The following is a 72,089-nucleotide window of genomic DNA, read 5'->3' on the forward strand; positions in this document are numbered from 1 at the left end:
CTCCAGTTCTAATGCCTGACCCCCGTAGTAAACCAATGTGACATCCTGATGTCCCACAGGAAGAAACATTTGCAACTGTTGGAAATGTGATACATTAAGAAACAAGCAATCCAGTCCGTGCAGTCCGCCGCCTAGATTGTGAAACAGTAGTCATGGTTCTATTTGTTCTGTTATGGAATAAAAATTGCAAATATTTCATAAGATAGAAACTCAAGAGAGATCCCGAGCACAAGTTTCCCACAATACGCTAGCAGGTCACATTTTGCAACCCTGCTGCCCACCCCCACCCCCTTCCTCAGCCCCATTTTTTAGCCAGTATTTGCCCTCGGGGCACAGGGTGGAGCACTTTAGTGAGATTTTGCACAAACACTGTAGGCTTCTTGTTTTTCTTTGCTATTATAATGGAGAGGCAGTAGAAATAAGGTAGAAAAAGGGAGGATGGGACTCCGAGTGGATAGAACTAAAAGCAAATAGGATTTTTAGGTTTTTTTTTTTTTTTTTTTTGGTTTGTTTTCCAGGCTACGAATAAAACGCTTATGAACAAAGAAAAAAGTGCTCATAGAATACATAAAATGTAAATAACATTAGTTCATTCAGAGGAAGAATCTCCCTAGGAGAGGAGCACTTCATTGTTTATTAACTTTTCTTGGGTCCTGGGTCCAAGTTTCATTGCAATAGTTAAAAATTGCTGTACTTTTTATGCAATATGAGTGTTTATGAGCAGCTTTATAAAAATTTGAATATTCAGGCAACATTGTTTTAATGCTGTTTTTCTTCTTTTGTTGATTATTACTTAAGTCTCTTCATTTTATAATTTTTACTTAATAGCAGTCTTGTTTCAATTACGAAAATCCAGTGTCTGGTGGAATCAAAAGCCCAAAGAGATGGGACTGTCGTCCTGACAGAGGGATACCGCTTCCCATTATCCCCATTAGGCTAGGAAATTCCATGCCTTAACTGCAGTTATAAATGTGGAGTTTCCTTCTTGGTTGTGTCTCATTCCACTTAAGGCCTCCCTTTTAGAATTTCCTAGGTTCCTATATTCCTCCTAAGTCTGTAATATTATCACTGCATCCACACCAAATTAAAATAAAGATCTGTACAAGATAAAAGGAGCTTCGTTTCTTGTCTTCTCTCACCGCTGTTCCTTTCAGTTGATTCAGCTGTTGACTGTGGCCCGGAGCAGCTTTGAACACATGGTCATATAATTCATTAGCATTTAGACAGGGCCTCAATCTCAGCCATTAGCACATTCATTCAAACACATTTCTGAAAAACATTTAAAAACCACCTTGTGGCATTGGTCTGTATTCATAAAAAGAGCAACCTGTAGGGAACTAATAAACATAGCTAATCTCTTCATAGATAAACATGCTTATTAAGTGTATCTAGTTTTGGTTTTGATTTAGTGTCCTCCAAAATTGTCTTCGAATTGGTGAGAAAGTCAATTCTCCAAATGGAAGAGAAATGAGAAGCTTTTGAGTGTAGGTGAATGATTTTACATGCTGGCTTTGAATTGTAGAAGTCTGTGATTCTCCCAGTGACGTCTCCAATTTGACCATGGAGTCAAATGATATTAAGATGTTACAGAGGGGCACCTGGTGGCTCAGTGTGTTAAGCATCTGCCTTCGGCTCAGTTCAGGATCTCAGGGTCCTGGGATGAAGCCCTGAGCTGGGCTCAGCAGGGAGTTTGCTTCTCACTCTGCCCTACCCCCCTGCCTGTGTGTGCACTCTCTCTTTCTTGCAAATAAATAAATAAATAAATAAAATCTTTTAAAAAAAAGATGTTATAGCAATGTTGCTAGTGAAAATGGTGAACGAAGTAAATCTAACTGGTGAAGACAATATATTAATGTAAATTCACGTAGCCAAGTTTGGCCTAAACAAGGAATGTTCATTATTCCTTTTTAGCTGCATGAAAGACAGCAATCTGGGTAATACATTTTGATGGATTATTAACTTTCTTCACAACCTTGTTTTTAATTAAAGATTTTATTTGTTTATTTTAGAGAGTGAGAGAGCCAGCAGGGGGAGGTGGAGAGGGAGAGAATCTCAAGCAGATGCTGTGCTGAGCACAGAGTCTGATGGGGCTTGATCTCATGACCCTGAGATCATGACCTGAATGGAAAACAAGTGTCAGTCACTCAACCGACTGAGCCACTCATGTGCCCCTTCGTAAGTTTTTCTTAAGCACGGTTAATCGAGTTACTGATTCTAAGACATTTATTGAGGGTCTATCCTGTGCCAGACAACATGTACTGAGTTAGTCTTCTCATTTTATAACACCTCCTCATCCTCCTTTTTCCTCTTTCTCTAAAACCTCTGGAAGTTTCCTACTTGGATCTGACTTGAAGTTTTCCTTTAGTTTTTCTTCATCATCTGGATGTGAAATTTTCCCAGAAAATCTATTCCCCCTCACCCCCTGGCTTTTTTCCTCTTGGAAAGGAACATCCTTCAGCTGGAGAACTGGAAAATATCCACCAATTTTAAATGTAAAAATAATTATGCAAATATATAACTATGTTGTTTCCTTAGTTGTTATGAAATAATGTACTTGGTTGTTGATTTCTTTTGTCTGTGTCCTTGCTTTTTGGGAATTTCTGTTCACTTTGAGAACCATCTTTCTTGCATTCCTTTGTTAGTCCTAACAAAGACAAAACAGCTTAGCTAAGAGCAAAATAATTTCAGCAACTATGAAAATCTGCAGGAGAGCATGGCCAACAGAAAGCCTTCATTCTCTGTGTTTACATTGGTACTGATCTTAATGGCACGCTGTTAACTCAACATAAAGCTGTGCTTTTTAAAACAATTCAAGTTCAAGGGCATCCAATCGTGTTCCAGCCCTATAAAGTATTTGCAATAACAATCTAAACTGGCATATATGTTAAAGCTCACCCTGGGCAGCTTAAATTTACACGATTAACCTGGGACTTGCTCATCATAGCACCAGGAAGCACAACCTCATGATCGAGTGCAATTCACATCTCACAATTCTAGGAATCGATGTACATGGATACACCGTTATATTATTATTAAATCCAATTGCTTTGCAATTAACCCAATATGACACCTATACAAATGATTCAAATAAAGAGCCTCATGTTTCACAGGAGACAATCAATAAAGTGAAATCACAGCTCCTGACAATGTTAGCAATTTGGCTTGTTACGAGAGTACTACATTTTCCTCGGGTCGAGGCTGCCGTTCTCCCTACTGAGTCACAGCTACCATAACTTTCAACTATTGGCAATGCCCCTGCCTCACTAAAGCATAACATTCAAACATGTTTGGCCATTCCTAGCCTATCTTAGCCGAGTCATGAAAAGTTACAGTCAATCTGGGATGTACTAACTCGTCAATTTTCCTTCTTTGCTCCCCAGATGGAATTAGCACTTCTTTCCCCAGGAAAGCCTCCTTAATGACAAAAAAGAAAATAGTTGTATTTGTTCTTAGACAAAAACTCATTCTTATTCTTCCCTTTTCACAAAATGTTTTACAATTAGATGTCTGAAAGCAAAACCAAATTATAACAGCACCTCTCTGTTATTATTACTGTTGTTACTATTATTCTGTAGCTTCATTATCTCCATTTTAACGAAGTAAAAGCACTTCACAGTTATAAGCCCGATCAAAACCAACCTTTTGTAAAAATATCACAACCCTCTTATTATATCACCCTCTTTAGGCAGAGCTGGCAGGCGAGTTTGTCAGCCAGACAACTTGGTGTAGAGAATCAATTTCTTGAGAGCGGGGATGGTGAACTTCCTTTGGAGAGCCAACAGAGTTGTGTGTAGACATTCCGCAGGTGTTTATTGACAGCCTACCTGAGTACGGCCTTGTTAAGGCCTCATAACACTTTTATTTTAAGTGGACTGAACTTGACCTTATGGAGCATTCAGGACAGACACTGACCAAAAATGTATCTTTTCCATGTCTCTCCTCTATCTACTCCTTTCCAAAGACCAGTCAAGTCAGGGTATGTTTCCATGAGGCCATTTTTTTTATCTGTTGAAATGGAGGGACTAGAACATTACATATGCAAAATGTCTCTTTTTCCTAACACACGGTGTGAATGATTGAAAACAATGACTTATTTAATACTCTAAGCAGAGTCTGTTCTCCATGAATCATACTGTATACATAACGGTGATGAAAATGTTCAGTTTGAAATTTCTCCCTGGCCAGGGAGGAAACCATGGGGGTGAATCATACTTTCAGTGATGACTGTCCTAAGGAAGCTAAATTGAGAAGCCACAGGTTAAAAAAGGAGCGAGGAGTGAATCCTTAACAGGAATGCAATGGTCATACACTCCCAGAAGGCAACAGACGCCCCCTTCTGCTGCTTACACCCGGGCAAAAGCCTGCAGAAGAGTTCCCGGACGTTCACCCACAGGAGAGAGACTCTGAACGGAGAGGAATCCAAACACAATATGTGAAGTTACCCAGGGCTTGGGAAAAGAAACAAGACTTCTCGTTGAGGGAAAGGAGATAAATGGCTGCCTGAAAAGAGGAACACAACGGCCTGCACTCATTCATGTGAAAGAAATTCATTTAAGAGCAATTGGATTAGAGATGGAGATTTACATGGATGGCATTAAAGAAGAGGAGCGTGTAAGAGACAGTAAAGATGTACATCAGTCATTGGCTACAGGACTGTAAACAGCAGTGGGGACTTCGGATACAGTGTTAAGTGGAAAAAGGGGCCACTACATTATAATTAAACGATGATTGCAATTATGTAAAAATATGTGTGCTATGGACAAAGACCGAACGGGGATACGGAGAAATTAACATAGTTATTGTGTTAATGTTAATGTAGTGATGTTATTTGTTTTGCATTGTTTAAATCGTATGGGTGTGAAAGTGAGGGCCGGCTGGGGTGGGACTATATAGAGTCAGTCTGATAGTCAGCTGGCTTCACAGGAATCAGGAAGACCCGTGCTTAAGTTTTACCCACCACGCTAGCTGTGAACTTAACCTCTCTGAGCCTCCTTGGTGTCCTTACAGAGAAAGTGGGAATAATAACACTTGTCCTGCACTAACAGGGGAGTGAAAACACTATGTAAATTGAAAGGATGGTGGGAGACTGTGTGAGGAATTAAGATCAGAGGGCTTTATAGACCAGAGATTTAAAAAGTCCCAAACTCTGGGCACCTGGTTAGTTCAATCAGTAGAGCATGTGACTCTTGGTCTCAGGGTCGTGAGTTCAAGCCCTGCATTGGGCTTGGATCCTACTTAAAAAAAAAAAAAAAAGGAAAGAAAAGTCCAGAACTCAGAAAGTTCTTCTGACTCTCTTTTCTCGGCATTCCCCCGGGGGGCTGGACAGCCTATGTCATCTCATCTAACTGTACTATGTACACATTACTAATATTTATTGTCTTACTAACCAGATTTCCTAATGCCATTTTAGAATAATTCATTTTTTCTTCCATTTGAAAGGATTTGAAATGCTCCCTTTATCATATGCCTGAGTTTATTTCTGAACTCTACTGTCAAACTGCTTGCCATTCTGTTTTAATCATTGTAGCTTTACAGTTTTTTTCATCTGACAGTGCAACTTTTTTTATAGGTTGGTTTGTTTTTCAGATAGGATCTTGAGTAGAGTGGTAGCTCTTAAGGAGAAACCCGAGCTTGGGCCCAAGGAAGTAAGGAACCAGACCAGGGGTACATGGCAATATGGCAAAGTCTGAGAGGAGAGTCTTTGGAATCAGAGAAAGCTTAATTCAAATCTTGATTTATTACTTGCCATCTGGGTGACCCAGCATACATTACTTCATCTCTCTAACCTCTTACCTCATCTGTAAATTGAGGATAATACCTACCTCAAAGTGCTGCGGTGTGGATTAAGTTACAAAATGAGCATGAATTTCCCTCGCACAGTGCCTGGCTCATGGCTGTCACCCTCCTTCCCTGCCTTTGTGTGCCCTCCTCGTGGTGAGGACGTGGCTTCCCTTTCTTCGGTTTTCGGGAATCTGCAAGAGAAGGGACGAAGAGCTAAGAATTGTCGCCAAGTTCTACACAGCATTCTGAAGTCTGGTTTCATGGGAATGGCATTTAAATTGTACATATGCATTCACTGCTCCCTGAATATGGCAAAGCAGGAAATACTGTGCGTGTCATATAATTCGTAAAATGCACTGTCACTATGCAGCCAGGAACTGTGGGATATCAAACAGGTAGGAATGCCAGGCAGCATGTTCCTGTCAGACCTGGAGGGAACAGAGCTCAGGAGAAGGGGGAAATTACTGAGGATGAAGGGAGCAGGGCAGGGAACAGGTGAGAAATAATGTGGCCTCTCTTTTCTCGTCTGCTCTGACAAGCTTGGATTTTAAGTGATTTGGGGGCAAAGGTCACATCTATTACCTCCCTTTTTATAGTTTCTAAAAGATTATTGAATAATATTAGCAATATTTGGTGATTAGAGTGAAGAAATGTCACACAGGGTCTCAGAGAAACCCTCTGTCTCCGAGAGTGGCCAGGACGACTTTTGCCGGAAGCGTCTGTCTTCTCTCGCTGGGAGACGATGGATGGAGTCTGATCATAATTAATTTTAATAGAGACCTATCACCTCGTGATAGAATCTTGGCTATTCAAATGAAGTAGAACCAGCTAGCCAGCCTGGATAAAAATGATCTCACCAGTTCTCCCTCACCACTGGCTTTAAAACAAATCAAGTCCAGTTACAAAATATTTGTTTATTGAGTGATTTGGGGCCTAGCACTATAAGATGGTGTATGACGTTCACTATCTGAATTGGACAGACAAGAAATATGATAAAATAATAATAGGTACCATCTGTTGATTCCCTGACTTGTGCTATGCCCTCCATTACATGCTTTGTATACCTTATCTCTAATTCATGAATTCTTTCCACACGTTTCTTGAGCGCCTATTATGTGCCGGGCCTTCTAGGTGCTGGGAACACCACAGGCCACAAGGAAGAGGAAGTCCCTGCCTTTGGAGAACTACATTCTGGTGGGTATAAGCCCAGTGAATATATAACATTATTTTAGATAATGGTAAAGGCTATGGAGAACAGCAGCTCAGGGTAAAGGGATAGAGCAGGATTCTAGAGTATGTAGGGAACATCTTATTTATTTATTTTTTAAGTAATCTCTACACCAAACGTGGGCCTCGAACTTTCAACCCCAAGATCAAGAGTCACATGCTCTACCAACTGAGCCAGCCAGACGCCCCTGCAGGGGACATTATAGGACGGGCCTCTCTAGAGGGATGGAGTGAGGTATGCACAGCGAGGGGCGGGGGGAGGAGCATCCCAGGCAGGGGGACTAGCAAGTGTGAGGTGAGTGTGGTATACTCAGGGCCCTGCGTGGCTGGGATGGGGTGAGGGAAGAGGAGGAGGGGCAGAAGAAGCAGGAGACAGGTAAATGACTAAGCCAGGTAAGTCCTGGAGGGAAATGAAAAGCTTTTTGCGTTTCCTTCTGAGGACAATGGGAAGCTCTCAGGAAACTGTGAGCAGGGGAGAGTTACCTGGACACTAACTCTGATATGTAGATCGGCGCACTGGAGGTCGTCTCTCCCGGCTGTAAGAATGTGCGAGAAGCAGGACTGGGTAGAGGTGGAGTGTGTGTTGACTCACAAAGATCTCACCTGACCCCCTGGAGGCCCTAAGGTTGGGATGACCCTTTAGAATTTTCCCAAATTGAGGCAAAGCTCAATGGACCTTGAAGCTGGCCTCAACCTGCTGATGTCTCCTGAGAGGGCTTGCGAACCTGGGCGAGGCAAGCCCTTTGGGGGCCAACGCCTGGGAGGCCGGCAGCTGTGGGCGGCCAGCGGCTGGGACAACGACACTGCCCTCCCGAAGACGGTGTCGGGCGGCGCACCCCAGCATCCACCACAGGTTCCTTTATGTTTTCATTCTCTCAACACTCCTCCAGGTTAAGCATTCTTATGTCCTTTCTGGGACTCAGAGAGCAACCTGTTCAAGGTCACATACCTAGCAGATGCTGGATTTGAACTTCGGTCTCTCTGAGACCAAAGACCATGTACTTAAAAAAAAAAAAAAATTGTGGTAAAATATCCATACCATAAAATTGATCATTTTAACTGTTTTTTTAAAGTTTTATTTATTTAAATAATCTCTACACCCAACATGGGGCTCGAATTCATGATCCTGAGATCAAGAGTCACATGCTCTTCTGACTGAGCCGGCCAGGTGCACCTCATTTTACCTATTTTTTTTTTAAGATCTTATTTATTTGTCAGAGAGAGAGAGAGAGCATGTACAAGCAAGGGGAGTGACAGCAGAGGGAGAGGGAGGAGGCTCCCCGCTGAGCAAGGACCCTGGGATCATGACCTGAGCTGAAGGCAGACGCTTACCTGACTGAGCCACCCAGGCGTCCCACATTTTACCTATTTTTAAGTGTACAGTTCAGCAACATTAAGTACATCCACATTGTTGCGCAACCACCACCGCCATCCACCTCTAGAACTTTTTTCATCCTGCAAAACTGAAACTCTGTACCCATTAAACAATAACATTATAATAATATTAATATTAAACATAATACTATTAAAAATTAACTCCCCATTGCCCTCTCCCTCCAGGCCCTGGAAACCATCCTTCTACTTTCAGTCTCTATGAATTTGACAGCCCTAGGTAACTTATATAAGTGGAATCATACAATATTGTCTTTTCATGCCTGACTTATTTCACTTAGCATAATGTCTTCAAGGTTCATCCACATTGTAGCAGGTGTCAGAGTTTCCTTCTTTTTAAAGGCTGTATAATACTCCATTTTGTGTATATACCATTTTTTTTCTTTAAGATTTATTTATTTATTTTAAAGAGAGAGAGTGCATGGGGAGGAGGGGCATAGGGGGAGGAAGACAGATAAGTAGACTTCCCCCGAGCAGCCCGACAAGGGCCTCGAAGATCCCATAACACTGAGATTATGAGCTGAGCCGAAATCAAGAGTAAGATGCTTAACCAACTGAGCCACCCAGGCCCCTCAATGTGCCATGTTTTGTTTACTCTTCTATTGATGGGCAAATGGATTGCTTCCCCCTTTTGGCTATTGTGAATGATGCTATGAACATTGGTGCACAAATATCTGTTTGAATCCCTGCTTTCAATTCTTTCGGGTATATCCCCAGAAGTGGAATTGTTGGGTCATACAGTAATTCTATTTTTAATTTTTCAAGGAACTGCCATACCATTTTCCACAGCAACTGCCCCACTTTATATCCCCACCAGCACTGCACCAAGGTTCCGCATCTTCACCAACACTTTTTTTCTTTCCTCCTCCTCCCCTTCCTCCTCCTCTTCTTTTTCTCATAATAGCCGTCCTGTGGGTGTGATGTGGTATCTCATTGTGGTTTAAGACCTTGCACTTTTCATGCCACTGTGTGTCCCTCAGAAAGGAATCAAAGATTGCCAGCATGCATCCAGTCCCACCATTCCATTTGTGGGCGGAAATTATGACAATACTAGGTCAAGATCTAAATTCAGTTAATCTCCTTGGATTGATGATGAGCTATAGAAGACCATATTCTGTATATTCCCTAAGACGCTCAGACACCTAAAGGACAATACAAAATTTGGCACTGTATACTGATTCGATCTTTAAAGGTTTTGCTTAAGGACCCTAAAATAGTTTAGAAAACTATGCTCTTCTTTGCACATTTAAAAATTGATATTTATAATGTTATTATAAATTTAAATAGTTGCAAAGACTATAATTCCTAGCATATTATAAATGTTGACATTTTTTTAAATGAAACAGTTACATCACTGTTTTAAACGTATCCAAATGGAATCCAGATCTTACAACAGCTTGTTAATTGCCATCATCCTTTTGAGAAATACACAAATAGGGGCGCCTGGCTGGCTCAGTCACAGGAGCTTGCGACTCTTGATGTCAGGATTGTGAGTTTGAGCCCCACGTTGGGTATAGGGATTACTTAAAAACAAAATCTTAAAAAAAAAAAAAGAAAAGAAAGAAATACGCAAGCTCATCTTTAGCAAGCAAAAATGGCATATTGCTGTTTTTCTCTTTGAAATTCTATTTACATTTATTTCCCCCTCAGAATTTTATGCTAATGTAATATACTTATGATTGAACATCTTTTACTGAGGATTTCTCATATTTTTATCTATCAAACATATGTATATTAAAATTTATACACTTTAAAATTCTTGTGACCATAGGCTCTAAGTGTTTTCTGGATTGAGCTATCATTACAATTACTAGTATTACACAATTGATCAAAACAACCTAAATGAATAGAAAATTTTGATAAATACTAACATTGAAAATAAAGTTTTATTGGAAGTTTGCATTTCTTAATAAGATAGATGATGCTGTCCTTTTTTCAAACATTGTATGTATTATGGATAAATATTACTTTATTGCTAGAATGACAGTGGTTAGCATCCCTTCTATCTCTAGTTTTCATTTTTTAGAGATGAAAAATCCTTGTTCTTACAAATAAGGAGATGGGAATGGGAAGAATTTTGTTATAAAGATGTCCTTAAATTTGTGGAATGCTTTCTGATTTATTTGTCCCAAAGCACGTAGTAATCCATTACCAAATGCTAGTTTTAATGATCTGTCAGCTGACAATTTAACTATCTTCTCCTTCCATTTTGTTGAAAACAAGATATTGGAAACCACCTGACTTGCAAAGGATTTGTTATGCCCAGTCTGTTATGGGTCGAGCTGTGTCCCTTCCAAATTTATATGTCGAAGTCCTAACCCCTAATACCTCCAAATGTGATCTTATTTGAAAGCGATGTTGCAGATATAATTAGTTAAGAGGAGGTCATTAGGGTGGGCCCCAATCCACTATGACTGGTGTCTTTATAAAAAGGGAAAATTTCGACAGAGAGACAGACATGAACAGAGAGAAGAGGATGTGGAGATATAGGGAGGAGATGGCCATGTCCAAGCCAAGGAGCCTGGAACAGAGCCTTTCCCCCCGGCCCTGAGAAGGAATCAACCCTGTCCACACTTTGATCTTGGAGTTCTAGTCCCCAGAACTGTGAGGCCATACATTTCTTTTTTGAAGCCATTTGTTCATGGTACTTTGTTCCTGCAGTCCTAGCAAATGAATACATGGTTCTTACAGCCATTCACTTCCCTAACACCTACACCAATATGTTCCATTTTTCCTTTACTTGGTGCCCAGGAGGGTTTCTTAAACCCCCAGCAATGCACTCCAGTAAGATTGGGAATAAGAGAGAGGGACACCTTTCTGGCACCTGGGTGGCTCAGTTGGTTGAACGTCCAACTCTTGATTTCAGTTCAGGTCATGATCTCAGGGTCATGAGATGGAGCCTGGTGGGGAGTCTGCTTGAGATTCTCTCTCTCTCTCCCTCTGCCCCTCCCCTCACTTGCGCACACTCTCTCTCTTTCTCAAATAAATAAAATCCTAAAAAAAATAGAGAGAGAGAAAAGGACACCTTTCTTTTGTAAACTGAGGGAAGGCATTGTGAAAGGAAGTCAGGGGTGTTTGATAAAAGGCAGATATTGAATTTGAAGATCTCCATGTTGCCTTCCTTCCAAATATCCTTGACAGCATGCCTCTTTGGAAAGCCTCAGTCACCCCTAGAGGAATAGGTATATCTGCTTTGAAGATGACTGTCCTGAAGGGTAGAAAACCTACTGTAATTCAGGGAAGTGGAAAAACTTTTGGCAGCTGGAGGTGTTATGACATTTTCATGGAGGATATGACATCTGTTGGCCTTGTGTGTAGAATTTTGGTTTGTGGCAAGGGGAAGGAAAGGCCTTCCAGCCTGGGGTGGAAGCAACGTGGAAATGGACATCTGACTAAGAGGTGGTAGACTGGGACCAGCCGGCCCACGGAGGACCTGCATCATGGGCCCAGGAGCTTGTACATAGGCACCAGAGATTCTTCCATGAGCAAGTGACATGAAAGTGATGCTTAGGAAGATTAGCCAGGCATCACTTTGGAAGATGGGAGGGCAGGTGCAGAGGTAGGAGGTAGGAAGCAATCCAAGGATGTGATCATTAATGCGTGGCTCAGTGTAGTGGCGTTGGAAATGGAGAGACAGCTTCTTGTTGGCTGGGATGGAAGTAGAAATTGCATGTTTATATTATGGTTAACTCACGGTTAAGACTGCTTGACGAACTCTATTTCAGATGGGCTGCCAAGTTCCAGAACTAACTTTCTGCCTTTCTTCCACTTCCGCCACTGCCTTCTGTATTGGTGGAATAGTCTTGAAAGACTCTAGCTTTTCAGCTAGTCAGGTGGAGGTACAACATGAGCAGCATCTCTCTACTGCTTGGCTGATCCTTTCATTGTAAGGACGAAATGAATACATGTATGGGAAACACTTGGTTAACTGTAAAGTACCCTGCAAATGTAAAGATATGACTATTCATTACTCATTACCCTTATTGTTGCCAGCTACTCTTCCTTAGAGGTAGTGAAGAGGTTTTCTGAGTGCCTCATTTAGCATTAGCCTAACTGAAATGCAGGTAATAGAGGCTCCCTTGTGTGTCACCCGAGAATTTTGTTGGGCTTACCTCCCTTTTCAAATTGGGAAGGTGCTGTGATACCCCCTGCTGAGCCCCACTGGGGAGAAGAGCCACTCTTCACACTCCTTCTGGATTCTTTGAGGTGTCTGGCCTCGTGCCCAAACATCCTCAGAGGACTGTTCATTTTCTGTCAGAATCGCGAGGCTTCCTGATTATGTAGCAACAGAAACAAAGCCTTTCTATGCGCTGAAAACCAGATTTTTTTGTGGCCACATGATCTCTTCACGCCTCAGTCTAAGCCGTGAAGCACGCAGAGCATTAGAACAACCCAGACACACAACTCCTTCTGTCTCTTATGTTACAGACCACTGTGTTTTTAAGGCTCTGAGATGATAAGAAACTGGTTTTATACTAGAAGAAATTGGTGGTCACTGTCCTTATAACCACCTCTCTAAATCACACTCACATGGATGACTCCATCTGTGACCCTGAGGATCACTGGAATCTTTCCGTGTTCTAAACCACCCCCAACCCCCGCCGTGGCTGTCATGGCAGAGACATGACCTACTGGCCAAGTGACTGTTGACTCTACTAGTCATTCGGCATCTCTTCAAGGATGGAAAGATTATCAATAATATTTGAGTGACTTTTCTTACCTGCATTGACACCATCATCTCTTATTCATGTGGAACTAAGTATCTTTATATGGCTGCAGGAAAAGCATCTTCAATGCTAGAAAGACAATGCGCAAGCATCAGCTGATCCCCTTGGTATTGATGCCTGCTCCCATTTAACAGATGGGGAAAATAAGCCCTTATGGTGAGAGTATCATAGTCCCTATTGTTTCACGTGTACCTACCAGACGCAAGGCTGAGCACTTTAGACATTAATTTGTTTTCTCCGCCAACCTATGGAATGGGAATATTAACATCTACATTTTACAGGGAAAGAAATGGAAGCTTGGTTAAGTGACTTTGCCAAGGTCACAAAACAAGGAAGTGGCCGTGTCAGTCCGCATGAATTACATTAGGCTTTGTGACAAACAGGCCCCCAGATCTCAGTGGCTTACAACAACAAAGGTTTACTCCTCGTGCTACATGTCTGCGGAGAGGCACGGGTCTCTGCTTCTCCTCGGTCTGGGATTTGGGCGGACAGAGCAGCCCCTGCTTGGAAATTGCTGGTTGTCACGGCAGATGGATAAAGAGAACACGGCAAAATGCTTGCTGGTAACACATGCCCCTTCTGTTCATTTTGTTGGCTAGCACCCGTCACATGACCACCCCTAACTTCAAGTAGGTGAGGCCGTATAGTCTTCCCATCTGAGAGCGAGAGAGGGAATATTTATGGGCAGCTCTAACGGCTTCCCCCACCGCAGAGGGAGGGTCTGATAAGAAAGGTGTGTTCTAAAGCCTCTTCTCTTTCTCCTCCAGAGAGCTTCCAATTACAGACCACCCCTCGGTGGGCCAGGGGCATTGCTCAGTGCTAAGCACTTTATAGCTTTTACATCCAGGGGTCACAACAACACTGTTAGGTAGATACTATTACTATTGTCATTTCATGGATGAAGTTATCACACCCAGACAGGTCTTGAAGTAGCTTGAGCCAGAGAGCACAGAGAATAAAAAAAAATGGCATCTTGGGCAGCTCCCAGGTCAGCCTGACTCCAGAGACTGTCTTCTCTCCACTCGCCACGGATTTCCAATGCCACAGACGTCACTTCAGTCTCCTAAGAAAGATCCACGTACATTTTAAAAAAGATTAAAACTTGATTCAATCATGTGTTTATTTTTGAATTAAAAGGTAATAACTGCTCATTGTTAAAATTCAGATAGTGCAGGTTTGAAGGAGAAAGTGGAAAACGATTAATAATCAAAACATTTAGAGAGAGCCATTGCTAACATTTTATTTTTATTTTTAAATTTTTATTTGTTTTTTAGAAGATTTTATTTATTTATTTATTTGAGAGAGAGAGAGAGAGCACATGTTGTGCAAGCAGGGGGAGGGGCAGAGGGAGAAGGAGAAGGATAAGCAGACTCCACGCTGAGTGCAGAGCCTGATGCGGGCTCGATCTCACCACCCTGAGATCATGACCTGAGCTGAATTCAAGATTCCCACGCTTGACCAACTGAGCCACCCAGGCGCCCCCACTGCTAACATTTTAGATAGGTCCTTCCAGACATTCTGACTTGTAGCTTGCTTCTTCACATAACAATATATTGTGAATATCTCTCTAATAAATATACTTCATTTTTAATGGCTGCATAATATTCTATTGACTGTGCCACAATTTAGTTAGAATTCCTTAATGACCAATGTTTGTCTTTTTTTCAGTGTATCACTGTTCTCTTGCTTTGAGTTCCATTTCTTTCTTTCTTTTTTTTTTTTTTTTAAAGATTTTATTTATTTGACAGAGAGAAACACAGCGAAAGAGGGAACACAAGCAGGGGGAGTGGGAGAGGGAGAAGCAGGCTTCCCGCCGAGCAGAGAGCCCGATGCAGGGCTCGATCCCAGGACTCCGGGATCATGACCTGAGCTGAAGGCAGACGCTTAACGACTGAGCCACCCAGGCGCCCCCCCATTTCTTTCTTAATAGTGATGTCTACTAGCTTTTAAAATTTTTAACCAATTCACGCCTTCACCAATAAGAAACAGTGTGATGGTCCATTGTTACCTCTCTTCTCTCCCTCTTCTATACAGACCCCCCTCAAATGCCATCAAGATGGTTTTGTTCCCAGAGTCTTTTATTTTCTATTTTTTTAAAAAAGATTTTATTTATTTATTTGAGAGAAAGAGAGAGAGAGAGAGCATGAGCAGGGGAGAGGGCAGAGAGAGAGAGAGGAAGAAGCAGACTCCTGGCTGAGCAGGGAGCCTGATGTGGGGCTGGATCCCAGGACCCGGAGATCATGGCCTGAGCAAAGGCAGAGGCTTAACCGACTGAGCCACCCAGGTGCCCCTGTTCCCAGAGCCTTAAGCAAGGGATTTTCCCTGGCATTTCTTTTTGGTTTCATATGATTTTTCCGAAATTCCCCTATAAAATGCTCTCCTTATTTTTTTTCGACTTTTTTCTTTCTTTTCCTTTTTTTAAAAAATGTATCTATACCCTATATTTTATGTTTGCATGTCCGTATTCCAGAATCGTTAAACAGGATGTTTTGTGCTTTTCCTGGCTGTTGCCACCATGGCAAGGCATTCACCGCCTTCCAGCTCCCACCTCCTCGCTTAACCCCTGCTCACATCCACATTTTCGCCCACGGCACATTCCCTGCTTCACTCACGTTGCCTCAATCTGGAGTGGCCTTTACTGTCCTCCACGGTTGGTCTTCAGAGTCTAGCTCAGATGTCTGCTCTTTCAGGAAGCCCTCTCTGACCCCCTTCCTTAGCCAGAATTAAATGTTCTTTCCTCTGGGCTCCTTATCTCCAGTACGCACTTACTCAGACGAACATTCACTCAAGCACTTGGGGTGTGCTGTGAAGTGTTGGGGGCAGATACAAAGACGCAGCCTCGGCATCCACTCTCTAGGAATCTTCGGCCTCTGGGGAGACAGGTAAGTGCACGCACACGTCCTTTCAGTCCAGCGCGGTAAACGCTGAAATGCAGGGACGTGCGATGCGCCCCCGTCGAACGCGGTCCAGCCAACAGTGCTTGACTTGATTCGAGGCATGTTTTCCTTAAGAAAATTAGTCAAGATCCTGAGGTATGGGTTCCATTCTTAAATTCGCCTTTCGGTCCCGGCCACATGTGCCGCAGTACTGAGTTGATAGCAAGCACCCACCGCGCTTCATTATCTTAATGAACCAATGTCTCAGGTGTGCTCAGGGGAAGGGACCAGCGGGTGGACACCAGGCACAGGTCCAACCCCATTACCCCTATTTCCCAGAATCGGTCTACTTTGCACATTTTTCTTTCTCCCCTGAAATGGATGCACATTTCCCTCCAGATTTAGAATAGAAGTAATGACTGTTTCACGAAAGCCTGGAAAATATGACTTTTCCAGAAATGGTTTAGGTCGGTTATAGATCTTCGGGCTCCTGGGAACTGTAGACGGGCTGTGCCCCGCCTGGACGCAGTTCCTCCCAGGCCCGATGGGGACCTCGCACCGGCCTCGCGGGCCGCACACCTGGGCCCCAGACAGGTGCGGGATCCCGGAGACGGCCGGCTCTGCGCGGCGCGCGCCCTCGAGGCCGCCGGGGCTTCTCCCGCTCCGCTCGCGGCCGCCGCGCCGCCCCGACCCCGTCCGCGCCGGCTCCGGCCCGGGTTTTGCGGCCCGCCCGCCGCCGCGCTCGCCGAGCAGGGAGCTGGCGCCGCCGAGGCCGCCGCGGCTGGGGCGTGGGGGGCAGCGCCGCGCACGCGCGCCCGCGAGGGCGACGGGTCCCTGCGCCCCGGCTCCGCGCTCCCGGAACCCTCGCGCCGCCGCCCCGCCCGCAGCCGCCCGGAGCCGCCCGGGGCCCGGACCCCTCGCGGCCCTGCGGGGACTACTTTCCCCGCCCGCGTCCTCTCCCCGCGGCAGGGAGGAACATTCCGGACTCTCCCCGCCCGGCCAGCGCCTGTTCCCGCTCCTCCCCCGCCGCGTGTTTTCCGCCCCAGTAAAGATCGTGCCACACAAATAAGCCCGGAATGCCCTTTGCCGAGCGGGCGGGAGGGCATCGAGCGCAGAGTCCGAGCGGGCCATTTTCAGGGCGCGTCTCCGGAGCCGCTAAAAGTCTTGTTTTCTCCCCAAAGTGGAAGGTGTGGGGGGCGGGGGCGGGCTAGGGGCCGCTTCCAACTGCTACACACGCTCGAATAGTTGTCGGTAAAATCAAACTGACGTCAGCCCCGGGGAAAAAGATAGGTCTCTTTTGTTCTCCTGTTCTTCCCCCACCTCCCCCTTGCGATCAAAGGCGAAAAACATTTTTTGGAGGTGGGGGGAAAAGACAAAAAGGAAAAAAAATTGCAATGCAAAGAGATAGCTTCCATTAGAGCTCCTGCCCGGGCGATGGGAATGTTTAATGAATGCATCAAGCCTTTTGATCACCCTCGCTCGGTTGGGTTCAGTAGTGCCGGAAGGTTAGTTGCATATCCTGTGGCTGATCTGAAATTCGATCAGCAGAGGGGGCAAAGAAAGGAAAAGCATTTTAATGGGAATCAATAGAGGATCATAGGTCCTGGAAGGAAATACGTGTTGATTAAAAATGCCACAAGATTAAAAAATGTTCACGACTGGTTTAAAAAAAGAAAAACAGAGAGAGAAGGAGTGGGGGAGGAGGGGAAAAAAACCCTTAGCAATCTATTTTCTGTGTGTGCTGCTGCCAGAGAGGCAGTCAGCCGACCAACAGTTTGTGTAATGCTTCAAGCTACAGCGGGCAAATTTAAAGCTGTATGCTCAGAACTACATAATAAATACTTATTGAAAATGTATTTCTATTTCTAAGCGGGGTTCACTCATGCATTATACAAAACACCTAGGGCTGCAGTAGCGAGACACAAGGGGACAAATAAGGTGTACTGTGACTCAAGTTCTTAAAACTTAACTCTCAGGCTTTTAACAGTTGAGAGCAAGAACATATACGCTTCCCTTTCTCTCTCTCTCTCTCTCTTTTTTTTTTTTTTGGTCAAAAACTAAAGTCATAGCTTTGAATCAAAAGATACCACAGACTTGACTTGTCTGAAACTTTTAAAAAAGTTGTAATGTATTTAAAAAAATCTGATATCTGTGTGTGAGGGGGAGGGTAGGGTGCAGAGTTAACAGTGGTAGATAGCATATTGATTGGGTTACAGAGTGGAAAATTATTGTCTTGTAGGTAGAGAAAGTGATCAACAATGTGATAAAAACGGTTGAGGGTTATCTGGCTATATACCTACTACAGTGGGAAAGGGGGGGGGGAAGCCTTTTAAACCCACTCCTTAATACAAAAACACAAGTATACACCCTGTCTGCATGGCCTCTTGGAGAGGAATCAATAGCATTTAAATGTTTACACAACAAACAAGCTTCCTTCCTTGTTGTGAGCGAATTCAGCTAGCAATGGTGGTTCCTCTGCGGGCTCCTGCCTTCTAGTCCTTGCCCGTTACCCTGTTTTCCTTACTCTCTCCCTTTGCTTTCAGTCTCTCTGAAGAACACAACAAGGAGCAAGGAGGTTTTTCAGGGCAATTTCCCTCAGATATTCCCCAAATTTAACTTTAGTAGTTTGGATAGAGCAGGATCTGTCAAAATTGAGATTTCCTCAACATTTTCTGGCTCCACTAGATTATAAAAAGCTTTTTTAAGGTTTCATTTATTTAAGTAATCTCTAAGCCCCCCTCCCCCATGTGGGGCTTGAACTCACAACCCTGAGATTAAGAGTTGCTCGCTTTTCTGATTGAGCCAGCCAGGCACCCCAGATTTCACTCCTTTCTCATTCGTATTTCGAACAGTACTCTTGAGAACAAAGCCTTGCACTCTAGAAAGAGCTGAATAACGGTGTTTCAGGTTAATAGTGGCGGATCACACACTGACCACACTCTGAATTCATTCATAGAGGAGAATTATTGCTAGGTAACATTAGACAGCTTCTCTGAGCTTCAGATTCCTCATCTGTAAGATTAGGGATGCTTATCCCCACCTACTAGGTCTTTTGTGAATGAAATAATGTGTGTAAAACACATTGTGTAATGTCTGGAGAGTATATATATATATATATGTATATATACACACACACACACATATATATGTATATATATATAATTTTTTTTTTTTTTACTTCTCCAAAGTTGCCCCCACCCAGGAGCCATGCCTCCTTTATTCACCCTCTTGTGTAGTCCCTGTCTTGAATCTGAGCTGCAGCTGAAGTGACACTATGACTTTCAAGGGTAGGTCATAAAGAATCTTGCTGCTTCTGTACCTGGGTCTTGTGGAATGTTCCCTCTTGGGACACTCCCTCTCAGGACCCAGCTGCATTCTTCGAGAAGCATGTGTAGGCCAGGTTACCTGTTGTGAACAGCTTGATGGTATGTAATTACTCCCAGCAATGAGCTCCCAGCCAACAAATAACATCAACTGCCCACCAAGTGAGTTAGCCGTCTTGGATGTCCAGTTATGTTGAGCCTTCTGATGACTCCAGCCCCAGCTCCTATCTACCTGTAATGGCATAGAAGACCCCAAGCAAGAAGTGCCCAGCTGAGCTCAGTCAACTCTTAGAACCGTGAGAGATAATGAATGGTAAATATATAAAGTGAGTGAATGCTAGCTTTCACCAATATCTTAATTTTATAGTAGGTACTAAACCTTTCTGTTGAATAAACACAAATGAAATAAGCTAGTTGCTTGGTAGTATCTTACTTGCCCCTTTTATCCTGCCCTCCCCCCCCGGGTTATCCTTCACCACCTCTAATACCGTGTTAGCCCTTATTTCTGAAGGCTATTAAGCCGGGTGCCGGCAACACGAAGACACAGAATTTCGTAAACCCTTTCCTCCCAGGCTTAGAGTCCAACTGGGAAGAGAAGATGCTTATTCCAAGAAGGAGAAGCCATTTATTCACTGCTAGGTCCTGGCATAGCAATGAGTGTTGAACCATCTGTTGTTAAATGAAAATATTGTTTATTTTCTATAACATGTGCTTAGGAGGGGGGAGAAGCTCTCTAGGGTTTGAGCTGGCCTTTGCTCATAGGAATTTTTTTTCCTTCTGCTTCTTTTTGGTGTAGTTCTACCCTTCCTGGGATTTTCAGAATCTTAGAGTTCAGGAGGACAAATTTCTACCAGTTTAGGAACCACCAAAATGGGCAGACCTAGTATCTTACTTTCTTCATTCTAGTATTTATAATAATGAAGGATCGCTTGGGAATATATATCCTCCTGTGTGCAATAGAGTTAGTGCCCCTTGGTCTTTGGTCAAGAGTAAAGAATGGTTTACAGGTAGAAGGAATGGTTGGGGCATGACCCCCTTTTCTCTGACACCTGCTACATCTGCGATGGGCTTCATTTCCCGGCTGCAATGGTCACCAGACACTTCTCTTCCATCATGAGTAGTCCTACCCAAGCAGGGATGAGGGAATGAGAGGTGTGGGCAGGCAATCAACTGAGGCTTACAAATAAGCACAACTTAATTTGTACTTAAAATGTTTTGTGTTTTTTCTTATATTTACTATAAAATATTTAAACAGATTAAAAAAAAGTTTGGTTTTTTTTGATCTGGTTGATAAATTTGCGTACATATACATACAGTGAGCCTGGTGAAAAACATTTTTTTCAGGAGCAAATGGGTCAGCGACTACCCCTCCCAGCTCTACAGTTCTCCACAGATCTTTCAAGAATTGTATTCTGAATGCGGTAGTTACAATAACCTGCTGGAAGAGAAATTGCTTTCTGGAATGCACCAGTTGGAAAGTGTAGTGTTATTTATTTATTTAGGGAACATGAGCAGGGAGGAGGGGCGGAGGGAGAAGGAGAGAGAGAATCCCAGGCAGACTCCCTGCTGAGCATGGAGCCCTACACAGGGCCTGATCCCGGGACCCGAAGGCCATGACCTGAGCTGAAATCAAGAATCAGAGGCTCAATTGATGGAGCCACCCAGGCACCCCGTAATATCTTCTTATAAAGTACTGGCCAAAGTTGCATCCCACCCCTTGCTGCTCTTGGGCTGGTTTTGCCTGATCTCTGCAGCAGCTTATCCTGGCTTCACTCCCAGCAGATGCCCAGGTCCCCGGATCAGTGTCCCTGGGACTGAGCTGGCTCTTGAAATGTGGCCCTTCTTATAAGTTTGGAAAGAGTGTACCATTTATTTAATTCTTCATTCATTCAACAAACATGTATTATCTCTCTACTGTGGGCCAAATACTGTATTAGGGTCTGGGAATACAGGAATGAGCAAGACACAGTCGTAGTCTTCCGAAAGCTTCCAGGTTTGTTGGGAAGACTCGCAGGTAATCGGGTAAACACTGGTAGGGAAACTGGAGCGATAAGGAACACTCCAAGGACAGTAGTCAGGGAGCGGAGCCGGAAGAGGGAGTCTCAGTGAGTCTGGCCTAGAAAGCCAGCTGGGGATCAGCCAGGTGAAGACTGGGGCATGTGAAACCATGATAAGAAAGGAGACTGGAACTGCAAGTATTTGAGATGTTGCGTGGAGGTCACTAATTTTGCCCTGGGATCTGTAAAGACACCAAGGCAGGGAGATACTTAAGCTAGTCCTGATATGAAAAAAAAAGTGTAAACAGTGATAAAGGTAAGACATCATCATTCAGCCACCCAAGCTGTGAGCTGTTTTTCCGACTGAATGTGCCCACTCTCGCTGGTGTCTCAGCACTGGCTTCTCCTGGAGGTGACTCATCCTGTTAAACAGGGTTTCATCCGAGTTGGTGGGTATGAGCTGCCGTTGTGAGAAAGCACTTTTTTTCTCCTAGTTTTTGACTATGATACCTTAGCGTCATTGTTGATGTTGATTCTGCTCTATAGTATTCGCTGGTTTCTTTTGTACGTACAAACATTCTGAAGTGTTTGCACTTATTTTGTAGGATTTAATTTCATTTGACATTTTAAAAATTGTGGTGAAATATTTATATAAATACAATTGACCATTTTAACCATTTTCAAGAGTATAGCTCAGTGGCATGAAGTACATTCACATAGCTGTGCTCTGGTCACCACCATCCACCCCTACTAACTCCCCATTCTCCCCACCTCCTGGGAACTCCCATTCTATTTTGTCACGAATATGACTACTCTAGGTACCTCATATAACCATTTTACATTTTAAGCTTTTTGGTAGAATGGCTTTCAGACTTGAAATGGTGCTGGAGAACGATTTTACAAGATGAATTGCTGAAATTTTTAGTACATTTAAGTGTTCTGCACACAGATTTTTAATTTATTCTGAAGCTGGCTTTATCAATGCGTCTCAAGTTATCATCCATGGGGTCAAAACTTTTAGCCTGATAAAGACTATTGAACAATTAGGATGGCATAATAGTACTATAAATTAAGTCATGAGATCCTATCTCATCTAATTTGATAGGATCTTCCTTCTATATGTAAAATTAAGTGTTTCCCGGCTAAAACAATTTTATTCAATATTCCTTAGCACAACTTTGTTATTAGCTCCCTTAATGTCTGAAAGATGATGAGTACTATTATGATGTATTTTTATAATCACTCATTTTATGCGTTTCTGAAGATAGTAAAAATAACACTTTATTTCACTCACAAATATCTAAGAAATAAGACTTTATACTTTATATGTTTCTTAATTTAAACAGTAAAAGTGACTCTGAGGAATAAAGATGGGAAACTATAGCTTATATTGTCCTAAACCTTTGTGAAAAATATATTACACAGTAAGATTATAGACATACACTTAGATTATACATAATTTTATTGCTAAGTTATCCATGTGAAAATTTAATTAATAAAAATTATACATTGCAATAAAAATGATCTCTATAATGGCAAAATTTAGGCTTTTACAGCTTTTTGCTTTCAATATGATGCCATCTTTGTCAGAATGATTTGGAAAAGGCCTTCACTCTTAGAACTGATTTCTTTATAGGAATTCTAGTTCTTAGGTTGCAGTAAAGACAGAGGAACCTCATTAATTCTCACTTTGCTAATCCATAAACCCTATAATTTCCACCCAAATTCCTCAGCAATATCATTTTACTTCACAGGAAACGTTTTATAGCTAGGAGCTCTAGGAAAATCTCAAATCACTAAGAATTCATTACTTTTGCCAAATATACTAGAGGCCATTCACTAGCTGACTATCATAAAGTGTTATGACTCAACTATGTTTATCTAAATAAACTAGTAAGCAAATATCTTGATTCCAAACTCGGATGTAAAAAAATTGTGTTGTGCAGATATGTTCACATAGTCCTATACATAAAAATATATATTATGTGGTGGGTTATTGTAAATACTAGCCCCTAATGAATTACACTTCCTTGTATGCGTGTCCTTTGCTGTTCCTTCAATCAAGATGTAGAGTACGTTTTTCCATCCTTTGACCAGGGGCTGGCTTTGTGACTTCATTTGACTAATAGAATATGGTAGAAGTGACATCGGGTGACCTCTGAGGCTGGCTTCTAGAGGCTCTGGAGCCTCTGCTTTTGCTTTCTCAGTGTCCCAAGACTACCATGCTTGTGCGTTCATGAACTCAGGAGGGAGGACCTTCTGGAGAGAAAAGCCCAGGTGAAGCCACCCTGCCAGTTGATTGCAGCCCAGGGAAGAGCAGCAGCGGAACTCCCCAGCCAATCCACAGAATAATGAGATAGAAGCCATTGTGGTTGTTTGAAACCGCTAAGTTTTGGAGCATTCTGTTGTACAATAATAAGTAACAGATACAGAAATTGGTATCTGGCAGTGGGTGTAATTGAAGCAAACCCCAAGACATGTGCCCTGGCTTTGGGACTGGGTCGGTGGAGGCTGAAAGGAGAGCGTGGAGTTTTGTAGGGGAAGCTGGAAGGGCAGTGAAGGAATCGCTACTGGAGGCTGGGAGTGACCCACATTGTGTAACGGGCAAGCTGATGCCACGAGGACGAGGAGTGTAGAAAATGTGCTTGGTGACCTTGTGCCCTTGGCCAAGGCAAAATGTTAAATGTGTCCACTGGCTTTTTTTTTAACTTGGGAAGAAAGAAATGAACAGAAGAATGAAATATTTAGTTTATAGTTAGAATTTACAGGAAATATAGAAAAATCAGGACATTTTTGTTTAGAAAATAAAATGATTTTCCATTTCTAGTGTCTCCAGCCAGCAAAAGATTCTCAAAATAAGAAACAGACTCAAGGTAAACATTGAATCAGGGGTGTGGCCACAGGATCTTTGCTATGACTTCTGAAAAATTTGAGGTGATGCCTAAATAACCAGCCAGACACACTGTTTTCTTAGCATCCTAAGGGCATCATCCCACTGCAAGTTGACATGTCTAACATACAGACAGGCATGTCTTGAGAGGAATGATGGATGTGTCTCTTTGGGACATGGAGGGAAACAGTGTAAAATTCACAGGAAACCCACAGAGGTATTGAGAGTATTGAATTTAAGAGAGCCGGGTCAGTTTGGACTGAAAGGGACAGTTCCAAATGGAAACAAGGCCTCTGGGCTCCCAACTTTCTAAGGGCAGGAAGATGACTAAGAATGCTTCTTAGCTGCAAACATGGGCCATTTTTTGTGATAAAGGAAAGGTGTCTAAGAAAGTAAAGCCATAAGTCTGGGGCAGAGCCAAAGGCTGGGAAGAATAGTTGAGGGGTCCACTTCTAGGGAGCACGTCAGGTTCCCAATAAAGCAACATCCCCTGTTCTCAGAAGAGGAAGCTTGAAACATGTGCCCAACCAGATTTCAGAATTGTTAGGGGCCAATGACAGTTCTGTGCCTCTCTTTCTCCTTTTTTTTTTTAAAGTAGGCTCCAATCCAGCATGGAGCCCAACACAGGCCTTGAACTCATGACCCTGAGATCAAGACCCTGAGACCAAGACCTGAACGAGACCAAGACCTGAACTCCTTTTTAACTGGGAGTGTCTATTGCAGTTATCTTATTCCTCTCTTTCCATCTGGACTTGACTTGCATGGGATCATGAGCTCTGAGTCTGATGCTAGAATTGGGTGAGACTTTGGAGAATTTGAATGTGAATCACTGGGACCAAATCACTGGGACCAAAGAGAAGACCATGGTACAATAATATGTACAATAATGGCCCCCATTAAATCATGCCTGCCTGTGTTCATGCTTCTTTATAACGTGACTGTGCTGCTTCTCCCACTGAGAGGTCTGCTTCCTCACTCTGTCAATGTGGGCTGGCGTTATGACTTGCTCTGAGCAATGGAAATAGCTTGAAGGAACATGGTCCAACTTTGGAGGCTAGGGCTTAAGAGGATTTAGAGCCTCTGCTTTTGTTGTCTTGAACATCTGAGATCACCAAGCTGTGAAGAAACCCAGCACAAAAGACCATGAGAGGGAGAGACTCAGAGATCTCTGCCATCCGAGCTGAGCACAGGCCCCAGCTGGTCTACCAGTGAGTCTGGTTGTATGAGTTGGCTCAAGTGAGAGCAGTGGAAGACCTACCTGGCTAACCTGTGGGATCATGGGAAATAGTAAACTGTTGTTGTTTTGAGCCCCTAGGTTTTGGGATGGTTTGTTTGTCAGCAATATACCACTGATAAACTAGAATTTAGTGCTTATTGATGAAACTAAAGCATCTCCTTAATGGTTTTGCCTGCATACAGTCATACAGCTCCTCACTGTGTGGTGTGGGTGAAAGTATGATCCCCTTGGCTGTTGAAAGGTAACTTAAAATTGGGAAGCCTTAAGAAGAAAGGACCAAAGACACAGAGTGTTGCAGGGTCCTACTCAGTGGCTTGGGAACTGCTATTTTAATCCTACAGGCTGTCGCATTGCTAAGTCAAGCAAAGGTTTTACAGTTAAATTTACCTGAGATCAAATTTAGCTCTAGAACTTATTATGTTTTTAATTAATAACTTTATTTTTTTAGAGCATTTTCAGACTTTGGTGGAAAGTACAGAGATTTCCCATATATTCCCTAACCCTACACATACCCAGTCTCCCCCACCATCCATACCCAGCAACATAGTGGTAATTTGTTACCATCGATGAACCTACATTGACACACATTGTCACCCAAAGTCCATAGTTTATATTAGGGTTCACTTTTGGTGTAGTATATTCTATGGGTTTTGACAAATGTATAATGACATGTATCTACCATCATAGTATGATACATTCTAGTTTTGCTGCCCTAAAAATCCCCCGTGCTCTGCCTATTCATCCTTCGCTCTCTCCAGCCCTCCTTTGCAACTGCTAATCTTTTTACCGTCTCCATAGTTTTGCATTTTCCAGAATGTCATATAGTTGGAGTCATATACTCCGTAGCCTTTTCAGATTGGCCTCTTTCACTTAATTATATGCATTTCTTTTCACTGATAGATGGATTTCTTTTTAGTGCTGAATAATATTCTATTGTCTGGATGTACCACAGTGTATTTATCCATTCATCTACTGAAGGACATTTTAGTTGCTTCCAAGTTTTGGCAATTATGAATAAAACTGCTATAAATATCCATGTGCTGCAGGTTTTTGTGAGGACATAAGTTTCACTTTACTTGAGTAAATGGGGGGGGGGCATGATTGCTAGATAATATGGTAGGAGTATACTTAGTTTTCTTAGAAACTGCCAAACTCTTTCCCAAAGTGGCTGCACCGTTAGCACTCCCACCAGAATGAGCTCCATATTCCCACTAGAATTTGGTGTTGTCAGTGTTTTGGGTTTTGACCATTCTAATAGATGTGTGGTGTGTACTTAATTTTTGTCTTAATTTGCATTTCTCTGATGACATATAATGTGAAGCATCTTTTCATATACTTCCTTGGCATCTGCATATTATTATTGTTGCTATTATTTTTAATAAACTGTTATCTGTCAGATCAATTAAGAATATGAAAAATAAACGTTTTTGTTTTACCTTCACTCATTCAGTTTCCAGTGTGTTCCCTCTCCTAATGTAGGTGTGAGTTCTGACCTGTATCATTTTCCTTGTCTCTGAAGAACTTCTTTTAACATTTCTTGCAAGGCAGATCTACTGGCAACAAATTTCCTCAGTTTTTATCTCAGGAGGTCTTTATTTTTCTTGCACTTTGGAAGGCTAATCTCAGAGAGAATAGAATTCTATAGAATTCTAGATGATAGTTTTTTTTTTTTTTAATTAACTTGACACTTTAAAGATTTCACTTTACTTCCTTCTTGCTTGCGTGGTTTCTGAGGAGGAGTCAGATACACTTCTTATCTTTGCTCCTCGACAGGTAAGGTTATTTTCTTCCTTGGGTGTCATTGGAGGTTTTTATCTTGGATCTTCTGAACTTTGAATATGCTATGCCGAGGTGTAGGTGTTTTTGTGTTTGTGTTTGTTTTTGTTTTTGCATTTATCATGCTTGGTGTTGTTGAAATTTCTGTGCCTGTGGTTTGGTGTTTGACATGAATTTGGGGAAATTTTCAGTCGTTATAGCTTCACATATTTCTTCTGTTTCTTTCTTTCTTCTCCTTCTGACATCCCCATTATGCATATGTTATAGCTTTCGTAGTTATCCCTTTGTTTTTGGATGTTCTGTTCTGTTTTTATTCAATCTTTTTTCTCTTTGCTTCTCAGTGTCTATTGTTATATCCTCAAGCTCAGGGATTCTTTCAGCCGTGTGCAGTCTACTAACAAGCCCATTAAAGGCATTCTTCATTTCTGGTACAGTGTTTTTGATCTCTGTACTATCCATCTGTCCTTTCTTGTTGTCTACATTTTCTGTCAAATACCTTAGCGTATTAATCACAGTTTCAAAAAATTCTTGGCCTGATAACTCCAACATTTCAATAATATCTGACTCTGGTTCTGATGCTTGTTAAGGCTCTTCGATCTGTGGTTTTTTTTTTTTTTTTTTTGCCTTTTAGTATGCCTTGTAATTTTTTACTGAAAGGTGGACATGATGTACTGGGTGAAAGGAACTGCAGGAAATAGGCCTCCAGTGCTGTGGTGAGAAGGTGTGGGGGGAGGGGAAGCATTCTGTAGTCCTATGATTAGGTCTCAGGGTTTTGTTGAGCCTGTTCCCCTGGACTGTGAGCTTCACCAGTGTGTTTCAGCTTTTTACCCCCTTAAGTGGGATAGGATGGCTGGAAAAGGCTAGAGTTGGTAGTCTCCCTCCCCACCAAGTGGGTTATATTCTGGTAAAATAGGTTGTCCTGAGGACAGGCCTTGTTAAAAACAACAGAATGCTTGGGGTGGCTCAGTCGGTTAAGCACCTGCCTTCAGCTCGGGTCTTGATCTTGGGGTCCTGGGATCAAGCCCCAGGTCGGGCTCCCTGCTCAGCGGGGAGCCTGCTTCTCCCTCTCCTTCTTGTTCTCTCGCTATCTCTGTCTGTCTCTCAAATAAACAAATAAAATCTTAAAAAACAAACAAACCAACCAAAAATCAGAATGGTCTGATGTATTTCAAAATGGTTCCTTTCCCCTCTTCCTGCGGGAAGCCTGGGAGATTTTTCTCTGATATTTACTATGAGGATCTAGTTGAGCTCCTGGAGGTGAAACTCACAGATGTGTGAGTTCCCCCTTATGCCTGGGTCCCCCTGGAATTTTTAACTTTGAAATTTGCCCACACCAAGACTCTAGCAATTCATCAGTTATGGTTCAGGTTTTTCTGCCCTGGCTCTGGTTTCTGTGTTGGTTTCTGCTCATGGGTGTCCACTGTGGCAAGTTGTGATTCTCTGTATTTACTTATCTGTCTCTCCAATTTTGGCGGCAGTGGTTTGCTGTGTGACCTCACTTCTCTGATGGATCTAAGAATTGCTGATTTTTAAGTTTTTTTCAGCTTTTTACTTGTTAGGACAGAATGGCTACTTTTAGCTCCTTATATGCCGAACTGGAAACCAGAGGTCCTCTTTATTAACTCTTTGACCCTTGACAAATAACTTAATTGTTCTGGACCTCAGTGTCCTCATCTGTAAATGAAGATTGTAAACCTTATATGGCATGGCTGTTGTGAGAATTAAATCAGGTACTGAATGTAAATCCCTGGTATAGGTGCTTGATAAATGGCAGTTGTGGTTGGTGTGATTCTCTTCTCTGAAGCTCAGCATTTCATTTGGGCAGGGCTGCGAGACTCCAGGCTTGGTCTGTGCTCTCTACTCAATGCCGTCTACCACCATTATATGCTTCACTGTTCCATAGGTTATTGGGGGGGGGGGGGGGGATAAAAGGTATGTCCCTCCTACAACAAGAGTGGCTCCCCAGCTATTCTCTGTAACATCGATTTCTGCTAAACCTCAGCCATGAGCCAATCACTGTGGGCGGGAAGGCGTGAGCTCCCTCCCCTTGGACCAAAGGCTTCAGGTTAACCATGAATCTATGCTGTGGAGTCACAAATAGTGACAGGGTTGTAGCAAAGCATAGAACAATTTATAGAGCATGGCAAAGACTCTTGAGTTTCCCCATTGGTATTTAAGCCACATGCTAAGGCTCGGAGAACAATCACTGTCGGGCACATTATCTTTGAATACAAAGGACAACAAAGTATAATACAGTCTGCCATTCAGTCTAACATTCTTGTTGGTAGCATTTTCCATTTTTTATTTTTCTCACTACTTGACAATATCATAATTTCTTCCTCCAGGGGATGAAGCTACAGGCCCCTGCCTCTTTTCCAGCTCGGCTATTATTGAAGTTCTATTATAAGCCTCTGGAGACTGCAGGCACATAAACCTTTTCTTTTTTAAGGCTACGCACGTGGACCTGGTTTCCATTCATCTTTCTGCCACTCTGGTACCGGACGGTACTGAAGATCGGCCCTAAGATCTCACTAATCTTGAGAATTAGGTTGAGGCTTCAGAGCTCGTGATCGTAGAGTCAAATCATGCAGACTTGGCAAAGCAGACCCTGCCAAGCGCCCCTATTATCTGAATTAAAAAACATGGTGCCTGGTTCCAAGCTGTGTGCTCATTCCAAAAACTGCTATGTTTTTTGGCATCCTTTAGCTCTTAGGTCATCATAGTTTAAAATACAGCTTTGCCTTCTCCTGTTAACACCTAATATAAGACCCTGTGTCGTTTTGGAAAAGCACTGTCAATATTATGGTATTTTTTACTTGGAAAATGAAAAGAAAAATCTGACTATTTCTCCCTAAACAAGCCAGGGCGCAAGTAATCAAGCAGACTTAGTGTTCACATTAATATTACATGATTTTTCAAGTGAAGGAATCTTTCAAGATAAAAATGTGTTTAAAAAAATTACCATGTTGTATTTAGGCCTCGTTCGTTGTTTCTTTTGCAACTTTAATGCCCACTGAAGGAGCGTGCGGTTTTGTGCTTATCAGAGAGGGTGTGGCTTACCAGAGGTCGGAAAGATGATGGTAGATTTCAGTTTTATTATAAATTCACTGCTCATTTGAAGCGATGGTTGCTGCCTATGTCTTCTTTGAGAGAGAAGCCAAGGCGCAGGCAGGTTCATTACAGAAAAACATCGTACATCGAAAAACTCTGCTCTATAAATTGATTTGGCCGCATTTCTGAATTTGAAGGGAACTGGAAAGGAGTTCTGGTGCTGTGGAGTCAGGGGCATGAGAGGTACTGCGGGCTGGCACTGGCTTTGAGGAGTCACCGAGGGGCGAGGGATGGCCCCGGTGGGTGCTGCCCAATGGCATGGGTTGTGTTACGGGTAATGACACTTCCTCCAGCCCTTCAGCTTTATTTCCTCCAACGAAGGATTTTTCCTCAGTGCCTATGAGGTGCTCTGTGCTGTGTAGAGTCAGCAAATGTGATGCAGGAAATGACTAACACGTGAAATAATGACGATGGGAGGCTGTGCAGCACTCTGTGTGGAACGGAGCAGAGAAAGGAAGAGAAAGGAGCTGTCTCTCATGGTTTTGCTCAGATCGTGCCTTGGCAATGAGGCCTAGCCAACCACTTTTCTGTTTTATTTCTGCTTCACCCCCGGCTGCTTCCCCTAGCACATCCCATTCCCCCTACCCGGCTCTCCTGTCTTTTTTGTCTACTTCTGTTCAGTAATACCTCCCTGGGGCCTAGAACAGTGCCAGGGACTTACAGGCACTTAACATGTATGTGTGGGACGAATGGATGAAGGAGAGATCAGGGAGAGAATGGATAAGGAGGGGGGAAGGGGCACGTTGCCTTTGCAGTGAGGGTGTGGGTGTCGATGACTGTCTTCTCTGTGCATTTTTTGACAGATTGAAGGTCCGGGGAAAGTCCTGAGGACCTCTGGTCCTGTCTTCTTGAAAGACACATTAAGGATGCCAAGGACGCCATTTTGTTTGTAACTGAACCTCTTACTTGGGACAGTAAGACATCACTGGGTGGGCTAACAATCCTGTGGCTACCTTTCCCTCCAGAGCGAGCCACTGTCAGAGATGGCTCACAAGGCTCGGTCACCCGAATGATAGCTGCTCAGGGCCCATGGTGGGGACTTTCAGGGTAAAGTGAGGTTGGCACTAAAGCTGTGGGAGGGATCATCCAATCTGTTGGTCGTCCCCCAAAGTTGGCTGCCTACAAGGATCTCTGGGGAGCTTTTAAAAAGTACGGGGCCTTGGCCTCCACCCCTTCCCCCAGATTCTAATTTAATTGGTCTGGGAAGGAGGGGCTCAGGCCCCATGGTTGGTTTACAAGTTCCCCAGATGATTCTAATATGCAGCCAGTGTTCGAGCCACCAACAAATCTACTTCCATCGTTTTATTTGTGAGGGAACCCAGGCCCGGAGAAATCAAGCAACTTGTCTAAAAGTGACAGGTTGTTATTCCCTTCAGAAATACACCAAAGAATCTGTGAAGAATTTCTTTGGGTTGTCAGTTTTCAGTTGGCCTGATTCTGTGGTAAATTAAATTAATCGAGGCTAGATAATTAAGTCATAGATCAGACCAAGTACTAGAGAAGGGGAAGGGACCTATCTGGCTGGTGGGAAGACGGGTGAGGCCAGCTACAGATGTGTGTACCATAGGGACCCACACGTCACAGAGACCACAAATACATACCAAGCAGCCTTCCCATGGGCCGTGAATGAAGGGGTTGAACACAATTGATGCTTCAGGGTCAGGAAAGGGAAGTGTCCTGGCTTTGTTGTTGTGTGGGAAGCCTGAGTGCAGAGCCCGTTGTCTTGACATATCCCCTGCCCTGGGTGTTCAGTGGGGTCAGGCTGGGGTGCTTTACCCCTTCCCAAGAGGCCTTTCTGAGATTGGTCTTTCAGTAAGGGCCATCCATTTCGTTAGAAGAGTCAACCTTTCCTTTTCTGTTGGGTGCTCACAATCATGTCGGGCGGGAGAGGGGGCGGGGGGCCAGGAAAGGACAGCACGCCTTCACTAGTGATCTACTGTTCTCAGATGCATTGCGGAAGAATGAGCTGTCGCTGCCACCTGGGACAACTGATGCTCCCACAGAGCCCTCTTATTCAGTCAGCGATGGTTAAAAAAAAAAAATACTGACTCCATGTTACCCACAAAAGTAATGGACAAAAGTTCTGGAGAACCCAGAGAAATGAGGGAGGCCCCCTCCCAAGGTTGTTTCCTTCTAGAGCTAATGGGACACGAAGCAGTGTGTCTGCCCTGAAGCCAGGTGGATGTGGGGCTGAGTATCTTTGTTCCTGCTTTTATCGTTCCCTGCTTTTACAGCTCCTGGTCCCCTGGCTCTTCCGTGGGAAGGGACTGTGGTCGTCCCCACCGAAGGCAGCTGCCCTAAAAGAGAACTGTGGTCAGTGGTTAGTGCCATCAATATTTCAGATCATCTGGAGGATATTGAGCAGTGGGAAAGAGATGCAACGTTCTGTTTCTTGGGGAGGGGGATTCGTTCAGAGACATTTGTTACATTCTTCATTTATATTCTGCTAAGCTTGGGAAGAAGGCCATGGTTGTTTTAGATATAACCAGGAAAAAAAATCAAAAGTAATGAGCTGGACAGGAGAGAATAAATGCATATCTTTCTCCCTTTCTGCTTGTGGATATAATTATTGGGCAAAGGAAGCCCTGTCTAAGAACCTGATCTGGCCCACAGAACATATAAACTACAATTTCCTAGTTGGGTGTTCTTTGTGAAGTTAAGACAGATGATCAGGGAGAGGTGATTGCTGTTTCTAAAGGACAATTTTAGGATACAGCATCCCTGTATTTATAGAGCTGGTAGCCCATGGGGACACATAGACATACAACACACAAACTATAAACTACACACACACACACACACACACACACACACACACACACACACACACTCCCCCTTAAAGTACTGATCATTTCAAGGAAGAAAAATGAAGTAGGATAAAAGTTGGAGGATATTTTAGGTAGACTGGTTAGAGAAGACTGTGAGGAGGTGCCATTTTTGTGGAGACAGAAGGAAGGGAGGGATTTGGCTACATGGAGTCTGGGAACAGCTTACTGGGCAGAGGGAACAGCAATGACAAAGGTCCTAGGGATGAATGACTAACATCTGGCATGGACAAATACTATGAGTGAGGTAAAGAGTGCAGTGGTCAGGCAGTCACTCCTGGCCAAGAGACCAAGGTGGAGTCCATGGAGTCCATACACCACAGTATGGACTAACCTTGTAGGAATCAGAGGATTTCAACAGGCCAGGGTCTAAGCAATCCAGGGAAGAATAATGCCCTGATATGCACAAGGCCTTACACCTGGGAGATGTTCAATGGTATTTATGGAATAAGTGAACAGGTGGAGATAAGGAAGGCATGGCAGACAGGGGATGTTGTGAAGAAAGATGTAGGAATGAGAACGTGTGGGTCATAGTCAGTGGATGGTAGGGTTTGGTTGGAATATGGTTATGTAAAAAACCTGAAAATGTCATGACGTGAAGAATGCAGATTGAGGGCCTGTTAATAAAGGGCAAAAATACTAAATTCTGGAGCTTGGACTGTATTTTAGAGGCAAGTAGGAATCACGGTGGGTTTTTGAATAGTGGAACTTCACACACCAAAATAGAACATACATGAAGAAGAGTAGGCTGGATGTTTGGGAGAGAGTGGAAGTGGAAAGCTGCTATCTTTCCTCCAGAGATGACACGGATTTGAGCTTGGGTTGTGTTTCTAGTAATAGAAAGGTGAGACTCTACACATAAAATTGCTAGTATTTGGTGACTGGTAAGACGTGGGAAGGGAAGAGAGAGGTGGCATCAAGGATGCCTGGTGTTTCTAGTCTGATTGGGAAAATCGTGGTATTATTAATAGGAGAACAGAAGGAAAAATGATATTGTTTTAGTCTGTTTGGGCTGCTAGAACAGGGTACCGCAGATTGGGTAGGCTGATAAACAACAGAAATGTATTTCTCCCAGTTCTGGAGGCCGGAAGTCTGAGATCAAGGTGCCAGGATGGTTGGGATCTGGTGAGAGCCCTCTTCAGGATTGCTGACTGCCCACTTCTGGTATTCTCACGTGGTGGAATGAGGACCACAGAGTTCTTTGGGGTCCTTTTTATAAGGGCAGTCATCCCATGTCTGAAGGTTCCACCTTCATGACCTAATTACCTCCCAAGGCCTTACCTCCTAATACCATCACAGTGGGGGTAGGGATCCAACATACAAATTTTAGGGGGACACAAACATTCAGTCCGTAGCAGATACGGGATGATTTTGAGGTGACAATAGTGCATCCAGGTGTTTGATAGCAAACTGGAGAGCAGGGATGATGCGTGGAGGGGAGTTTGGAGCCTCTGTGTAGAAGAGATATAGAACTACTGAAGTAAGTGTTTTAGGAAATGGGAAGAGAAAAGGGACCAGGATAGAAATGTAGGGGTGCTCATCTTTAGGGATTAGAAAGAAGAACCTGGGAAGGAGAGTCAGACATGCAGCAGAAAGAGCAGAAGCACATGATTCAGGGATGCCACGGATCGGAAGTTTCAAGGAGGAGGCAGACCATGGTGTCAAGTGCTATAGTCCATAAGCATTTCTGGAATTAGGAGTCACAGCAGACTTTTGGGGAGATGTATCAGCTAATTATTAGCTGTGTAGCTGGGATCTTTCTAAAGGGGAACCAGCCTACCCTCATTCCAAAGGCTCTGGGTTGGTGAACTAGCTCAAAGCTAGGAAAAGGTTGGGGGCTACAACTCTCTAGTGTGATGATTTGACTCAGACTTCTTGTCACCAGATCTAAAGCTAGTAGGTTGTACATCTATTTCAGTTCTACGGATACCAAGATCGATTAGTCAATGCCAAAGATTTTGATGGTTCAAACCATTATGATTCTTGCTCTGGCTCCGCTGCCCATTATGGTCACCTGGCTAACCTCATCTTTACGATTAAGGCCCCCTGCTACCCCAGGACCCCAGTGAATTTGCTAGTTTGATGGTAGCAATTCCCAGTGGCATTCTAGGCCTGCAGATAAGAGCTGCCACAGGGCTCTTCAAGGATGCCAGGGCTGTCCTCATAAATTCATTTCTCACAGTCTTGGTGAGAGGAGGACCCTGAACCCTCCTGGCAGGTCAGATATCTAAGTCCACTCTACAATTCGGATCTTCCATAGCTTCTAGATATCTTCTTTTGTTTACCAAGGAAGCTCTGGCATTTCAACTTCACTCAGAATAGGTCACTTTCATTTCTATATTCCAGGAAACCAATGACACAAACTTTTAGAATCATTCCCAGCTGCTTGAGTTAACACTTAAATCTAGAATTTTTGTTCAGTGCACCCTATCAACAAATTTGGCCCAGTCCAATAATTCCCTTCCCCTCTGATCCAACACCTGTAGGGTTCATTCCTAAACAGGTCCCCCAGGATGCTGTTGATGAAAGTTCATGAAATGTTTGTACTTTTGGTGTGTATTGCACCTCTTCATGGGTCACACTTTGTAGTTTAGCTCCTGAGACCTGCTGGGACTTGTGTGTGGTCATAGGTCTAAAAGCATTGAGAGTCATATGGGTAGGTCGTGGGGAGAATCCTCTATAAGGAAACTGTCTCAGAGGAGACAGGAGGAACTCAGAAAGAGAAAACTCAGACAAGGAGGAAGGGCTGCTTCCACTGACAAATAAGGTTTGACAGAAACTCTCCTTTTCAGGGTCCTTATCAATGCTCTGATATTTAAAAAAAAAAAATATTACCTTCCCTTACCGATTTTCTCCTTCAAAGACACTAAAAGTACAATCACCATCATGTGTTTCTGTGTGTGTGTTGGCAGGAATGTGAGGGGTGAAATTCATAATGTTAAAAAGTTTTCTCCAATTCTAAAAGTTTGAGAATCGGTTTGAAGAGGGACCCATTTATTTTTTAAAGCTTATTTATTTTATCTATTTAAGTAATCTCTACATCCAACGTGGGACTCGAACTCATGACCCCAAGATCAAGAGTCACATGCTCCTCCAACTGAGCCAGCGAGGCGCCCTGAAGAGGGACCCATTTGATTAAGTAGTTTTTCCAAAAATGTTTTATTGTGGTAAAATGCACATAACAATTTTAACATAATGAAACATGAGATCCTGCAAGATTGCAAATTCAATTTGTGATTCATCAATCCTTAAGATTGGACTTTTCTTTTCCTTTCTCTTTTTTTGTCTCTAGAAATCTTGGCTACAGGAGACAAGAGCTCTGTGAGAGCAGTCCTGGAAGCTTTGTGGTTCTTTCCTCAAACCTCAAACTGGGATTGAGATGCCCCAAATTTATTCTCTTTTTTTGGTTAAGTTTTCTAGTACTCTTCAAAGCAACCAGCTGTTATATTCTTTATTTGCACCAAAATCTAGGATAGCAGCAACTACTTGATTCTGAAAAGCCTTGTCTTCTAGACAATTACAAGTGTTTCAGGTGACAATTTAATGAATATTTTGCCACTACATGCCACAGGCTACCAATGTACGTTTTGTCACTGGTGACAGGGCCATTAATGCCTTTAAATCTAATCATATTGGAGAATCAATTCCCCATAAACCAGTTCCAAGTCAAGGAACCCATCTTTAAGGTTCTTGTCCCTGGGAGTCATTTCTAGTACCAATACGTACATCAAATAGGGTCTAATCAGAGAAGCAGAACCACTGTCGAGGGGCACGCATTATGGAATTATGGTGTGCCCCTGTTGCTTCGCTCCTGCCCTACAAATCTCAGGCAGACTTCTCTGAGTGGCCAGCCCTCCCCTCCCCCAGAACCGTGCAGGTTAGCCAATTCTGGGACTTGTAGTCCCACTTGGCTTTGTTGTCATGTTACGAAATACCCACAAGAGAAAAGTTTGTTAAGGTGGGAGCTTTGCAGTAGGCTTACGGGTGAGTGGGAGGGGAGGACGCAGGCAGTGATGAGGGCCCACGTGCTCGGCGTGTGCAGACACGGAAGGTAGAGCTGAAGGGGGTGTTCCCCAAACTTGCCCAGTCACGCAGACTCCCATGCCTTGTCTCAGACCTGATAAGTCAGTATCTAGGCGAAAGTGCCTGGGCGTTTGTATCACTAACAAGGGCCCAGGTGACTCTGATGACTGGGCAATTTTGTAAACCTGCCTACAAAGAGGGGCATGGATAAAAGGATGGTTTTAAATATTTTCTTCATTAATTTATTGCATTTCTTAGGGTATGAGGGGAGCGCAGGTTTGTAGGCAGAGTGGAAGAGCCGAGGGTAGGACAGACCAAGGGGCAGGAGGGCGTCCTGGTTGAGTCCAGGGGCATGAGTAGACAAGACTCTTTGGAAAGGAGGAAGAACATCTGTTTTGCCAAAACAAAAGAAAGAACCCCTCAAAGCGGAGATATATCGAACTGTTGAGCTGAAGAATGAAAACTAAAGGAGATTCCTGGAGGAGGGGCTGGAGCTTCTCAGTAAAGTGGGGGAGCAAATAAATCTGATGGAGGAAGGGCAACGGATTCAGACCAGAGCCTGGTGAAGGCGGAATCCCCGGCAGCTGAGAGCACCTCTTTGGGAGGAGAAGGGTCCCGCCTGGCTGGGTTCTCAAAGTCGGGGCTGGGCTCAAATTGGTTAAAAAAAAATCTATGGAATATCCTGGATGTTGGGTCTTAGTACAATTCTAGGAGACTGATTTCCTAGCCTTAGATACTTTATTTTTCTTTCTTTCTTTCTCTCTTTTTTAGATTTATTGAGAGAGAGAGAGAGAGAGCGAGAGAGCGAGAGAGCGAGAGTTTGTACACAAGAAGGGAGGAGGGGCAGAGGGAGAGGAAGAGAGAAAACTCAGCAGACTCCACTCTGAGCTGAACTCATTACCTGGAGATCACCACCTGAGCAGAAATCAAGAGTCTGGCTCTTAACCAACTGCGCCACCCAGGCGCCCCCAGACTTTCTTTTTCTTTTTTTTCTTTTCTTTTTTCATTTCTTTTCTCTTTTCTTTTCAAGACTTTATTTATTTGAGAGAGAGCGAGCATGAGCTGGGGGAGGGGTAGAGGGACAAGCAGACTCTCTGCTGATCAGGGAACCCCACCCGGGGCTCCCAGCTGGGCTCAATCCCAGGACCCTGAGGTCATGACCTGAGGCGAAGTCAGACACTTAACCGACTGAGCCACCCAGGTGCCCTACTTTATTTTTCTAATAGGGGTTTCACTCACTTTTCACAGGAGCCTACTTTCTTTTCTATATTCCTTACACTTTGACATCTGGTAAACAGGAAAGAATAGACATTGGGGGACATCCTCACTCAACCTCTTGGCAGGGCTGATGGGAGTTCAACTGAGTTGGATTTTACTATTTGGGTTGAGAAGGCTATCAAGTTTTTCTGGCTGTTGCCAGAGGCATGGCATTTAGCGTCCACTGAGCATAGCAGTCAGGGATGTGGACCCCGGAGTCAGATCAACAGGGTGCAAGTCCCAGCTCCTATAGGCTGGCTGGGTTCCCTTGGGTAAGTTTTCACACCAAGTGTCTGTTTTCTTACCTGTAAGTGGGGCGTAACAGCACCTGTGCTGGAGGGGGGCTGGGAGGAGAGGAGTGATCCACGCAAACCTACACGGTGCTTGGCATGGCCCAGGTGCACGGTGACCCTTAGCCACGGCTGTCCCATGATTTGGGGAGGGGGGGGGGAGGTGGTCCAGGGAGATCTGGTAAATAGCCGAGTCTCGATCTGGTTTTAAAACACATGTATTTGGGGTCTAGTTTCCTGGTGGTTTTGGTATCTTTGACCTTCCGACACCCAGACATCTCGGGTAGGGCTGCCTTTAATAATACAGGCCCTCCCTCTCCCGCCGTCTTGTTTTGCCTTGTTTTGTGTTCTACTGTTTGCCACCACACAGGGCAGGACTTGGAGCCAAACGGAACCATCATCTGCAGCCACCGGAACGAAGCAGTCCCGAGGAGAGCGCCTCTCCTCCCTCGGCCTCTGAGCGCCAGGCCCTGGCTCCTCTCACAGCTCCCTCTCCCACTCCTGCCTGTTCAGGCCTGTTCAATGTTTAGACTTTCCAAAAAATAGATGTGGGAGAACAGGCTCCGCGCAGGTGACCTTGGGGAGGCCTCCGGAGCCTGGAGTGGACAGCGCCCTCTAGAGGGCGAGAGCGGCGCCTCCCCCCCCCCCACGTTATTGCCGGTCCTGCGGCCGCGGGTGTATCAGGACTCCATCAGTCTCTGGTGGGAGACAAAAGGGGACATGGCAGAGGTGGGCAGAGGGAAGGTGAGGGGCTGATTAATCTGAGCGTTCTTGCTCCCCGAAGCCAAGACTCAGCTCCTGTGCTCCTAGGAAGGGAGAGCGGAGAGCAGCGACAATTCTGGCTGCTCATATGTATGGAACCTCACGGATAGTCACACCACAACTCACCTGTGTGATGGAGATAAGAGAATTTTATTAGTTTGGAATTAATTTGGAATTACTGGTTTGTCTTAGTGATGAGTCTTCTTCTTTCTTGCCTTTTTTTTTTTTTTTTTTCTCCTGCTTAGAGGACAGGGAGGCTCTGAGGAATATTTTATGCATTGTAAGGCTGTCTACCCTCTGCTGAATTGAAGACGAAAAACTTAGAAACCCAGCCGTTGTAAGAGTTCCCTTCTCCCAGAGGCTGGGAACATCCACGTGTGTAGTGCTTTTGATTAGATCTGCTGTTTCGCCCATGGCAGTTATCCATAAAAACACTCTTTTCCTATACACATCATTCGAGCCTCCGATACATGATGCAGTTGCTTCTTTCTTTCTTTCTTTCTTTTTTCCATCAAAGCCAAACAGGGTGGTGTTTTTCCTTAGCAAAATCCCCCTCCTTTTTGGCTGCATGCCTGGCTCTTCCCAAGGTGCTTGGAAAGAAAGCGAAAAATTCAGAATCATTTCCTTTTGTTCTTGACTGATTCATGGGTGGAGGGAGAAAGGGGTGGTTTTCAGTTTGAAACATAGAACGGTGTTCAAACAGTTTTAAAAAATGGTGTTCATTAATCCTCATTGTATGGCACTGCCCTTTAGTTGCAGGTTTTGTTTTGTTTTTTTCCTTTTTCTTTTTTCATCTGTCTTTGAATGGCCGTCACCAGCACAGTGCCTGGCACATAGTCAATGTCTGGTAACATAATGCTGTGATACCAGTCACTATGTAGTACACAGGGACAAGTACATGTAAGCTGAGTACCTATTAACATACATGTAAATTAAACAAACATTTGTGGCTACATTTCTCTACTTCAAAAGCTTTATTCATGGTGTGCTATGGCATAAATCAGTCTCAACGTTGCACACCCCCAAACAAGAGTTATGTAGCAGCAGGAAAATCAAACCTGTGCTTTCTTAATTATAGCATTGGTTTGAAAGCAGTTATTGACCTGTAGCATCTCATTATTTGTCTTTCTGTCCATCCATATATCCATGTGTCCAATGTAGTCAAGAGGTCAGATAGGAATTCAGGCAGAAATATGGCATCTCTATTGTAACCAATAAGAATCTGGCGTGAATCTATATGGCTGGGGTCCATTTCCAGCAACTGATAGAGAAAGGAAGACCTTTCAGCAAGATGCCTTGGCTAATACCATTATGTGCAAGAAGGGAGATGCTTTTATAAGTATATTTTATGAAAACTGGGAAAATAAGAGACCAAAAAAAAAGGGGGCTGGGAAAAATGAGTACTGTCTTCTACATTTCTTAAAAGGAAAATTCATTCTGTTCTCCCTACCCTTGCAGACTTGCTGCCTTAGAGGAAAAGCCTGTTAAAAGAACGGATTTGTGTGTGGAACAAGGTCATGCACTTATTGGCTTTCTGCTGCGCAGCATCAATATACCAGGCAAGGAGAATCCGTTTGCTTTCACCATAGTCTTGCGCTGTGCGCAGGGGCTGCAACACATATATATTCTCCAACGCTGCCGGCGCCCAAGCACAGAGGCATCCAGAGGTAGGGGGTTCACAACAAGAGGACAATAGCCGAGTGTTGGTTGCGAGACAGAAATATGTTACCTGGAAACATCATTACACTTTGAGCAATGAGTGAGGCTGGTGGGCAGGGGCAGGTGGGCCTGTGTGGCCTGGGTCTCTCGGAAGCTATGTTAGAGATAGATGACTTCCCAAACGTTTCTCGAATTCCCCCTTCTCGCCTACACCAATCTGTCCAACCACTGCAGCTTGACTAATATTATTAATTGAGCTGCTCTGACGACTACTATTACTAATATGGGAACACTTCATTTATCCAGCATCATCAGCGATGAGCTGTTTCACAGAACTACGTTTTCCAGCTGACTGAACTCCTCTTCTTTGAGCACCCAAATTTAGTTTGTTGTCATCATTTTGAATAGCCATCTTGCCTAGCTTCCACAAGCATGATGGAAGCTTATCTCAGTGATTTGGGGGACATTTATATATACATATTGGTTATGCGGTGCTATGAAACAGGGCTCCCCCTTAAGGTCCTTACAGGCCGCTGTGTCCCTAGGTCAACTTGGCTATCCGGGATGACTCCAGATCGCTGCTCACTCTGAGTTAGTGCAAATTACCTTACTCTTCTTGGCCTCAACTTCCTTTTCTATCAAAAGGAGATAGCAGGGCCTACCTTGTTGGGCCGATGTGAGAATTAAGTGTAATAATATATGTGAGTCCTAGCATGCTGCATGGCACATGGAAAGTGTTCAATTAATGTTAGCCATTTTAATTTTTTTTTAAAAAAGATTTATTTATTTGAGAGAGAGAGGAGAGAGAAGGGAGAAGCAGAGGAAGAGGGAAAGAGAATCCTCAAGCAGACTCCACGCTGAGCACGGAGCCCAACGCGGGGCCCAGTCTCACGACCCATGAGATCATGACCCAAGCCAAAATCACGAGTTGGATGCTTAAGTGACTGAGCCACCCTGGTGCCCCAGCCATTCTTACTTTAAATGAGGAATTAGAGTCCTAACCACCACCCCAGCAGTAGTACAATAAAGATGAAATTGGCACACAAAGATTTTGTTCAACACGGTTTAATATAGTTTACTCATTACCTGATTGTGCCATCCTGGCTGATCAGGGGAGAGTAGAAATGCACAGAAGATGGGAGTGGGCCAGCTTCTTTTAGCTTCCTTCTCCTTTCAGAGCCTTGCCCCAAACACTTGTCTGTTGTCCGGCCAGTTCAAGCTGATGTTCTTCAGTTTCCTTCCTCTTTAACACCCAACTTGGATGGAACACCACCTGCAAACCCTCAGTCCTGTGCACTCAGATTGTTCTGTGGCAATTTCCATTTGTAGATAGGTTGCTGGTCAGGTGTTCTTAAAGGTGGATGTGGGCTTGGACCTATGGGCTAAATTAAGTCAAGGCATGTAAAGGCCCATCCAAATCACCCAGTATCTTTCTGGACTTGTTGGCCTGGGATGTACAGCATGAAAGATAAGGACACATTTGTAATTAGCCCACATGGGAGGGAAGGCAGAGTCTAGCATGTACAAAGGACCCAGTGGGAGCGGAAGTGCAATGGATGGTATGGCTTCAAAGGATGAGCCATCTCATCCACGTGTTCAAACTGTTCCTGGGACGAGGTGGTTGGTGGTACTGAGGGTGAGTTGGTGGACAGGGCCTTGGAGGACTATACGGCCCCTGGGTGGGTAGCGTGGGGCCGTGGTGAGGCACCACCCACCTCTGGCTCCTAGAGATCATCTTGGGCTTTATTCAGCCCTGTACTCACCCATCAGGCACCTCCTTTGCTCTCTGGAGGGGTCTGCCTCCCATCATTCAAGGTCTACTCCTCAGCCATTTCTTTGAATAGCTCGTTAGCCCAAAGCACAATTGGTGGTTAAAGCTGACTCTATCCAGAAGTGAAGCTCTGTTTCTTAACTTCCAAGTAGGATCTGCATTTAGTCATCCCTGGAGGCTCTTTACATACCATTCCCTCCGTCAACAGCTGGGAGTAGAGGTTGGGCTTTGTTTCCGGCACCTCCCCTGGGCTCCTCCCACTTACTGCCTTCTTTTTGCTGAGAGATGTCCCTGTTCTGCAGAGCAGAGATAATGCAACCCGTTGCAAGAGTTCTCGTGCATAGTTCCTCTCCATGTCTCTCAGGGATGTGGACTTCCTGGCTTAAGGCACTACTGCTTTGCAACAGGAAAATCACTATGAGAATAACAATTTTAATCAACAATTGAAGAGTTCTTTCTTTCACATACTCTATTACATAATAAATGTGTTTCTGAGAAGTATATAGTTGAAATGGTGTAAATAGAATCATATTTAAAGGAGCTAGGCTAGGGGCACCTGGGTGGCTCCATCAGTTGGGCGACTGACTCTTGATTTTGGGTCAGGTCATGATCTCAGGGTCCTGGAATCGAGCCCCCTCGGACGCCATGCTCAGCGGGGAGTCTGCTTGAGGATTCTCTCTCTGCCCCTCCCTCCTCTCGTGCTCTCTCTCTCAAATAAATAAAAAATCTTTAAAAAAAAAGGGAGCAAGCCTAGTTGTTCACAAACGTATTCAAATGGTAGTTTACTGGAAGTCTTGATGCTGTGTCCAAAACAGACCCATGATTAGGAGACATATCCAGTAATATCGTATGAGCCAGGAACAACTTTACCGGCAGAAGATATGACTATGCCATATAAGTACAATATAAAATCACAAGCATAAAATCCTCAAAAAGATCAGATTGTCAGATGTGACATGATTTTATTTATTTATTTGAGACGGAGTGAATGTGTGCATGCGTGGGGGTTGGGGAGGGGCAGAGTCAGAGAGAATCCCAAGCAGGCTCCACGCCCAGCATGGAGCCCGATGGTGGGGGGTTGGCTTGGTCCCATGACCCTGAAACTATGACCCAAGCAGAAATTAAGAGTCGGACACTCAACCGACTGAACCACCCAAGCGCCCCAGATTGGTTCTTTTTGAGTGTTTTAAAAAATAATTCCTTGATTGTTGTTTACTTGCTTTTTGTCAACTGCCCCTCCAGAGCAGATTCGTGGCACAAGCACTAGATGTTTAAGAAAAATATATGGGAGACAAAATTGAAATGGTTAAAATTATATTCACTAGTCTGTGGTTTTCTATGCATTGGGAATTCTGCTATTAATTTTTTTTCAGTTTTAGTGACCAGTTTTGTTCAATTTATGGGCAGAGCAATGTAGCATCTTGTTTTGGAAATTTCTCGCTGCAAAGAACCTTTCTGTAAGCTGAAGAATAATTTTGTAATGCAAATCATAGCCTCTGGTTTTTTAGTCTGGTAAGTTTGAACGTGTGCATGTTTGTGTTCTTCTCCCCTAATTCATAACATCAGAGAGGATAGTTACTTAGAAAGCAACTTTTAACATCTGAGATGTAGTTCAATTTGTTTGGTTAGAGTGAAATACCAATTTAAGAGCTCTCTTATAATACAGTATAACGTGTGTCCCAGAAAGCTACTAACAACCTAAATTAGCGTTATTTGGGGTGTTTTAGGAAAAAAGCAAATTCCTAGGGCATTCCTCAGGCCTCCTGAGTCAGAATCTTTGTGGTTGGGTCTAGGACTTGCATTTTAAGCAATATTTCATGTGATTCTTTTTTTTTTTTTTTTAAGATTTTATTTATTTATTTGAGAAAGTGAGTGAGAGAGCATGAGCAGGGGGGAGCTCCCAGGCAGAGGGAGAGGGAGAAGCAGGCTCCTTGCTGAGCAGGGAGCCTGATGCGGGACTTGATCCCTGGATGCTGGGACCATGACCTGAGGCGAAGGCAGACACTTAACCAAATGAGCCAACCAGGCGCCCTCATGTGATTCTTATACACATCAAAGTTTGAGAACTGTTGGTATAGTAGTGGAGGGCGCAGTCTCTGAAGTCAAATTCTGCTTCTGCCACTGATTGGGCCTGTGGCAAATTACTTACCCCTAGGGTTGCTGGAAGGATGAAATGACACAGTGTATGAAAATTATGCATACAGAGCATCTGGCTCAAAAAAAGGGCTTAATCAATCGTAGATGTTGCTCATGGCCAAGACTATAATTCTTTTTTTTTTTTTTAACATTTATTTATTTATTTGAGAGAGAGAGAGAGAGTTTGTGTGGGGAGTGCAAATGGAGAGGGAGAGAATATGAAGCAGACTCCCTGCTGAGTGTGGAGGAGCCCTTGGAGGCTCGATTCCTTGACCCTGAGATCATGACCTGAGCTGAAATCAAGAGTTGGCTGCCCAGCCGACTGACCTCACAAGTGCCCCAAGACTATAATTCTTTTTTTTTTTTTTTTAAAGGTTTATTTTAGGGAGAGTGAGTAGGAGGGAGGGCCCCGGGGCGGGGGGGTGGGGGGGGGGAAAGAGAGAAAGAGAGAGAGGGAAAGAATCTCAAGAAGATTCCCTACCAAATGTGGAGCCCTAAGCAGGGCTCGATCCCACGACCTTGAGATCACAACCTGAGCTGAAATCAAGAGTCAGATACTTAACTGACTGAGCCACGCAGGTGCCCCAAGACTATAATTCTTAATAATAATGACATAACTAAGAAATCATTATGCAGGCATTTTGGTGCTAACCTGTGTCTTACATGACTTATTGCACAATGTGCATGTAAGTACATCTAGGATTAGTTGTGTGCATTGGTGTCCAGGTTATGGGAAGATGGCCCTTGGAGGAACAATTCGATTGGGACATTCTACATTGGTCCGTCATGGCTAACTAGGTACAAAGCATGAGACTAGGTTCTTGGTGTGTCTGTGGTGACTAGCTATGTGTTGGCTTGAGCTCCCACAGTGGAGGGTCCTGCTGGCAAAGGATTGCAGTGTGCTTATTCTTGTGATTTTTGATTCTGTTAAAAGAAAGTTTCAATGGAAGGGAACAGCAAAGGGAGAAGGGAGTAGAATATTTTGAATAAGTAGCTGGCAACTAATGGTAGTAGATATTCACAACGTCTCAACCTCCCTCCCTTCTTCCCTTCTTATTAAGTGTCTATACTGCCCCCTCCTTTTTAAATATAAGACAATTTTTACCGAAATGGAAAAGCTTTTTCTTCCCCCCCTTAAAATCTTCCCTAGGTACTTGTCTCAGATATTCATTGCTTTAGTCTTTACATGGATCATGTATTTCCTGGCTTTTTAAAAGGGAAATTTGTCCTTGATTCTAAATATTCTGTTCATCTTCAAGAACGGGCTAAATGCCTTCCACAGCTACCACCTCTTCGTGCTCGATGTGATTTTTACGTTTACTTCCCCTCAAAACCACATCATTTTATGCCACTTCTCATAAGGCAGTCAAGCTGGTAACTGCATTTTGGTACCACTTACCAACCACCAGATTGATGCCCTGACAAACGATTACTGAAAATAGAAGCTCAGAATGGGTGAGCACTTCTTTTCAGGCTCTCCAAACCAGTTGTCTCCAAACTTTTGAGTTCATGCCTCTGCCTCTTAAAAAGAATGTTGTGAGCACACAGTGCACATGAATGTGAGATGTATATACACATACATGCACACCTACACATAATTGTATCATGCATAGATCATGAAACATTTGCAAAACTACAAACTAAATAGGATGAGGATGAGAAATATGAAACAACAAATATTTGAAACGTAAATTTATTTGACTTTATTTTAATGGTTATGATGGACACTTTTATGTGACAACTTGACAGTAACATGGAATGCCCAGCTATCTGGTTATACACATTATTTTGGGTGGTTCTGTGAGGGTATTTCTAGATGAGATGAACATTTGAATTGGGAGGTGAAAATAGGGAGAGGTTACTATAAATCTAATGTATAACATGGTGACTATAGCCGATAACATTGTATTGTACAATTGAAATTTGCTAAGAGAATAGAACTTAAAGGTTCTCACCAAGGGAAAAAAAAGGTAAATATGTGAGATGTTGGATGTGTTGATTCACTCAATGGGAGAACTCCTTTCCCGATATTCACTCTACCCGTGTCCAGTAGTTTTGCTGTAGACATCCCTGCTGTAGACCTCTTTGTGTAACTAACTGGCCGTAAGGCAATTTTGCTGTAAAAGCTAACACAATGCAAAATAAAAGTGGGGTAATTAAAAAGGACATAATGAAATAGGACAACATGAATAAAATGAATTATTAATTTCTTCTTTCATTAAGAGAGGTATTGGTTTTCCAAATACTAGGATACATATTTACAGCCCAGCTCTGTATTATGTTGTGAAAGTCTTCTACGCTGTTCGTTCTTGGCATATTGTCACATGTCCATTGATAGATGGTTCCAAAGTTCTGTGGAAAATGTGGAAGAAATGCTAATGCCATAATGCATTTGTAACTGAGCTTTGTTATCATTGCCACTGATACGCTATCATGTTCTAGGAGAGCATAGCGGGCAATCTGGCTTTGCACGCTTTTATTTCACACTTCCAGTGGGTTTTATCACTGTATTTTCTATCAAGTCAATATACATAGGTGTTATCATCCACCATGTCTACTTGTCGCCCTGTAGACCATTCTGAGGGCTGGCTAAGATTTATAGAATAGAAAAATGGGAAATTCATCAGTGGAGAAATGAAACCAAACTGATAACTTAGCTTCAATACATTAACTCTGCTGAAGGCGGTTGATTTGTCAGTGGAGAAATGAAACCAAACTGTCGACTAGTTATTTTATCTTTTATGGCAAAATTGTGTTATGGTCAATTAGTTATGCCGTGAAAATGCTGTGGGCAAGTTACCTGAGCCAAGATGTACATGGCTAAACTACCTCGAACCAGGTATATCAAATCATCGTGTTGTACGCTTTAAATATTGTACAGCTTTGTCAATTATCCTTCGATAAAGCTGAAAAAACAAAAACGAAAGATCTTGAATTGGTAGACTTGAGTAAAGCAGATTGCCCTCTCCGCTGTGGGGTGGGCCTCATCAGAGTTGTGCGCAACCTGAATAGAGCAAAAGGGGAGGTGAGAGAGAAGTCGCTCTCTCTACCTGAGGGACTGATTACGTCCCTGGGTAGGAGGGACATCAATCACTGGGGGTCAGAGCGTGGACTGTGGTGGCTGCCCTCCAAGGTGGCCCCCCATGATCCTTGCCGACTGGTATTCAGACCTGCCTCAGGGGTGGTTCACGTGACCCCTCGGCTGTGGCGAAGGTGATGGTGTATGACTTCTGAGGCTAGACCACAAAGGATTTTGCCACTTTCACCTTGCTATCTTGGATTCCCTCCATCTGGGGGAGGGAGGAGCCAGCTGCTGTGTTTTGGGGACGCTCAAGCAGCCTCATAGAGAGGTGCATAGGGTGAGAAGGAGACCCCTGGCCACGTGAGTGAGTCATCTAGGAAGCAGATCTTTCAGCCCGAATGGAGCCTTCAGAGGACTGCATCCGGACTGGCATCCCGACTACAACCTCAGATGAGATTCTAAGCCAGAATCACGTGGCTCAGTGGCACCTGAATTTCTGACCCATAGAAATGGTGTGAGATGCTCACTGTTCATTGTTGTTTTCTGTCCCTGTGTTTTGGGCTGATTTGTTACACAGCAATGAATAACTAATACAGCAATATCTTTCTGGATTGCTTTGCAAATGGGAACCTGGGAATCTTTGTGTCTTCTTTGTGACTAACACATTTGTACTAGGAAGTGGAGCAGCGCTGGTTTTGCCGTTTTCGAGTTCTTCATTTGTGTTTGGGTTACTGGTGTTGTCTTCCATCGGGTTTTTTGGTTGAAATCCTTCAAGCCACTTGCCCGTTTTGTGAGTGTGACAAACTGTAATGCATTACAACACACTGAAAGGGAAGGGTGAGGACCCGCTGTCCACACTGCTGCACGGGGGACATCCCTTCTTCCCTCGCCATTCCTTGCACGCCGTGTGTGAGCGCCTAGGAACACAGGACTGGACGGGGGCACCCAGGTCATCCTGTACATTAAATACTAATAGATCAATTTCTTTCCCCTCCTTCCTTCTCCTCCCTTCCTCCCTCCCTCCCTTCTCCTTCTCTCCTCTCTCTCTTTCTCTCTTTTTGGTGCTAAAAAACATAAACAAAAGTCCTGATACTTTTTTCCACACCCTATGGTTCCTTTTGGATTCGACCACTTTGGAGATCATTGTTTCAGAAGAGGGGTTGGCAAACTACAGCCTGTTTTGTATGAATGCAGTGTTATTTGAACAAGCCACACACATTCGCTCCCGTATTATCTGAGGCTGCGTCTGCCCCAACAATGGCAGGGTCAGGCGTTGCTGCCAAGCTATTTACTATCTGATTCTTTACAGAGAAAGGTTGCCACCTTTGCTGTAGGAAATGGACGAAGCTTTAGGGGTCCCGGGTGTCTAGCATGCAGTCTGCACTCAGTTCCTTCTCTGGCTCAGACAGGGGAGCTCTATAGTGTACAAGTCACCCGTGGACTTCTGAGAGAATGTGTTTCTAGGGCTGTTTCTAGGCAGTGTAACTCTGGCCGAGGCTCAGGGCCTGGCTCTGATCCTCCCACACAGACTGCATCCTAGAACTCAGTTACAACTTGAACTTTCCGGGAACCAACAGTGATCTGGCAATGCGAATAACTGGGTGTATCTGTACCATGGCATTTTAGTTGCTATGTTTGATGAGAAACATCATTATCCTTTCTTTCTACCTAGCTCTGTTTTTAAATGGTAATCCAAAGGCTTTCGCTTCTTTCTTGTCTCAGAGCCTTGTTCTTAGATTGCTTTTCTCTCAGCTCCTGGCCTGGTTGGTACCTTCCCGTTCAGGCTCAGCTTAAATGCCACCTCTTTAGAGAGGCCTTTTCTGAACACCCAATCGAAGGCAGCCTCCCCTCAAACCCCTCTTACTCTCTGTTATTGTTCTATTCTCATTTTTTCATTGTACTTACCAAAATATCTGAAATTATTATATTTACGCCTACTTGTTTTGCAGACAACTATGTATGAGATTATAAGAACCAGAAGACGAAGAAACTTGTCTGTTTTGTTCATAACTGCAGCTTCAGGGCTTAGAACAGTGCCTGACTCAAAGTTTGACCATTTGAAGATGAACAGGAGGGATGCCTGCTGTTATTTTGTTTCTGGCTGCAGAATGGGGATTGCATCATGGCTCATAAATCATATAATTAGCTGGTTAAAGGTGTAGGTCTGAATAAAACGTGTCGTTTTTTTCCCTTGCTCTGGATTCAGAACAGTATCAATCAGCAGTATTAATCCATCCAATGATTTTTTTAGAAAATTATAATGACAGTATATTTGTTTATTTTTAGAATTCCTGTTTAGTTTTTTTTTTTTTTTAAATCATACCTCTCCCCCCACCCCCGTAACTCCCTTACTTTTCTATTCTTTCATTATGGTTTCTAGATAATCTATCTTTTTGGTAGGAATATATGCTTTACCTCATCTCAAATTTTTCTGTTGTTTGTATTTCTAGGAGAACAGTTTTTTCCATGGTGACCTATTTCCCATTTGTCATCTTTGAGTGTGAGCTCATCTTCAGCAGTTTGTGCTCTAGATTGACACAGTTTCCTGCTTGTGCTCTCATCTAGAGTCTTGTTTTCCATTTCCCTGCTGGGGCCTAAAGTGGTTCTGTACCAGTTTTTTTTTTCCTCCAATTTTTAATTGTGGAAGATACAAATAACATTTACCAATATAACCATTTAAGTGTACAGTTTAGTAGTGTTATGTATATTCACAATGTTGTGCAACTGATCTCTAGAACCTTTCTCATACTGCAAAACTAGAACTCTATGCCAATTAAAGAGTGGCCCCCCCCATTTCCCCTCCCTCTAGCTCCCAGCAACTACCATTCTACTTTCTGTTTTTATGCATTTGACTACTCTAGATATCATATATAAGTGGAATCATACAGTATTTGTCTTTTTTGTGACTGACATTTCATTTAGTGTCATGTATCCAGATTCATCCCTATTTTACCATGTGTCAAGTTTTCCTTCCTTTTTTTAAGGCTGAATAATATTATATATGTATATATACATGTATGTCACATTTTGTTTATCCATTCTCTGTTGATGAACATTTGGCAATTGTGAATAATGCTGCCACGAACACGGATGTACAAATACCTCTCTGAGACCCTGTTTTCAATTTTTTTTTAAAGATTTTATTTATTTGACAGAGAGAGAACACAAGCAGGGGGAGCGGCAGGCAGAGGGAGAGGGAGAAACAGGCTCCCCACTGAGCAGGGAGCCCAATGTGGGGCTTGATCCCAGGACCCTGATATCATGACCTGAGCCAAAGGCAGATGCTTAACTGACTGAGCCACCTAGGTGCCCCCTGTTTTCAATTCTTTAGGATAAATACCAAGAAGTGGAATTGCTGTACCAGTGACCCAGCAATTGTACTACTAGGTATTTACCCAAAGGATACACAAATATTGATTTGAAGGGGCATATGCATCCCGATGTTTATAGTAGCATTATCAACAAGAGCCAAATTATGGAAAGACCCCAAATGTCCATCAACTGATGAATGAATAAAGAAGATGTGGTGTATGTATACAATGAAATATTACTCAGCCATCAAAAATAATGCAATCTTGCCATTTGCAATGATGTGGATAGAGCTAGATTGTGTTACGCTAAGCCAAGTAAGTAGGTCAGTGAAAGACAAATACCATATGATTTCATTCATATGTGGAATTTAAGAACCAAAACAGATGAACGTGTGGGAAAGAAAAAGAGAGGGAGGCAAAACCATTAGAGAGACTCTTGACTATAGAGAACAAACTGAGGGTTGCTAGATGGGGGATGGGTATTAAGGAGGGCACTTGTGATGAGCACTGGGTGTTGTATGTAAGTGATGAATCACTAAATTCTACTCCTGAAACTGATATTATACTATATGTTAACTAACTGGAATTTAAATAGAAACCTGAAAAATTAAAAATAAGTGAGAAAAAAAAAGCTTAGTCCCTAGACTACTAGGACTATATCTGTTTACGACATCCCTATCATATGTTTGGCTTCAGCTCACACTCTTTTTTCTTTGAGTTGTTCCTCATTTCTGACATCTGGGGATTTCCTTCCCTTGCTTTTGAGTTTGTGTTAAAAAAACATTTATCTAGCATTTTCATGTTTTTGTGTTTGCAGTGTGTGTGTGTGTGTGTGTGTGTGTGTGTGTGTGTACATCTGTCCTTTCAGGTCAGCCTGGCCTGCAGTGCCAATAGATATTTATTTATTCTTTCAGTATTTGTTGAGCATTTATGGCCTGCACAATGATAAGCCTAAAAGGACTACATAGTAAATCTTCTGAACTCAGGCAACTTGGGAAGACATTTAATCATAATACACAAAATGGCAAGGTATAGATGTTTTTGTTCAAATGGGGCAGCGGAATCCATTTTTAGCTCAGATCCCAAACAGAAAGGGTTTCTTCCTATCAAAACTGCAGAATTGGCCCCTCTTCTGGCTGCACTGTTGTGGAGAAGCCAGGGGCAGACCCCAGAGATGGTAGACCAGACCCCCCAGAACACTGGGGTTCTAGAGCAGGCCTGGAGCACCATAAGCCAGACAGAAGGGGAGCTGTCCTGCATCAGGGAGAAATAACAGGCAGGCATTTTTGTGATATATGTTGGAGGATAACCCAGGCTTTGTAGAGGTGACATTGTTAATCAGTATTTAAATATACATGTAGCAAGCACATTTGCAAAGACCAACACTTTTCTGCAAATAATAATGAGGGCAACGAGACAAGGAAGAGTCTAGCCCTGAACAACTTGACATGGGAAAGGAACTGCATTAAACATGCAGCAGAGGATTAGCAGAATTTGGAAAATGCAGGGAAAAGGGAATTGTGGACCAGACCAAAAGAGTTCCTTTTATCACTGCAGTTGTTATTGTTAATATTACCTATGTTGCTTAAAGATTTTCACTAATGCCTTATTGAGGAGTGATTAGAAGTTTATACCAGACCATCCTTATAAAACAATTCTAGTTTGTTATATATAATGTTGCCTAAATTAATAGAACAGTGAATTTAGACAAGATACTCATTTTCACTTTCTTCAGGCACAACTTATGTTTTTGGGTCATCTATAGTGTTCTGAATTAAGGGCACTTTTAAGTATTATCGTAGGTAGATACTTGAACTAAGAGAGTCTTATCCAACTTTGCAGGCCACATTCTATGCTCTGAGTGCACAAAACCAGGAAAGAAGCCATTCCATAAAACATTGTTCAACAAGTGTGCTTCTAATTACTAATAATTAGTATATGAAATAATAATTCACCCAGCAACTCAGCGAGGTAGATAACATCCCCCTTTTTTTTTCAGATGAGGAAATTGAAGCTCAGACAGATTAGGTAATTTGCCCAAGATCATACCCATAAAAGGAGGAAGAGAATTGATCATAGAAGCGTGGTAGAATGCTTTTTTCCTAAAAGTTTATGAATGGATATAGAGTCTTTCCAAATGCTTTTGCTCTGCATTGATTGATATGATTATGTGATTTTTCTTCCTTAGTCTGTTAATATGGTGGATTATACTGATTGATTTTTAAACATTGAACCAGACCCACTTGGTCATGATATATAGATTCTTTTATATATTGCTCAATTCTATTTGCTAGTATTTTTTTTTTTAAGGACTTCACATGTATATTCATGAGGGATTACTGGTTTGTGGTTTTCTTTTTTTGTACTGTCTTCTTTTTGCTTTAGAATTAGGGTAAGGCTGGTATTATAAACTCAATTGGGAGTGTTCCCTTCTCTTTTGTTTTCTGAAAGGTATTGTGTGACATTGTTGTGAACTCTTATTTAAATATTTAGTACAATTATTCAGTGAAACCACCTGGGTCTTGACATTTCTTTTTGGGAATTTAAAAATTATGAGTTCAATTTCCTGACTAGTTAGAGGGCTCTTCAAATCATCACTTAATGTTGGGTGAGTTGTGGCAGGTTTGTTGTTGTTGTTGTTGTTGTTGTTGTTGTTGTTTGTTTCTTTGAAGAAGTGGTCTGTGTCCTCTAAGGTGTCAAATTTGTGTGTGTGGAGTTGTGTTCCTTTCTTATCTGTATTGAGACTTTCCATTTTCTCATTTGTTTCAGGCATGATGACAATTGCTTGTTGAAGCATTTTTATCATGGCTGCTTTATTTATTTATTTTTAAAAAAGATTTTATTTATTTATTTGACAGAGACAGAGAGAGGGAACACAGCAGGGGGAGTGGGAGAGAGAGAAGCAGACTCGCCGCTGAGCAGCGAGCCCGATGTGGGGTTCGATCGCAGGACCCTGGGATCATGACCTGAGCCGAAGGCAGACGCTTAACCGACTGAGCCACCCAGGTGCCCCTTTCCTGGTCTTTTGGTTGGAGAGTGCAGGTTTTTGTTGGGACTGTTTTTGTCTGTGCCTATTGGCATTTAAGGGTTGCCAGCTTTTCCAGGTCTAAGTCTGGGTTATACGAGGCAAAAAGAAAACCCAGGGAACTCACCACCGTGTGGCTCCTCAAGACCCAAGGTCCTGGTTGGTCTGCCTTCTCCTCTCTACTTCTCAGGGCCTTCTAATGTTTGATTTATATGTATATAAATAAATTATATATATACATAAAACAAAATTATAGGGACGCCTGGGTAGCTCAGTCGGTTAAACGTCTGACTCTTGATTTTGGCTCAGGTCATGATATCAGGGTTGTGGGATCGAGCCCTGCATTGGGCTCTGTGCTGAGTGCGGGGTCTGCTTGTCCCTCTCCCTCTGCTCCTCTCCCCCACTCTCTCTCTTTCTCAAATAAATAAATAAAATCTTAAAAAAAAAGATTCTCTCTCTCTCTCTGCCCTTCCCCATACGTTGTGCATGCTCTCTCTAAAGAAAAAAACCCCAAATTATATATTTATACATAAATTATATCTAATAAGAATATAAATCATATATTAATAATATATGTTTATTAATTTATAAATACATAAGTAGAAATATAAATACTTGTACCATCCAGGATTTTTAGTTGTAATTAGCGGGAGGATTAGGAAAATGGTCTATTCCATCTTCCTGGTGGATGATGGTTTTTTAAAGATTAAGCTTGTGTTATTTTCCTCTGATTATTAAAATGTTGTATGTTTATTAACATCCTGATAATACAGAAAGGCTGCTGTTGAAAGTAATAATTGGGCCAAGTAAGATTGTGAAGTATGGGTACAGGAAGGAAGCGCAGCTCAGGGATGTGGGATTAGCGAGACTTCTTTTCATTTCACTACCACTTCAGACTCCTGTCCACATTTTTCCTTGTAACTAAATTTTTCAATTTTAAAAAGAAAGATGAATACAGATGAACTTTTAAAAAGAAAACCTGAATCATGTGGAACTGGGTTTACAAGGTGAATACATCAGGAGGTGACTCTGAGTTTTACTCTGAATCACACAAAACTTCTCAGGAACTCATGTGTTACATAGAGTCAACTGGGAATATTTCCCCTTGATGGCCCCTTTGGGTTCTTGGCGTAAATATGATTCATGAAATTAACTACAGCGAACCCTCATTTAGCAAATTCTTTGCTATCATGGGTGATGCTGCAATTGCTTGTTGATCAAATCACCTCCCACATGGGCTGCCTGCTCTATGACTTGAGCAGAACAACCTATGTAGCAAATTCTATTCCTGCGTTCTGATGCCAGTGTCATAATCGGGTTCTCCTGGATTGTGAGTAGAAAACATTTGCAGTGAGCTTCCCAGCCCTGGATGCAAACTGCAGTCAGGCACGGATGTTTGTGCATTAGCATCCTCATGCTGAGTGTTACTGGAATGGCCTTCTCATGTCACACAACACTGGGGCCGGAATGAGCTTCTCCCAGCAGCGGCCTGCTTCGGGAGGTGGCCAGAGTCCTTTCCCACCACGTCTTTGTTGCCTCTGTTTTGTCAGACATCTCCCTATCTTGTTTTATCTTCCTGTAAGAAATAATTGCGACCCCACAACGTGAATTACAATTTTAACTGTATCCTAAAGTGGTTATTTAAAAACCAGAATATACGTTTTTGATAGGCAAGTTGAAAGTGGGAAAGAGCAGAGCAGACAGCCCAGTCATCAAAGGATAAAAATCTATACTAATCTTAAAAGCAAAACACAGCCCAGAATTTTTCGTCTCTTTTTCTACAAAAGAAGGCCATTGTACTTCCTTTCCTGGCCATGTCAGCAGTGATGGGCCCCTGCACCCCCACCATTTTTTTCCCCAAGCATTGATTGTTGACTTCCCCTGACACCCCATCACAACCCATTAGTACTGAAAGCTGACAAGCCCAGCTGCAGCAGTAAAAAGGCAAGTTTGAAAGAAAATATCGGAAGTGCAGGCAAAGCTCGGCTATTAGGACCCCTAGCAGCCCCAGATGCAAGCATCCCCTCTCCTCGCCCCCATGGCACCCTTGTGAAGGTCAGCAGAGTCAGCAGATTTTCTTTAACCCAGACTCCAGGGTCTGGAGGAAATGATGAGGAGTATCACTTTATTTTTACTTTCATTTTCAAAGGAATTTGGGTTGAGGAATACAAATACAGAGTTGGCCGAAGTGCTTTTGCTGATCATGCTAATGGTCTTTATGTCTCTTTTTAGACCCAAGCATTTTGGATGTTAGTGGCTCAGCAGGACTGGGCTCCTGAAGGCTACACCTGAAATCCTGGCAGCTTCTTAACTTATGAGTCTTTTTCTTCTGCCACCCCCCCTTTTAATTCAGCAGAGTTATATGGCGTCTGGGTCCCCAGAGTTACAGTAATGACAATAGCAAGCATTCCTTGTGATTGTACAGTTGATTGCCCAGGGGGAAAATGTGACAAATCCAGATTTCCAATAGACCTTGTATTTGCAGAGATAGAAGTTCAAGCAAGGGCAGCCAACTTGCCAAAACCTTAAGAGCGGAGACACAAGTTAAATCTAACTTTAGTTAAAAGGCTGGATGCAAGTTTGGTATAGTCAAAGCCCGAGAGATGGGGGTAACTGGACACATAGTGGCCTTCGTTCATCTAGGTGAAAAATCTAACTACAAATGGTCATGGAGTCAAGAATAGATAAGAATAAGAGCCAAATGAGAGAGCAGCGTTGAGAGGGAGTTTGCGTAACCTTGTCTGCTGTGGAGGGCACAGAGGATGCAGTGGGCTAGGAGAAATTAGGATCTGCCCAGGAGCGGGCACCTGAAAGCATGTGATTTAGCACCATTCTTACCAGGTGTAGACAGCTTTGGGAAGGAAAACAAGAACAGTTCCTTCGAGTGAGCTTTATGGTCCCCTCCTCCATCAAGCCTGGCTGTGGTTGGGAGTACCCACTTCTCCCGTCACCACCGATCATGGGTCTTACCAGGCTGCTAACGTGTTTCTTATTGGTCCAGACCCCTGGGACAGGTCTGGCAAGTCTGGAGTGGTGGCCACCTCTGAATTCCTGCGGCTCTGACAGACCTGCTCGTCCGCCACCCTGACAGCCGGTGGCCTGGGAACTTTGTCTGGTTTCTCAGCAGCCTTCCACCCTGTCGGCCTCTGGCAGAGACGCCTGCTCTGGGCGATGCAGGGTCTGCTGGGAGATCTCAGTGCTCCCAGGCTTCAGGCCGCATTGACTCAGCTTCTCCAGCCTTGCTTCATCTGACAGGGTGGCTGCTGGGTCCCCATCCGAGGGAGCTCGTCACTGAAGCCCATGCACCTTGCAGATGGCAGGGCACATCTTGCAGATGACTAGGGCACAGAGCCACTGCCTGGCGCCTGTTCTAGCAGCCAACCCTCGAGAAGAGGAAGTGCAGCTTTGGCAGCTTGGCGTCCAGTCCTGACCAGTCCCTTTGTCTATGGGTGGCTTTGAGGAGACCTGGCTCACCCTGTCCTTGGTCCTCAAATTACATCCTTGTGCCTGATAATAGAGACCCAGCCAGGGCCTCAGCATCCGGGTTCTTGTACCAAACCCAGCATCTGCAGGGCTGAGCGTTCTCTGCCTCATCCCAGGCCATCTCCTTCCACACTGTCTTCCGCCTGCGGATGTACTTGAACTCCCTGGGATCACCCGTTCTTCCCAGACTAAAGTAAGCCTTTGGGTTGGGCTGGGTCTGGATCTTTGGCTGAAGGCATATATGTCTCTTTGACTAAAGACACTTTCTGGTTTGGCCCAGGTCTAGACTGTTGGCCCTGTGTGCTGACTTTTCACTTAGCCGCCCCGTGACTTCACTTTCATGCTCTGACCCCCGCCCTTTGCCACTGCTGAGGGTGACCAGAACCTTCCTTGTTCTAGACCATCCAGGATGCTCTTGGATTCATCTTTGTAGAAATCATTCTTATGTATTATGTGGCCAAACCACACCTAACGACGTCTCGAAGTGTCTGAATGTCTGTTGCCTCCCCTATACAGGGAGGATGGAGGGGGTCTCCTCTGTAGCTGCGGTGTGAGAGAAGAGGGGACATACTAGACTCAGTACACGGGAGAAGTGTGAGGTTGAGCTAGAATGGTGGGTCCAAAGTGGACTACGAAAGCAAGCAGATCCTGACTGCCCTGGGAATGGGGGCACATCCCTGAAGGAGGCCTGGAGATCACAAAAGGTGGGAGTGGGCTCCAAGCAGGAAAGAACTTGTGCATCAGGGGGTGGTCCATGTGAAATTCAGAAATGGGCTGCTGGAGCCTTCTGCTGTTATTTTACATATTCTAGCCCTTGTTTTGGTGAATGAGGCAGGTCCATTTGAAACTGTTATGAGATGACAAATACTGGCTCATCATCAATAAGTATTTATTAAGTACCTGAGTATCTCACCTCAGAGAGCTGAGGCTCAGAGGGGACTTCTGGAGTGGCGATCGGAGGGGTGGTGGTGGTCCGCAGGGAGACCATGAATTTCCAAAGCCCTCTGATGAAAAGGCTCATATTCTTATTTCAAAAAAATATGTCACAGTGATGAAAAAATAGGGAGGAGACAATGACTGTATGCTTACTGCATATTAGGCAATGAGCTTCTCTTTCTCTGTTATATAACATATATAATACTATATATTACACGTAAAGTTACAGAATACTTATTATATGTATAATAGATAATATATGTAATATTAGTTCTGGCAAAATCATATGAAGCAATTATTACTATTATTAATACCATCTTATAGATGAGGTACCTAAGGTTCCAAGATTTAACCTGTGTTCACACCTAGTTCACACCTAGTTCCTTCCCTGACCCTGTAATGATTCTTTCCCATTTAAGAAGCATCTACACTAATATGTATTAACAGAAGTGCAAGAACAAAAAATTAAAAGAAAAACCCAAGTGTTTAAATTGTCTTGAGATAGACACCCTGCTCTTCCACTTAGTCAGGTCTGAGAAATACAAGAATATTTTGGGGGAGATTTGTAACTTGCAGTGAAGACATGAACAAGAATATTTTGAGGGAGATTTGTAACTTGCAGTGAAGACATGAAGAAAGTTCTGAAGAAATAATTATCTAGGCGTTTTCATAAAAAAAAAAAAAGGAAAGAATGATGTTCTTTGGGTTAATTCTTCAGTGAGATATTTTGGTAATGATCAAGAGATGCATTTAAAATAGTGGTTGAAATATTAGGTCAAATTTTCATCTTCACTCATTGGGTATAATTTTTCTGGGTCTCCACAGAGGGAAAAAAAAGAAGTGTGTTAAGAAATTGACCTGTTAAAAAAAAAAAAAGAAATTGGCCTGTTAGCATGAATATTTATGTAATTTGGTTATGTGCAATGGCAAAAAAGGAGTAGATTAGAAGAGGAAAAAAAGGAGTTAAAGATTTATTTATTTTGAGAGAGAGAGAGATCATAAGCAGGAGGGACAGAAAGAGGAGAGAGGATTCCAAGCAGACTCCGCACTGAGCATGGAGCCTAGTGCAGGACTCAGTCTTACAACCCTGAGATCATGACCTGAGCTGAAACCAAGAGTCAGGCGCTTAACCAACTGGGCCACCCAGGTGCCCCAGGAAAGAAAGGAATTAAAAATAATTTCAAATAGGAACCCAACAAAAGCTAGGAGAGCATTTTCCCTAACTCTGCATTAATATAAGACCTTCATTTAAAGTGGCAAATGGGAGGCACGTCTATGACTTGGATGGGAGGGTTTATAAGCAGGGTTTCTCTTCTTACCTCGGGGGGAGTGGCATTGATTTCTAAAAACCATTACAACTGTAGGTGTTTTAGCTCAAAGTGTTCCCCTAGGCACATTATTTAGTAGACTCAGGGTGTCTTGAAATATGGCAATGTTGGGATGCCCTGGGAAACTCAGAGTGACTAGTATAGCAGGTAGACATGTGTCATCAGAGAAACTTAGAACCCCGATCAGACAGAGACAGCAATGCCTAATTATTTGTGATAGGCGTAGGACCACATTCAGAAATGTAACGGCCTGGGTCTAAGCACTCAGCACACTATGATTATTTCCTGTGTCTACTCAGCAGCGTACCTCAATTTTGATAAGTCACTATAAAAGACACATTTTAGTAAAGTGACCCTGGCTCCTTGGCAGTTTGCTGCAGGCTGAGTTTGGCTCCCCACCTGGAGCTGGGCACTCGGGTCCTGTTGATCCTATGAGGTCACAGTCTCCTGCACGGTGACAGGTGATTTTTCATTATGCGGTAAAACACTTCCCGGCATGCTGTTTTCACTACAGTGATAGGGAGAGTCTCTTGATTGTTTTCATCATGTCATGCCCCATGAACCTTGAAGGGACTTACCTGCCTCCTATGTCACTCTAAAGCTCTTCGTGGTCTCAAGGCTTGGCTCCACCTCCCAGTAGCCCTCCTGTGGTCTTGGACCCTACTCATCCGCTCCACCCCATCCCTGTTACGTTTCCCACCAGTGTCAGTGTGTTCAGCCTTCTGGTTATCCTTACATTGCTATTGTCATAATAATGAGAGCTACAACTATGAGTCCCTACCATATGGCTTTATGCATGCTATTAAATCCTGGAGTGAGACCGTGAGGTGCTTACTGCAGAGGACACAGTGGAGTGGGATTTGAACCCTGGGGGTCTCCTGAACCCTTACACATAACCACTGCCTCCTGTCTTTCTGAACATAAGGCCTTTCTTACTCCTCTCCTCAGAAGAGTGCCTCATCTCCTCAAAACCTACAATCAGACTCATTTCCACTAATGACCTCCCTGAATACTTTAGCAATTCAGTTTCCATAAACAGTATTCAATGCCTGTTGCTTTATTGAGAGTATGCATTGATAACTCTTTTTTTTTTTTTTTTTTAAGATTTTATTTATTTATTTGACAGACAGAGGCACAGCGAGAGAGGGAACCCAAGCAGGGGGAGTGGGAGAGGGAGAAGCAGGCTTCCCGCCGAGCAAGGAGCCCGATGCGGGGCTCAATCCCAGGACCCTGGGATCATGACCTGAGCCGAAGGCAGACGCTTAACGACTGAGCCACCCAGGCGCCCCGCATTGATAACTCTTTACAATTAACCACATAGCACTTGTCTTTAGCTCATTGGAAGACACAGCTTAGGTCTAATTTGTGGTTTGTGAGATAAAATGGTGGCTGGTAGAATTTTCAAATGGGCATATCAACTGCGTTTTTAAAAATTTTATTTACTTTTTATTATTTCAAAAGAGTGTGCAAGTGGGGGCAGGGGCAGAGGACGAGGGAGAGAGAATCTCAAGCAGACTCCATGCTGAGCTTGCAGAGCCCAATGTGGGGCTTGATCTCACAACCCAGAGATCATAACCTGAGCCAAAATCAAGAGTCTGATGCTCAACTGACTGAGCCACCCAGGCACCTCTCAACTGCATTTTTAATAGATTTCAAAAACAAGTTTGCATATGACCAGAGATTATGGAAATATATAATTATATTGAAGTTTGCAAATCAAAAATCATCCACACCTGTGGTTAATTATATATGAATTATTTGTAGATAAATAGACACTCATATGTGTTTATCTATATCTGCAGAGATATAGTTATCTCTGTATATATATAATTTGGCCCCTTGTGTTTATATACGTATCTTCTCTCTACTCCTATACCCTTGATTGTGATTTACCTAAACATGGAGCCCAATTATAATTTGGACCCTAAGTACAATGAAGAAGACATTTCAACTTACACAAGAGAGATCCATTATGAAACAGATACCAACATGGACTCTTTTGAGGCTGGTTTATACGCTCACTATGCATAACCAGGTGTTTTGGTTTGATTTGTGAAATAACTGTTTTTGCAAAGTTGTAAGTAAATACAATCTTATTTAAGATGCACTGAAAGGAAAGACAAATGGCTAATTAACATATGAAAAATATTCAAACTTATGAGTATCAAAGAAATGTAAATTAAAAGAACACTGAGACTTTTTTATCTATCAAATTGGCAAATTTAAAACAGCATTACACTCAGAGTTTGAGAGGATGAACATTTGTTGGGAGAGAGCTTTGGCAATGTGTGTAGATATTTGAAAAATGTTCGTATCTTTTGTCTCAGTAATCCTATTTCTAGCACTTTATCCTAAGGAAATATTGAAATATTTATGATGCAACAGTATGTATAGTAGATACAAATGAAAAACAACAAATATCCATAATAGAGGAGTAAGGAAAGTATGGTAGATGTATATTGTTTATATGATATAGAGATATAAAGAATATTATGTATATATTTTATATATTTAATAAACATGTATGTATTTATGTATTTTATAAACATTATATATATAACACATACATATTTATATATAAAGACATTAGAGAATGTCCCTAATATATTAAGTGTAAAAAAAGCAAGTTATAGCCCTGGGCACAATCTTATAAAACAGTATGTTTATCAATATGCATAGAAAAAAGACTAGAAAGAAACATATCAAAATGTTAACAGTTGTGGTGGGGTAATGTTGATTTTTATTTTTATATATTTTTGCAATTTCAAAGTTTTATAAGAATAAGCCTATTTGTAAGAATCCCAAATACAACAATACAATAATTTAAAAAATGCGTCGGGGTGGACTTCATGTAACTTGTCAAAGTGAATAAATGTGGAGAATTATGTCCCACACATACAGGAATCAGGATGACTTACAAACAAAAGTTAGAATGGCATTGCTGTGCTAAAGGGAAGGAGGGAAACCTCCCAGGACCAGTGGGGAGCAGAGCCCCAAAGCAGTAGGGTTAGCTGAGTGTGAAGACCTGGGGTGGGGATAAAGAAAGCAAACTTGGGATAGGGGGTTTCGAAGTGGGAGGGGAGGAAAGGTGGGTGAGTGGTGAGTCCTACTTGAGGTGCCTGTCATGAGGCCCGTGCTGGGAGTGTGACTAGAAGTTGCAAGAATTTCAACCAGCCCGTGTGGAGTTTCAGCCGGTAACAAGCTGCTCACCTGTGGCAGACGGGGGCCCCTGCAAGACTGGGAGGTGGACCAGGTTCCGTCCTGGCTTGGGGTCAGGAACAACAAAGACCCGGCAGGTGACGCTGTACTTCTGAGCTGCGGATCTCCTGGCAGCTAGGCTGAGGCATCCCACCACCATGGAGGAGGGGAACCACCTGCCCTACTGGTTTGGAATGATTTTAGCAGCAAATAATTGTGTCCTAGGCGATACAGATGCTTGTTTTCTTTTTTTAATAATAAGAACTGAAGGCAAGCTATCTCAGGATGGTCTAGCAGCTCAACAATGCCATCGTGGATCCAAGCTCTCTCTTTCTCTTCTCTGCTGCATTTGTTGTTGCTTTATGGTTGTAAGATGACTGCTGTGGCTCGAGATACCGTAATTCCTGCCTTCCCAGAAGCTCCGAAGCAGAGTCTCCATTATATCTTGTTAGGCAGAACTGGGTCACATGGCCTCCCTTGGTTCCCAGGGAGACTGGAAATTGAATGTGTGGCCATGGGAAACAAATAGTCACAACTGACTTGGACCTATCAGATCGATTGGCTGGACACATTGCTACTCAAGATAAAACTGGGTTTTATTAGCAAAGAAGCAGTGAGGGAATGGCTGTTAGGTAGGCGACTCCCATGCAGTATGAACTCTCAAGCAAAATTGGAAGAACTCATACCCAGAAACTATAAATAGTGTAAGAATCTGAAAATTACTTTAAAATAAATACATTTGCAACCTTTCATAAGGTAAAACAACAACTACAAACAAAACATGAATTAAATAGGCAATTACATCAAGAGTAGATGGATATAAATAAAAATGAGTCACAAATCTTGGAAATAAAAAATATAGTCATTGAAATAATAACCAGCCCCTATGAATGAAATATTGAACTGGATATAGTTGAAGAAAGTGAGATGGAAGCCAGAATTTTGCAAGGCACCTGGAATGCAGCACTGAGAGATAAAGAAAGGTGAACTATGAAAGGAACTTATAAGAGGGAAATGGAGGGCAAGTTGGGAAATTATAAATTGTTGCTAATAGGTATTCTTGGAAGACTATAGCAAGCATGGGAGGGAAGCAATATAAATATATATATGTATGTATATATATATATGAAATATATATGTGTGTATATATATATATGAAAAAAATATATTTTAAGTAGGCTCCACACCCAGCATGGAGCCCAATGCAAGGACTTGAACTCATAGCCCTGAGATCAAGACCTGAGTTGATATCAAGAGTCAGACACTTAACTGACTGAGCCACCCAGGCACCCTGAGAAAAAATATTTGAAAAAATAATGGGTCCAATTAGAACTAAAGATAGGCACAAATCCTAGGGTAAAAAGGGCGTCTTAATTGTTAAGCAAAGCAAAAACCCCTCACACCCAGACACATGTTAGTGAAACTACAGAATGGCAAGAATACGTAAATTAAAGGTATCTGAGAGATAAACAGATCATATACAAACAACAGACTGACAGCAGATTATCCATCAGGAACATGAGATACCAGATGATGGAATAATATCTTAAAAGTGCTGAGGGAAAACAACTGCCAAGCTAGATTTCTACACCTGGCTAAATCATCTTTTTTCAGAATAGGTGTAAAATACAAACAAAAAACCCTAAAACAACAACAACAATAAACAACAACAAAAAAGCCACACCCAAACCCTAAAACAGAACAAAATAGAAAAGCTAACACTACAAAACTGGAAGAACATGGGAAAAAGTACATAGGAAAAAACCTTTTTGAATTTAGGAAAGACAAAACTTTTCTCAGAAAGGACACAGATAAGCATGAACATAAAGGAAAAAATTGATAAATTGAACTTTATAAAAATGAAAAACTTTTTGCTCTCTAAAAATGCCATTAAGAAAAAGAACAGCTAGAGAATAGAAGGGAAATATTTGCTACCCATTTGTCTTTAAAAGGCTTCTATCCAGAATATATAAAGAACGCTTACAATTCAATAACAAAAAGACAAACAACCCAATACAAAACAGAAAAATTATTTGAACAAACACGTTTCAAAAGAAGATAAATGAGTGGTCAGTGAACACATGAAAAGATGTTTAGTATGAGTAGCCATCAAGGAAATGCAAAAGAAACCAACCACCACCACCATCAAACCCACAGTGAGAAACCACTATTTATTAGAGAAGAGCTAAAATTCAAAAGACTGTCAATATCAAGTGTTGACAAGGATGAACAGTGAGTAGAACTCTTGTGAACTGCTACTGAGAATACAAAATGGTTCAACTACTTGGGAAATCTGTTTGTCAGTTTCTTAAAGGTTGAACATAAATTTATATGACCATATATCCAGGCATTCCACTCTTAGGTATTTACCCAAAAGAAACAAAAACACATATCTGCACTAATACTTATTCAACAATGTTGATAGCAGCTTTAATCACAATTGCCACAACCTGGAAATAACCCTAAATATTATCAGTGAGTAGATAGATAATATGTGATATATACAACATGTGGGATATTACTTAGCAGTGAAAAGGAACAAAGTATTCAAATATACAGAGCACGTTTTTCAAGTCATGCCGAATGAAAGAAGTCAGATACAAAAGAATATGCACTATAAAATAATCTGTAGTGACATAAAGCAGATCTGTGGTTGCCTAGGGCTGGGGCCGACATGGGGAATGGAGTGCAAAGGGGCACAATGAATCTTTTGGGGGTAATGGCAATGTCTGTGTCTTTTTTTTTTTTTTTTTTTTTTTAGAGAGGGAGAGAGAGAAGGGTGGGTGGGAGGGGCAGAGGGAGGGAGAGAATCTTAAGCCCAGCACGGAGCCTGATGCGGGGCTTGGTCTCATGACCCTGAGATCATGACCTGAGCTGCAATCAAGAGCCAGATGGTCAATCGACTGAGCTACCCAGGAGCCCCTATTTTTATATTATTTAAAAAATTTTATTTATTTATTTATTTTTTAAAGATTTTATTTATTTATTTTGACAGAGAGAGAGAGACAGTGAGAGAGGGAACACAAGCAGGGGGGAATGGAAGAGGGAGAAGCAGGCTTCCCGCCGAGCAGAGAGCCCGATGCGGGGCTCGATCCCAGGACCCCGGGATCATGACCTGAGCTGAAGGCAGACGCTTAACGACTGAGCCACCCAGGCGCCCCTATTTAAAAATTTTAAAAAAAATTTTTAAAATTTTTATTTAAATTCCAGTTAGTTAACATGCAGTATAATATAGTGATTTAATACTTCTGTACATCACCCAGTGCTCATCACAGCAAGTGCCCTCCTTCATCCCCATCACCGATTTCACCCATCCCCCAACCCACCTCTCCTCTGGTAACCATCAGTGTGTTCTCTATAGTTAAGGGCCTGTTTCTTGGTTTGCCTCTCTCTCTTTTTTCCCTTATGCTTGTTTGTTTTAGTTTCTTAAATTCCACTTATGAGTGAGATCATATGGTACTTGTCTTTCTCTGACTGACTTATTTCAATTAGCATTATACTCTTAGCTCTATCCCTGTTGTTGCAAAAGGTAAGATTTCATTCTTTTCTGTGACTGAATAATATTTCATTGTATATATATGCCACATCTTCTTCATCCATGCATCAGTTGACGGACACATCAATTGGATGCTTACCTGACTGAGCCACCCAGGCACCCCGTGTCTTCATTATAGTGGGGGTGTTATGAGTATTTACATTCTAATGAAACTCATCTAAATGAATGCAGTTTGTTGTATGCAAATTATTCCTGAATACATGTATTAAGGAAAAAATGACATTTTCAGACATGCAAAGATGAAGAGAGTTTAAATTTGAAGTCTTGATAAACAAACTTGTAAAATATTTTGGATGGAAGAAAGCAAATGAACCCAGAAGGGAAGAATATATTGTAAGAAATTTAATGCTTCAATGGAACAAAATGCTTTGAGGGTCTCACATTCCTGGATGAATCTCTGTGTAACATAAGCAACTAGAAAAACTCAATTTTTCTAACTTGAAATATTTTTTATTAAAATTTCAAATGCAGAAAAATAAGAATATTGGTATAAAGAACTCCCATATATCTAGGAGAATCATGTTCATACATTTGAGCTTGCTGAATTATGAAATACCTGTATTTGTTAATCATTACATAGCATTCTTTATTTTTAAGAAGGTTTTTCTTTACACTCTCTCAAAATGAGTCAGATGAAAAATCATCATTTTGCATATTTACAATATTTGAGAAATGTGAAAGATAATTAAAAGATCCAGAATGCAAGATGGCATTATGCTCAAGACCTCAAATCATATTACAAATATCTCGCAATTGCAAAAGACCTCCCTATTGTATGTACCCTTCAAATAAAGCTTTCTTATTTGTCAAATATTTATTTCACAACTTAAACTCTTGTAGAGATTAACTCAAATTTCAAGTTTATTGAACAACTACCTTTTGCCAGGCACTAAACTCAATAGACTTAGGGAATCACAAATTTGAATAAAGCTTTGTCTTAACCCTAGAGGATTATATTTCTGCAAGAACTCTGCTCCGTTACTGTAGATTTCCGATTGTATTGATGCAGAGATAGTATGAATATTGTCCTCTTCTTTTATTTGAAGTTCAACAGAGATAGTCGATGTCTCTGCTTTGCCTTACACCTGAGATATGCACATGCTAGTTTGGACTACTCCCTTTTTCTCAGGCTGGACTCCTAAACCCCATTTCCTAAAACATCCTTTTGTTTGAAGAGTCAGAGAAGAGAAAAGTAAACAGCATTCTATCATTCCTGGCACATACACTGTCTCATTCCTGAAAATTTATGAGTAAATGCACAACACCTCGTGGGTGAGCAATGGTTGTCCTTACAGCAATTTGTAATGAAATAATGTCATAAATCACAAGGGACTGGCCAGCGCCCCAAATAAAATATCTATGGCTTCAAACTACAAATGTCTCATGTGTTAAGATATGTCCTATTTATTCCAATCACAGAATGTTAGAACAGTAAGGAAACCAGGAGGAAAAAAAGTTTTATAACCTCCAGTCTGCCATATTTGCTATAAATTGGTAATAAACACACCTAAGTTACTTCATTACAATGTGATAGATTATAACAGCAACTCTGAAGGTCCATTATATAAATCATTTAAATAGCGATTCAGACAATTTGAGAAATTCCCATTAATTACTAGAAAGTCAGAAACAATAACACCAATGAGGTTCAGTTCACCCTGTGTTTGTGAATATAGATACTTTAAAATGCAGATTATGACTCCGTGGAGCAGAGTAGCTCATTAGTCATGTAAAATCCTTTTATTTTTTAATTTTGATGGGATGAAGATTGTTGAACTAATAGATTATAATTGATCTTTTACAGTGAAGAGGCTGCAGTATCTTTAGCTCAGCATAATGCCTGAGACTGTCTATGGTCTGTCCGTATTTTCAGAAACCCCCAGAGCTGATCACACAGTGAACACTTTTGGAGTGCTGAGCACTGTAAAGGGGGTGCAAAATGCAAAAGATTTAGTCCTTTGCCTGGAAGGTGAGGGAGGACTCCTCTTTCCCCTTTTCCCAGTGTACTGAATTTCTTTTTTCTTTTTTTCCTGATTATTTATTTATTTATTTGTCAGAGAGAGCAAGCACAAGCAGGGAGAGCTGCAGGCAGAGGGAGAAGCAGGCTCCCTCCTGAGCAAGGCGCCTGACTGGGGGCTCCATCATCCTGGGACCCTGGGATCATGACCTGAGCTGAAGGCAGACGTTTAACCGACTCAGCTACCCAGGCGTCCCAGTTTACTGAATTTCTTAAAACAGAAACCAGGAATGATACATAGTACAGCTCCAGTCCTGGTAAGGGATTTACAAGTAAGTGATCCCTTTTTAGAGCGGCCAGTTCGTTTGGAATCCCAGTGTCCCTAACATCTTCTGTGCCAACGATGCTGAGCTGTTAACACATTTTGAGTCCTTTCGGCTCTTCATCCTCCTTCAGCTCTGGTTTATTCTCTTCAATGATGGAAAAAGATGCCTTTCTTCTCCACTAGAATCTGAGTGTCTTGAGAGAAGGGATTATCCATTTGTCACACGTACCCACGCATGGCTCTTGATTCAGCAGTCTGCACAGGGTGCTCCTGAATTCATAGTCATTAGACATACATGCGCGTTAGCACACCTGATAAGGAAAGGCAGGATACTGAAACTGGGAATCAGAGTGAGTTGGATAGGACCTGGGGATCCTTGCTTTGCATAATATGCTCTGCTTGCCTGCTAAGACGGCAGCGTAGGGCACTGGCGTATGCCTGCTACTGAGGCTGGACTCTCCTCCAAGCCACCTGTCTAGCTTCGTCACCCGCTCTTCTCTTCCCTCCACCCCACCCCAACCATTCCTGACCGATCAGGGCCCCAGAATTGCCTCTGTTTTGGTCCACGATGTCTCTATTCTGATTGCTGTCCAGTGCTTGTTGAGATTCTACCCATCACACAAGATCCATTTTAAATGTCACTCAAAATGTTTATTGAGATGACCCATCCTCCCAGTGTTTGTGATCTCTCCTTCCTGGGAACACTTATGAGCTCTGTGTGCCCGAGGCATTCAGCGAACAGAGACTTCGCACCGCCTGCTGTGTAGCGGGCACTCCCCAGGCACTGGAATGGCACTTGGGATCCCAAGGTCTACACTCCTCATCGATCTGCTGATTCTTGGAGATTCTGCTTCCGGGTCACTCAGTTCCTTGAACCGCTTGCCTTCTGGTTCTGAGATTTCAGTGATAAGCTTTGGTGTGGTCTATTTATAGCCAGTGTGCTGCATATTTGGTGGATTCCTTCAATACAGAAATTCAAGTCCTTCAATTTAGGAAAGTTTTCTTGAATGATTTCATTGAAAATCCGCTGCTTCTCCACACCGTTTTTCGTGTTCTCTTTTTCTGGAATTCCTATTATTTGGATATTGACCTTCTTTATGGATTCTCATTTCTCTTCCTTATTTTTTTTTTTTTTTTAAAGATTTTATTTATTTGACAGAGAGAGAGAGAGAGCACAAATAGGCAGAGCGGCAGGCAGAGGGAGAGGGAGAAGCAGGCTCTCTGTTGAGCAGGGAGCCCGATGTGGGACTCGATCCCAGGACCCCAGGATCATGACCTGAGCCGAAAGCAGCCGCTTAACCGACTGAGCCACCCAGGCGCCCCTCTCTTCCTTATTTTCTATCTGTTTGTTCTTTTGCTCTATTTTCTTGGAGATTTCCTTATTATTGTTATATTTAAAAATAGGTTCCATGCCCAGTGTGGGACTTGAACTCACCACCCTGAGATCAAGAGGCACATGCTTTGCAAACTGAGCCAGCCAGATGCCCCTACTTAATTTTACTTGTCAACCCTCTACTGAGTTTTTAATTTCTGCCATGATTTTATTTATTTGTTTGTTTTTATTATGGTTATATATAACAAAATTTGCCATTTTAACCACTTAACCATTTTTAAGTGTATGACTCAGTGACATTAAGTACACTGAATATTGTGCAAACATCACCACTATCTATTTCCAGAACTTTTTCAACATCCCAAACAGAAACTGTATCTATTAAGCAATAACTCCTCATTTTGTTTTCCCCCAACCCCAGCCCCTGGTGACCTTTATTTTTTCTGTCTCTAGGAATTTGCCTATTCTAGGTACCTTGTAGAGGTAGAATCATATGGTGTTTGTTTTTGGTTGTCTGGCTTATTTCACTTTGCATAGTGTTCAAGGTTCATTCTTGCTGTGGTCTGTATCATAATTTCATTCTTTTTAGATGGGGAAGTGTTATTCTATTTTATGTATACACCACCATTCATCTGTTAATGCATATTTGGGTTGTTTCCACATGTTCGTTATTGTAATTTTGCTATGAACATGGTGTACAATTATCTGTTTGAGACTCTGCTTCCAATTCTTTTGGATGTGTACCTCGGAGTGGAATTGCTAGATCATATGGTAATTCAATGCTTAACTTTTTGAGGAAGCATCAGACTGTTTTCCCCACTAGCAATGCACATTCTCACCAACACTTGTTACTTTCAATTTTTTTGGTAATAGCCATCCTAATGAATGTGAGGTGATACCTCATTGTGGTTTTTGATTTGCAATTCCCTAGTGACTAATGATGTTAAACATCTTTTTATGTGCTATTGGCCATTTGTGTATCTTCTCTGGAGAAATGCCTGTTCAAGCCCTTTGCCCATTTTTGAATTACATTGTTTTATTCTGTTAAGCCTTTAGAGTTCTCTTTCAGGTAGTGATTTGCACATATTTTCTTCCATTTTGTGGGTTACTTTTTTTCTCTGTTGGTATATCCTTTGATGAACAAAAGTTTTTCATCTGGGTAAAGTCCAATTTATCTATTTTTTTTCTTTCGTTGCCTTTGCTTTTAGTGTCATAGCCAAGAAATTATTGCCAAGTCCAATGCCATGAAGATTATCTCCTATCATTTTCTCTAAGAGTTTTGCAGTTTTTATAAAGCTCTTAAGTTGCAGTCTTTGATCCATTTTCAATAAATTTTATGTATGATTTAGGTAACAGTCCAACTTTGTACCTTTGCATGTGGATATCCTGTTCGCCCAGCACAATTTATTGGAAAAACTGTCCTTTTCCCCATGGAATGGTCTTGGAACCCTTGTCAAAAATCAATAAACTATACACATAAGGGTTTATATCTGGGCTCTCTCTTCTAGTACCTTGTTTTATATGTTTGTCCTTACGCCAGTACCACACTGTTTTG

Source organism: Halichoerus grypus, chromosome 9 (genome assembly GCF_964656455.1).
Source record: "Halichoerus grypus chromosome 9, mHalGry1.hap1.1, whole genome shotgun sequence".
Taxonomy (NCBI): Eukaryota; Metazoa; Chordata; class Mammalia; order Carnivora; family Phocidae; genus Halichoerus; species Halichoerus grypus.